The 72,089-nt window shown below is 43.6% G+C and overlaps 1 protein-coding gene, 1 long non-coding RNA gene and 1 other non-coding gene across 3 annotated transcripts; 2 read left to right on the top strand and 1 right to left on the bottom strand.

Moving 5' to 3' along the window:
- Positions 1 to 522: 522 nt before the first annotated feature.
- On the top strand, positions 523 to 661 carry LOC123433749. Its single transcript, XR_006625075.1, has one exon. It is a non-coding gene; the product is annotated as a small nucleolar RNA Z247 (small nucleolar RNA).
- Positions 662 to 22,193: 21,532 nt separating this feature from the next.
- On the top strand, positions 22,194 to 23,084 carry LOC123429642. The gene is made up of 3 exons (XR_006622723.1): positions 22,194 to 22,250; positions 22,355 to 22,445; positions 22,785 to 23,084. It is a non-coding gene; the product is annotated as an uncharacterized LOC123429642 (long non-coding RNA).
- Positions 23,085 to 23,823: 739 nt separating this feature from the next.
- On the bottom strand, positions 23,824 to 50,259 carry LOC123425572. Its single transcript, XM_045109263.1, has 6 exons — positions 50,125 to 50,259; positions 30,389 to 30,466; positions 30,062 to 30,219; positions 25,696 to 25,930; positions 25,154 to 25,245; positions 23,824 to 24,195 (listed from the first exon to the last, which is right to left on the bottom strand). The coding sequence occupies exons 1-6, from the start codon at positions 50,257 to 50,259 to the stop codon at positions 24,018 to 24,020; spliced, it is 876 nt and encodes a 291-aa protein (XP_044965198.1). The 3' UTR covers positions 23,824 to 24,017.
- Positions 50,260 to 72,089: the final 21,830 nt, after the last annotated feature.

The raw sequence follows: 72,089 nt of genomic DNA, 5'->3' as shown, positions 1-72,089 counted from the left end.
CCATTAGTCTAGCAAGTTCATCTCCACCCATCGTGCGCCATCGCCATGTCTTCCTCCAGCTCCCACCAGCCGTTGCTCGGCGACGGAGTCCCGGAGAAACTCTCCCGCACCAACTACGTTTTGTGGCGAACACAGATCATGCCACAGCTGCGGGGCGCCAATGTCTACCACTACGTCGACGACACGACACCTGAACCGACTGTTGTCCTTAGCACCAAGGACACCACCGGGAAGGAAACCTCCGAGTCAAATCCCCTTCATCCAACTTGGGTGAGGGAGGATCAACAGGTTCTCAGATATCTACTCCAAAACCTCTCAAAAGAGGTTCTCGTCACGGTGACCACGATCACCACGACGCGCGAGCTCTGGATTGCTTTGGCAAACATGTTCTCATCGCAATCACTTAGTTGTGTCAACAACATCAGAACTGTGTTGATCAACGCGCAGAAGGGCAACCAGTCGGTGGCCTCCTACTTTGCTGCCATGCGAGGCTACGCCGACGAACTCCCAGCAGCCGGCAAGGCCATCCAGGATGATCAGCTCATCTCCTACATCATCCATGGGCTTGATCAAGATTATCAGCCCCTCGTTTCCGCCTTAAATGCACACGTCACTCCGGTAACCCTTGATGAACTCTTCGCTATGCTCAGTAACTTTGATCAATGCATGGCGCAGTATCACGGCTCCGGCGGCGGCTTCAAATCTTCTGCCAACTCCGCGACCAGAGGGCGTGGTGGTGGCGGATCTCGCTCGTGTGGCTCTTTCCACGGCAGAGGACGTTATGGTGGCGGCACTACTCGTGGCAACTCTAATGGACGTCGCGGTGGTGGTGCCAACAGAAGTAGACCTGACTCGCCCCACTGCCAGATCCGTGGCAAGCTCGGGCATGTGGCTAAGGACTGTTGGTACCGCTACGACGAGGACGAAGACTCTTCACGGGATGAAGAAAAAGTTGTTGCAATGGCAGACGGCTCCTATGGTGTCGATACGAATTGGTATGTTGCCAGTGGCGCCACCAATCACATCACCAATGAGTTGGAGAAAGTCACCTTGAAGGAAAAGTATCATGGCAAGGATCAAATCCATACTACCAGTGGCGAAGGTATGGGTATATGTCATATTGGTCATTCCACTATCAATACCCCTAGTCGAAAAATTCATCTTAAAAGAATCTTACATGTTCCTCGTGCCCACAAAAAACTTCTATCTGTTCATAGAATTGCTATTGATAATCATGTGTTTCTTGAGTTTCATCCCTATTTATTTTTGATCAAGGATCAGGCAATGAGGAAAATTCTCTATCGAGATAGATGTGCTCGAGGGCTCTACCCGTTGATTCGAGAGTTTAGAAAATTCAATAAACAAGCTTGTGGTGGTGTCAAGCTCTCATCCACTCGATGGCATGATCGTTTAGGGCATGCTTCTTTTTCTTTAGTAGAAAAGTTACTTAGGAGAAATAAGCTCCCATTTGTTGGTGAGCGAAATATTGAAACTATTTGTGATTCCTGTCAACGTGCTAAAAGTCATCAATTGCCTTATCCTATATCTACCAGTGTCTCTACCAAGCCTCTGCAATTAATCTTCTCTGATGTGTGGGGTCTTGCACCTTCCTCTGTTGGTAGATACACATAGTATGTAAGCTTCATAGATGACTATATCAAATTCTCATGGATCTACCTCCTCAAAAAGAGATCTGATGTGTTTCAAGTTTTTCAAAACATCCAAGCACTTGTTGAACGCAAGTTTGACAACAAAATAATAGCCATTCAATCAGATTGGGGAGGAGAGTATGAAAAACTCAACTCCTTCTTCCAAAATTTAGGCATCTCACATCACGTGTCATGCCCACATGCTCACCAACAAAACGGATCAGCACAACGCAAACATAGGCACATAGTTGAAGTCGGTTTGGCTCTTCTAGCAGGTGCCTCCATGCCTCTTAAGTTTTGGGATGAAGCATTCCTTACAGCTGTTCACATCATTAATATGTTACCCAGTCGTGTCATCCACAATGAAACACCTTTGGAACGCCTCCTCCATATCAAACCAGACTACACATCTCTTCGTGTCTTTGGCTGCGCTTGTTGGCCAAATCTTCGCCTATATAACAATCGTAAGCTCATGTTTCGATCAAAACAATGTGCTTTTCTTGGATACAGTGCCCAACACAAGGGAGTAAAATGCTTAGACATCTCCGCTGGTCGTGTCTATATTTCCCGTGATGTTGTGTTTGATGAGACTAAATTTCCCTTTGCAACTCTCCATCCTAATGCGGGTGCTCTCTTACGCAAAGAAATTTTGCTTCTTCCACCCCATCTTTCCGGACATGATCAAGGGGCATTGATACTTGTGATGATCATATGATGACTAACCCATCTAATAGCCTTCATGAGATTTGTGACGATGTAGAGCACAGTGCAAATGGCGAAGAAACCAGCCCAAATGGTGCCGAAAACAGTGAAACAGGACATCATTTTATGTGTCCCAGCGCAGGGGACAAATCCTTCTCGGAGTCAGCGCCGGGCTGCAGCAGATCTGCCTTGGGATCGATTCCTGTCGCAGCACTGCAGCGCAGGATATCCACCTCGGAGTTAGCGCCACACTGCAGCAGATCCATCTCGGGACTGGCTCCTGTCCCGGCTGGAGGGGCGGCCAACTACGCGCGGGGCGATGCAGGCCAACCGCTGCCAGACAACTGGCGGGTTGGTCCCTCCTCGAGGCGTGCGCGCCTGGCTGCCCAACCGCAGGTCTACAAACGGTGCGTCGTCGTTTCTCGCCACACAGCAGGTGGGCCAACCCAATCATTGGGACGTGATGGTGTGTCTCGGCCCGGATCATCTGTGGCCCAGAACACCTCTGTGCAACACCCGACACGCGCAGAAGATCCTGGCGAGGCGACGCCTGCGCCAGCCGCAGCCGACACGCCAGAACCGGACAGTGACTTCGTCTCGGGATCGCCAGAGCCGGGATCGTCTACACCACCAATCCCTACAGAACCTCTGGAGGTGCCCGTTCGGCGTCGAACACGTCTACAACAAGGGGTAACTAAACCAGTTGATTACAAACATATTACAAAATTTGGGATAGTTTGTTCGACAGGTGAACCAGGAGAACCCAATACTCGTGAGGAGGCTCTTAGTAAGGAAAATTGGAATGAGGCAATGCATAATGAGTTAGCAGCACTTAAAAAGAATGGGACATGGCATCTGGTTCCCCCACAGCAAGGTAAAAATATCATTGACTGTAAGTGGGTTTTCAAGATAAAAAGAAATGTTGATGGAATCATTGATCGTTACAAAGCTAGACTTGTTGCAAAAGGATTCAAACAACGGTATGGTATTGACTATGAAGACACATTTAGTCCAGTAGTTAAAGTTGTCACTATTCGTCTTGTTTTGTCTATTGTTGTGTCCAGGGGTTGGAGTCTGCGACAGCTAGACGTACAAAACGTGTTTTTGCATGGTGTTCTCGAGGAAGAGGTTTACATGAAACAACCTCCTGGTTTTGAAAATTCACATGCACCTCCTTATGTGTGCAAACTTGACAAATCCATGTATGGATTAAAACAGGCTCCAAGAGCATGGTACTCTCGTCTCAGCAAAAAGATGGAAGCACTTGGGTTCATTCCTTCAAAGTCTGATACTTCATTATTTATTTGTAACAAATCAAATACATCCATATTTGTTCTCATATATGTTGATGATATCATTGTGACAAGCTCATCTAATGAAGCTATAACACAATTGTTAAGATATTTAAGTGCAGCGTTTGCCCTTAAGGATTTGGGAGATCTACACTATTTTCTTGGCATTGAGGTAAAAAGACACAAGGATGGTCTTCACCTTTCTCAAGCTAAGTATGCAACAGATTTAGTGAAGAAGGCTGGTCTACAAAATTGTAAGCCAGTACCCACTCCTTTGTCTAGTATAGAAAAACTGTCTCTTGTTGGAGGAGAACTTCTGAATCCAGATGATAGTACAAGATACAGAAGTTTAGTAGGTGCACTTGAGTACTTAACACTTACCAGACCTGACATATCATTTGCTGTAAATAAGGTATGTCAGTTTCTTCATGCACCTACTACAGTTCACTTCACTGCTGCAAAACGTATTGTGAGATATGTGAAAAATACTTTAAACATTGGTTTGAATTTCTGCAAGGCTTCATCTACACTTGTTAGTGCATTCTCTGACTTAGACTGGGCAGGGTGTGTAGATGATAGACGTTCAACTGGTGGATTTGCAGTTTTCTTTGGACCTAACTTGATATCATGGTGTGCAAGAAAACAAGCAACCGTCTCCAGGTCTAGCACAGAAGCAGAATATAAGGCATTGACCAATGCAACAGCAGAAATAATATGGGTGCAGTCCATTCTCAAGGAACTAGGTATGAAAAGCACTAAAGCTCCATGTTTATGCTGTGACAATCTAGGTGCCACTTATCTATCACTCAAAGGACCAGGTTGCAGATAGATTTTCACTTTGTTCGAGAAAGGGTTGCAAATAAACTTTTGGACATCAGGTTTATTCACTCAAAGGACCAGGTTGCAGATGGTTTTACCAAGGCTCTTCCTACAAGAAGTTTTGAAGACTTCAAGCATAATCTCAACTTGATAAAGTTGTGATTAAGGGAGGATGTTAAACATATAAGTTGCGGCAGCTAGTATCTCAACCGAACCAGAGAAGAGGTTTATCTCTATCTCCAATCTAGAGAGGTTCAAGTTAGATGGATAAATACTCATGTATTGTTTAAACTCTTATCTATCCCTTTCTTTGCTTGATCTCCAAGATTGTAATTCTATCTCCCTGTACGCGGTATGAGGGCTCGCAACCCATCTATATAACACGCAACACGTCGGCCTAGATGGCTAAGACGTTTCCGCATTATCGCACAAGCAGATCTTCTTCAGATTTAGAATCCTCATTTCTACACCAAATGCTCGGTGTTAGCTTTGCTGGAATTTTGTCCAAATATGGGCCAACCCAATATATATGATTTCAGAAAATTCCTAATAAATCCTAGAGGCCCACGCAGCCCATTTGTGCAAGGCAAGAGGTGTAAATGTTTAGTCCCACATTGCTAGTTTAGTGGGAGTTGTACCGCCTTATAAGGGAGGATCTTTACACACATGTATGAGCTTGAGAACAAGAGAGACATACACACGCGCTCCTCGTCCGCCGCCCGCCTCGCCTCATCACGCCGCGCCACGGGTTGCGGGAATGAGCCGAGCTGAACTAAATTTTTGCCACGCACGACTGGTATACGAAAGTCCACTCGCAGAAGTTGAACGTTTTTGCTAGTGGATATTGAAAGCGAACACTGCAGTTTCGTCGCTGCTGTTTGTTCGTTTCATATCCCGTCACTCTCTTTGGCTCCCGTCGCTGGCCTCTCGCCTCCTTCTCCTGCACCTATAAAAGAGAGGTCGCTCCTCTCCAGAGACGACGCATCAGAAGTTCCCACTCGCCACCGGTTCCTTTCTCTGTGCTGCTGCTACGTTCTTCCCATCCCGTCTTGTGGCGTGCATCGTTCGTCGGGACAGTAGGCCTCTGAAACTCCGTCTCTTTGAGTCCTATACGGGAGAAGGGCGATAAGGTTTTTTGGGAGCGCTCAGCGCGACTACTGGCTTCCATCACGGACACCGACGATTTCTTCCCAGACAACAACTACTTCCCCGACGTCGACCACCTCTCTGGTAACATGGCCAACGACAACGCCAACACCAATCCTACTGCTGCTGTAACTCAGTACGTACTCATGTTCTTCTTCTTTCAGTTCCTGCCGCAACGTTTTGCTATAGTATCTCTTCTAGATATGTTTTGTTTCTGCTCATCACTTCATATGATACCTTGTCTATATAGAACGGTTACACATATGTTCTTTTCTAGATCATACGTGCATATGTATTTTGTCATCTCATCTCTATATTGCATGCCTTCTTCCGTCTTTATTATGATGGTTATGTTTATCCTAGCTTTTCTTTTAATAAAATCCTATGGTAAATTGCTCATATTTCCAACAATCCAAAAACCTTATTATAGGCAATTTACCCCGAGTGGTTTTGCTGCGTCCATGAGACCTCCTATGTTTGAGGGTGTTCACTACAAGAGATGGCGCGTGAGAGCTGTTCTATGGTTTCAAACCATGAGCTGCTATGATGCCACTCTTGGCAAACCTGAAGGAGATCATGATGCTCAACAGGAGCTAGCTTTTCAGAAAATGGATACCTTGTTTAAGGCTGCTCTCTTGAGCGTTCTTGGTGAGAACATAGTTGATGCTTATGAGTCAATTGATAATAGAAAAGATATGTGGGGTGCACTTGAGACCAAGTTTGGGGTCTCGGATGCTGGCACTAAGCTGTACATCATGGAACAATTCTATGACTACATGATGACTGAAGAGCGCTCCGTGGTTGAGCAAGCTCACGAAATATAGTCATTTGCAAGAGAACTTGAGCACTTCAATTGCATGCTACCGGACAAGTTTGTTGCTGGAGGCATCATCACTAAACTTCCTCCTTCGTGGAGGAACTTTGCTACCTTACTGAAGCATAAGAGACAGGAGTTTTCCGTTCCGAAACTCATAGGTACTCTTGATGTGGAAGAAAAGGCGAGAGCAAAAGACACACGTGCTCAAGCTATTGAGGGAGGTTCTAGTGCCAATCTGGTAGAGAAGAAAAACTTCCAGCCCCACAATTTCAAGAACAAGGGCAAGTTTGATGGTAAAGCAAAGTTCGATGGGAAGAACAAGGTTGTACAGCACACCAACTTCAAGAAGAAGAATGACAAGAATAAAGGTGTTTGTCATGTGTGCGGAGATCCTAATCATTGGGCACCTAACTGCTCTAATCATTATGACAAGCGTCAACATGGGAAAGGCGGCAAGTCTGCTAATGTCGTCATTGCTGACACTGACGTTGAGGATGTTGGGTATGGTATATTACCCACTATTCTTTCAATATGTCATTTTCCTGATTGGTTGATTGACACGGGTGCTAATGTGCATATATGAGGTGATATTTCCATGTTTTCATCTTATCAGTCAGCACGGACTTCCACCGTCCTGATGGGAAACAGTTCACCTGCTTCTGTTCGTGGTGTTGGCACGATCGATCTGAAGTTTACTTCGGAAAAGGTCGTGCGGCTGAAGAACGTGCATTATGTCCCCTCCGTCAATAAAAATCTTGTTAGCGGATCTCTTTTGTGTAGAGATGGCTAAAAGCTTGTCTTTGAGTCTAATAAATTTGTAATATCCAAGTATGGAACTTTTGTTGGTAAGGGCTACGAGTCAGGAGGCATGTTCCGTTTATCCTTGGCAGACGTTTGCAATAAAGTTGTTAATCATGTTTACAACAATAGTGAATCAAATGTCTGGCATTCACGTCTTTGTCATGTTAATTTTGGTTGCATGTCGCGACTAGTCAAATTGAACTTAATCCCTAGCTTTAACACTGTCAAGGGATCTAAGTGTCAAGTTTGTGTGCAAGCCAAACAACCTCGTAAGTCTCACACGACTGCCGAAACGAGAAATCTAGCACCACTAGAGCTCATACATTCAGATCTATGTGAAATGAATGGCATTTTGACAAAAGGTGAAAAGAAATATTTCATGACACTAATTGATGACTCCAGTAGATACTGCCGAGTGTATCTTCTGAAATCTAAGGATGAGGCTTTGAACTTTTTCAAGATTTATAAAGGTGAAGCAGAAAACCAACTTGATCGAAAAATCAAGAGGCTTAGGTCCGATCGTGGTGGAGAGTATTTCTCAAATGAATTTGATTCTTTCTGTGCGGAACATGGTATAATCCATGAGAGGACGCCTCCCTATTCACCTCGATCAAATGGGATAGCCGAAAGAAAGAACCGTACTCTAACTGATTTGGTTAATGCCATGTTAGATACATCGGGTATCTCCAAGGCATGGTGGGGGGAGGCAATATTGACTGCATGTCATGTCCTGAATCGAGTTCCCACAAAGAACAAAGAGATAACTCCATTCGAGGAATGGGAAAAGAAAAGGTTAAAACTCTCTTATCTACGAACCTGGGGTTGTTTGGCGAAAGTCAATGTGCCAATCCCAAAGAAGCGCAAGCTAGGACCAAAACCTGTGGATTGTGTTTTTCTGGGATATGCTTTTCATAGAATTGGATATAGATTCTTGGTTGTAAAATCTGAGGTATCTGACATGCATGTCGGTACAATCATGGAGTCGAATGATGCGACTTTCTTCGAAGATATCTTTCCCATGAAGGATATAGCTGCCTCATCTAATCAGGAGATGCCTAATTCATCAAACCATGAATTAGTCAGAATTACTGAACCTATCATTTCGACGGAACACTTTGAAAATATTGTGGAGGAGAACAATGAAGTTCCTACCAGGAGCAAGAGACAGAGGACTCCAAAGTCCTTTGGTGATGATTTTCTTGTGTATCTCATAGATGACACTCCCAGTTCTATTTCAGAGGCCTATGCGTCTGAAGATGCTGACTACTGGAAGGAAGCAGTCCGTAGTGAGATGGATTCCATCTTGGCAAATGAAACTTGGGACATCACTGATCGTCCTTATGGATGCAAACCTATAGGATGCAAATGGGTATTCAAGAAGAAGCTTAGGCCTAATGGTACTATCGAAAAGTACAAGGCACGGCTCGTGGCTAAGGGTATACCCAAAAGGAAGGTGAAGACTTCTTTGATACTTACTCACCCGTGGCTCGACTGACCATTATTCGAGTACTAGTTTCACTAGCCGCCTCACATGGTCTTCTCGTTCATCAAATGGATGTTAAGACTACTTTCCTAAATGGAGAGTTGGATGTGGAAATTTACATGGAACAACCAGATGGGTTTGTAGTAGATGGTCGGGAAGGGAAAGTATGCAAGTTGCTGAAGTCTTTATATGGACTTAAGCAAGCACCCAAGCAGTGGCATGAGAAGTTTGAAAGAACTCTCACAACTGCAGGCTTTGTTGTAAACGAAGCTGATAAATGTGTGTACTATCGCCATGGTGGGGGCGAGGGAGTTATCCTTTGCTTGTATGTTGATGACATACTGATTTTCGGAACAAATCTGAATGTTATTCAAGAGGTCAAGGATTTCCTATCTCACTGTTTTGAGATGAAGGATTTAGGAGTGGCTGATGTCATTCTGAACATCAAGTTGTTAAGAGACGAAGATGGTGGGATTACGTTGCTTCAATCTCACTATGTGGAAAAGATCTTGAGTCGCTTTGGGTATAGTGATTGCAAGTTCTCTCCCACACCATATGATGCGAGCGTGCTACTTTGAAAGAATTGAAGAATTGCTAGAGACCAATTGAAATATTCTCAGATTATTGGCTCGCTTATGTACTTAGCCAGTGCTACAAGGCCTGACATCTTTTTTGCTGTTAGCAAACTTAGTCGGTTTGTCTCAAAACCAGGAGATGTGCATTGGAAAGCTCTAGAGATAGTTTTGCATTATTTGAAAGGCACTGCAAATTATAGAATTCACTATACTGGACACCCAAAGGTTCTTGAAGGGTATAGTGATTCAAACTGGATCTTTGATGCTGATGAGATAAAGGCCACGAGCGGATATGTATTCACTCATGGAGGTGGCGCTGTTTCTTGGAAGTCTTGCAAGCAAACGATCTTAACAAGGTCAACAATGGAAGCAGAACTCACATCATTAGATACAGCTACGGTCGAAGCAGATTGGCTTCGCCGGCTCTTGAGTGACTTGCTGGTTGTCGAGAAACCCGTATCGGGTATCCTTATGAACTACGACAATCAAACTGTGATCACGAAAGTGAGCAGCTCAAAGGATAACATGAAGTCATCAAGACACATTCAGAGAAGGTTAAAATTTGCCAGGAAAATGAGAAACTCCGGAGTTATTGCATTGGATTATATCCAAACATCTAAAAATCTGGCAGATCCTTTTACTAAGGGTCTATCACGTAATGTGATAGAAAATGCATCGAGGGAGATGGGTATGAGACCCACAATTTGAGTTGTTCACAGTGGTAACCTATTCTTTGTGATCGGAGATCCCGTGAATTAGATGTGGAAGACAAGTTGTTGGTCAACTAAGAGGAAAATATCCTTATCATTAATAATACCACTCCATGAAGATGCAATACTTTCCTAAACTGCATGGCAGGTTGATATACATCTTAATATGTTCTAAGTGGCTTATTGAAGCAGAGATGTTATCATGCACAACATCTTTTGAAGAATATACCTATATGAGTCTGATTGTTAACGTCGCAATCTATGAGAGTAGGGTGCTCTCTAGTAAACTCATGAAAGGTCTCGGAGTATGACGCATAAGCTCCACCCGCGGGGAAGTCCCACGGTAGCCTAGTATCGATCAAACCTCTGTGTGAAGCTAGTTTCGCACAAAACTTGCAATTCAAGGCCTAGTCCATTGTTCAAGTTGCTTACTAGTGTAGCATAGAGTATTAGGTGGAAGTTCAACTTAACAGTCTCCACTGCAGTATCGGTATATAAAACAGTGTTTTGGAACCAAAGGCAAATTTTGTGTGCCTCTGGGATCTGGTGGGGGATTGCTGGAATTTTGTCCAAATATGGGCCAGCCCAATATATATGATTTCAGAAAATTCCTAATAAATCCTAGAGGCCCACGCAGCCCATTTGTGCAAGGCAAAAGGTGGAAATGTTTAGTCCCACATTGCTAGTTTAGTGGGAGTTGGACATCCTTATAAGGGAGGATGTTTTCACACATGTATGAGCTTGAGAACAAGAGAGACATACACGCGCGCTCCTCCTCCTTTGCCACCCGCCTCGCCTCGTCACGACGCGCCGCAGGTTGCGGAATGAGCCGAACTAAATTTTTGCCACGCACGACTGGTATATGAAAGTCCACTCGGAGAAGCTGAACGTTTTTGCTAGTGAATATTGAAAGCGAACGCTGCAGTTTCGTCGCTGCTGTCTGTTCGTTTCATATCCCGTCGCTCTCTTCGGCTCCCGTCGCTGGCCTCTCGCCTCCTTCTCCTACGCCTATAAAAAAGAGGTCGCTCCTCTCCAAAGACGACGCATCAGAAGTTTCCACTCGCCACCGGGTTCCTTTCTCTGTGTTGCTGCTACGTTCTTCCCATCCCGTCTTGCGGCGTGCACCGTTCGTCGGGACAGTAGGCCTCCGAAACTCCGTCTCTTTGAGTCCTGTACGGGAGAAGGGCGATAAGGTTTTTGGGGAGCGCTCAGCGCGACTACTGGCTTCCATCACGGACACCGACGATTTCTTCCCGGACGACGACTACTTCCCCGACGTCGACCACCGCTCTGGTAATATGGCCAACGACAACGCCAACACCAATCCTACTGCTGCTGCAACTCAGTACGTACTCACGTTCTTCTTCTTTCAGTTCCTGCCGCAACTTTTTGCTATAGTATCTCTTCTAGATATGTTCCGTTTCTGCTCATCACTTCATATGATACCTTGTCTATATAGAACGGTTACACATATGTTCTTTTTTAGATCATACGTGCATATGTCTTTTGTCATCTCATCTCTATATTGCATGCCTTCTTCTGTCTTTATTATGATGGTTATGTTTATCCTAGCTTTTCTTTTAATAAAATCCTATAATAAATTGCTTATATTTTCAACAAGCTTCGGCGGCAGGATCTTCATCTGTGTTTGCTGCCCCAGGACATTGGGAGAACAGACCTCTCATTGCAGAGATTCAAGCCTCTCCCTCTTTCAATTGCAATAGGATCACTCACATCAGGAGGAGCAACAATGTAAAAGCTGATCATCAGGCTCGGTTAGCTCTTCATTTCCAGAATAGATCCTTAGCTGTTCGTTGCTTATGTACACAAGCAGGTCAATGTCCTGGTAAGGACATCCTTTCATTTATCTAGCGTGATTCCCTTCACGCTTCTTTCTGTAAAATGAACCTAATCTGAATAAAGTCTTTATGTTAAAAAAAGATGGTTACGTTAGGAAAATGACAACTAAGTTAGAGAAAATGTGAGCTTCAACGAACGTATACTAGTAATTTGGTACAGTAAAGGATTGAACATTTGTAGAAAAGGAAGAGACGTCGTAATCGCCTAGGGTAACAATTTAATCATTGCATCGCAATAAATTTGGTAATGCGGCTGGGATGAATCATGTGAGGAGTAAGATTGATGCATATAAGGTGGTATTTTTTTTCAAGGGATTAGATTTTTTTAGTTTGAGAGATTAAAGAAAAAAGTCCCTTCAATAGAGTCTTTTTTAGTCCCTTAAAAAAAAGTCCATCCTGTTTCTTTATCTAGGGACTAAAAAGACTTTTTAGTCTAGTCCCTAGGTAAAGAAACACTACATAAAACTACTCACAATGGAAGTAACATAGAGTGGTAGCATACATATGTTATTAGTCTAAGTTATTACCTTCACAATGGATAGTAACATAGATGTAGTAACATTGAGCCTTTCATTTATTAGGCTATAGACTCATCTTATCTTGGTATCCGCTATGTTACTCCTCCTATGAGTAACATGCTAAGTTACTTAATTTCTCTCTCTTCTCATTAATTAATTGTCACATCATATTTTTTGCTTAGGTGACATCTATGTTACTATATATGTTACTTTCACTATAGGTAGTCTAATGTGAGCGGCCAGGTCTGCCAGCGAACTTCCGTAATATGTCAAAACCCAAACGGAGCAGTAGTACTCCCTCAGTTCTTAAATAAAATCTTTTTAGAGTTTTTAGAGCAGTAGTACTCCCTCAGTTTTTAAATATAAATCTTTTTAGAGTTTTTATTAAAGGACTATAGAGATGTATATAGATATCTTTTAGAGTTTAGATACATTTATTTTATTCTATATGTAGTCTCTTAATGTAATCTTAGAAAAACTTATACTCTGTATTAAGAAACGAAGGGAGTAGTAGGTATAGTAAATTTGAATAAGATGTGCATGGACCCTGCACCTTGTTCCGCGTGTCCAATGAGGCTGCGAAGAATCAGGAACCCCTCAAAAAAAAGTTGAGGCGGGGAAGAAACTTGATTGATCCATTCCATCCAGCCATGTGGAGCCAGGCTGGGGTCTTAGAGCATCTACAGTCGGACCCTTCATATATGTTTTAAACGTCTGGGCAGGCGTCCGGTCATAAAAGTGTGATCCAAACATACCTCTTAAACCGATCTCAAACGTCGGGACTAGCCGTCATCCCCCTTTTTCGGTTCAAATATGGGACGGATATGAAGGAGTCCGGGCACCCCGCCACGTCGAACTGACGGCGTGGCCTCATGCAGACTCGTCGAGAAAACCGACAGTCCGACGAGTGTCTCGGCCGTCAGCGTGGTGCGAACGCCGCGTGGCGCCGTTCCGGCTCCCTGCCCGAGGTCAGGGCCGACTATTTAAGTCGGCCGGCGCGCCCCCTTCCCCCCTGCCCTAGCACATCCGCCTCCTCCCTCTCTCCGCTGCCATCCGAGCACATCCGCCTCCTCTCGTACTTCCCTCTCCGAGCCTGTCAGCCATGCCATCAAGCCGCCGACATTACACGATCTAGCACCGTCTCTTCCTCCTTCAGCAGGCCCGAATCTGAAGGACAACGTGGCTACCTCTAGATCCGGAGGAGGATTTCGAGGAGGGGGAGGGGATGGAGGAGGAGCCACATGCTCCGGAGGAGGAGGCGGTGGAGCCGGAGGAGGAGGTGATGGAGTCGGAGGAGGAGGCGTTGACAGTCGTCGATCTTTGGACGAAGCAGTTGGCCATCCTTAACTTCATCCGTTCGGAGTCGGCTGCGGAGGCCAGACATCTTCGTTGGCAATAGATGGAAGAAGCGCGGGCGGTGCAGGAGGCGGCGAAGGCTACACAGACGGATCAGGCTTAGGCACATGTGGATCGGGCCATCTGCGATGAGGAAGAAGTGTAGTACACTTGTTAGTACGTCAGATATATATTGTATGCTTTCGCATGGATACGAGGGATGAAATATGAGCGAGGGAGAGAAATTTAAAACGTGAACGGTCAATGATCATGTTTACGGACGTTCGACGAGCCGGATTTGCAAGGTCCGAATAAAGATGAATATAGATGATCTAATGGCGTCGCGCGGTTGATCGATCGCACACACACATTGGCCATTGCCGTGATCTGAACTCCAACTCGGAAGCCCCATGCCATGTTCCGAGAATCCAACAAGTTCAGCCGCCTTCCTTTCAAGTTTCAACTGGCACGACGCGCAGCGCAGGAGTTGCCTTCCGTGCGAGCCCCTACACCTAGTGCCACTTTACTATACTGTACTGTAAAAAATGTCAATCTAGACCACGTTTATGCAATGCCCGAGAATTAACAACGACGCACAAGTGAACACATCATGTTATCACATACTCCCTTTGTTTCTAAATATAAGTCTTTTTAGAGGTTTCATTAATAGACTACATATAGACGAGTGTGGCGTTTTGGTGGCCGAGCATCGTGCAGGCCGGAATCTTGCGTCGTGCAATGCAGCGTCGCGATGTGTGCGCGCCCGTTTCCACGCGGCTATACGGAAACTGTTAAAGTTGAAATACAAGGATGCGGTCGCTGTTGTGCTAGCGTTGTACGTGGGCCGCATGTGTAACCGGCGTACGCAAGCACGTCATGTGCTGCTGGGCTGATTTAAAAACAATACATGTAGCTGGTGGGGCGGTGGGCTGTTGCGGTATTAACTCTGGGCCCATGTGGCGCCGCAGAGGGCTTAACTCGGGGCCGCTGCTTCTTCCTCCCCTGGTCAGGCGACACATCCCCTTTCCCGTGATAGCTGTGCGGAGCGGCGATTCTCCATGGATGGCCTCGAGTTTTTCTTTAAGGAGGCAGAATCAGGGTGAGGAAAACAAAATTTGCTATCCTTTTTTTCTATTGCACTTGAATCGTACAGAACTAAATCTTCTGCTACTTGATTTTCTCTGCTTTTTGATTCATGAGTTCTTCTTCTCCCTCTGTTTGTTGGATCTGACTAGTTGTGAAACGTGTATGTGCCGCAGTCTGATTTCTAGGGTGGATGCGGGTGATATTCTGAGCGGCGGAATAGATGTTGTGGTGTCCGTGGTTGCTTCCATCAACGAAGTTCGCGGGCGATCTTCTGATGTGATTTCTTCTGAACCCATTGACATGAGTAGCGGCAAAGACCAGATCCGATGGAAGGGCGCGAATGTTGACTCACGCCACAACGGCGCCAGTGAGGTCGTTGGTGACTCAAACGATACGACGGCTCAAAATAGCCCGATGCATCTATGAGAGAGGAGGGAGATGCACATGGTGTCGTTGTCAACAACTCGAAGGGCTCCTGCTGGACTCGACGGTAACAAAACGTACTCATTTTTTGTCATTGCTTTTCTGCTAGAGCATGGGTTGTAGCTTTCATGGAACTAGCCTCTAGCAAAAACACACACATTCAAGAGACCGTACATGGATCAGCAAGCAAAAAAAATAAAATCCTTCTGTTCACATATTTTGATGCTATCTTGAAGAGAAGTCATGAGTTCCCACCCAGGTGTTAAAATGCCCTTAGAATCATAGCTTGTGATAAAAAAATGTTTATAAATGGTTAATCATTAAAATTTGATAGTTACCCTGTTCATTTTTGGTATTTGCCAGTAGAAGAAAACTGTTAATATCATTTCCTGGAATTTTTAAAGTGTTAGGATTGGCAACGCGTCAGAAGAGAGGGATGCCAATCCAAGCAGAATCCCTGCCCTTGAAGCTTCAATGCGAGCATACGCCAACGGCAAGGTCAGCGCCGTTGTTAATCCGGCGCTTGGAACTAGCTTTGACACGGTTGAAGAAGCGTATGAATTTTACAACCTATAGTCATGAGATACTGGCTTTGGCGTCAGGTATGCCAAAACCAGGCTGAACATCCATCGCAGTCATCACCGACGAATTCAAGTGTGAGTGCGGAATGTTTGAACATTTCGGCATGGTGTGCAGTCATGCACTGAAGGTGTTTTTTCTTTCTATTTTTGTTGATATCTTGTAAGTGCAAAACAAAACAAATTACCAAAAACCACCTAACAAGAAAGGGAACAATCTTTAACACATATGTTTTTGTATTTTTGTCCCCAGGTGATGATCCAACTTGGACTGGAAGAGGTTCCACCCAGGCAAGCGTTGGACAAGGGATGCAAGGGATATGCTCCCTCCAGAGTTTCTACGATACCAAATGGACCAGGGACCTCTCAAGTACTCATCACGACGACATAACAATCTACATCTGCTTTGCCTTGAGATTGTTAGACTGGGTGACAGTAACGTGGATGCATATGGTCTTGAGATGGAGCAGCTAACAAACCTAAAAACTTTGCTGGAGCCGGTGGCTGCTGTACGTGATGGTATGGGGTTATCTGACAGAGAGATGGCAGGTGATTCCGCGGTATGGGGTTATCTGACAGAGAGATGGCAGGTGATTCTGCAGGTTCAGCTACAGCACACAAGCAACATTTTGGTCCAACAAAACAGGTGCAAGCTGCCTCCGAAAGTTCAGACAGCTTTGGGGCGCCATCAAAGAAGAGACCAGCGGGGCGCCCCACAACAAGCCGCCACAAAGCACCATACGAACAGCCAGCTAAAAGGAGTAGGTTCTGCTCAATCTGCGTGGCCAAGGGCACAAGAGCACTACATGCCCGCAGCAGGGGGATCTTCCAAAGGCACCAAGGAAGTCGCCTCGCTGCTCCAGGTGCAGCCTGACTGGCCACAGAAGGAACACCTGCACCAACACGCCAAAAACAGATTTCTACGGTTGATTTTATTTGGTTTTTATGCTTAAAATATGGCACTTCAAGTAATTGTGCTTTGTGTGGATGTCATACTGATAGTAACTATTTTCACCTGTTTAGTGAATCTGAGTATCGTTTGTTGTCTGAAGAATTTAGTTGGACATGATGTGTTTCCAAATGTGTAATCTCTTGTTTGGTCCTGGAATTGTGTTGCTTTTGCTTGGTGTATCACTTAATATGCAGGCTCCCTCCCCCCCCCCCCCCCCCCAAAAAAAAACCTTAACCCAAAACTTTAGTTTTCTCTTTGAGTAAGGTTCGCTTAATGTGGAGTTTTTTGCTTCAGGTTAAGAAATGTTAAGTAATCATTCTAAAAAAAGGTTGAATGCAAACTTGAAAAATCCTTATCATCTGTACAAAAGAAATTGATACAATGGAGTACATATGTGAATGAGAAAGTTGATCATGTATTTTAAAAGACGTTGAACAAGCATTTGAAGAAACGGTGAAATAAGTATTAAAAATGTTGAACAACAATTTGAAAAATGTTGAACGAGTATTTTTGAAAAAAATGCTGAATAAATATTAGAAAACGTTGACCCAGAGATATGAAAAAATGATGAACAAAATTTGAAAAAAACGCTGAATAACTTTAAATACGCGCTTGTTTGAGTGGATCCGGGCACATGATGAGTGGCAGGTGCTGACTCCTTTCCCTAGAACGAACTGAGGATGAAGATGAAGCTACGTCAATCTTGTTTGAGTTGGATGCAGCTTCGATGCAGAACTATCTCTCCTATAAATACTCGGTGAGACCAAACGCAACGGTAGGATCCTCAATGTTCGACCCAAACGGCTCCCTGCCATGGCACATGTTGACCGAGTCAATTCCGTGCCGTGTACATGAGGCAGGAAGTGTTGTGCGCGTGAACGCGACATGCAGGTGTGCTACATCTCGTGTGCCTGCTATGCAGCTATGCTGCACTCGTATGCCTGCTAGTGTACGTGAGCCAGCAATGATTATTTAATAGCAAATACGGACGTTGTACACAAGACAATTTTAGGAATACAGTCGCTATACGGTAGATTTATGCACGCTAGGCATCGATCGCGCCGAGCACTGACGGGGCTGATTCCGGCCTGCATGGTGCTTGACCACCAAACGCCATTTTCAACATATAGACATGCTTTAGAGTGTACATTTAATTATTTTGTTTTGTATGTAGATTTTTTAATGAAATCGTTTAAAAGACTTATATTTAGGAATGAAGGAAGTATTAGCTCACTAGGAGGGTTGTGCGTGCTTTTCTACATTGTTAATGTTTTTTTATAATTTTTATGCATAATCTATCTTAAAATATAAGATGAGTTAATCCTTTTCAAATGCTCATAATTCAATTTCAATTGATTTGAAGAATTATTGACCCTGTGAAAGTCATGGACGAAATCTACTCACTCTGTAAACTAATATAAGAGCATTTAAATCATTAAAGTAGTTATCTAAACACTCTTATATTAGTTACATAGCGAGTAATACTTAATTTTCAATGAAATAAGAAAGCATAGTAAATTAAATTAACTGAATGAGAGATTGTTGATCTGATGAAAATCAATGATTCAATTTTAAATTGATAGCCTTAATTGAACTAAATGAGAGACCTTTAATTTCAGAAAGTTTACTCATATATTTCCTCCGTTCAAGTGTGTTGGACACTTAAGAGAATTCTGAAATTTCAAAAGTATAAATCGTGTAAGTCATTATAAGTGCATTAATCTTTGTAACTAACCCTCCCTTAAAAAAGTTGGACAATATATCTAGCGTGGGGATTGGTTGCATGTTATAAATTTACATGCATGGGTTAGCCAAACCGTGTCAACTATTATTGTTTGATTTGTTGCAGCGTTTTGGAAAGAGAGATCTGGATGGTGATTGGCGTCTTTTATGGTTCGAATTATTTCTCTTTGCGCTTAAATTGCAGTGCTTTTCCTTAGGTGCCCAAAACATCTGAACGGAGGGAGTAGTATATTAAAAAAATAAAAAAAACATCACTAAAGCTCGTGGCACAAAGACGCATGCTCGTGCAACAAACCAGCCAGTTCGATCGCCTGTCAAAGAAAGGAAAAACGGCCAGTTCGATCGGTCGCATTATGTTACGCCCCAGCCCCTTGGAACGAATGTTCACCACACGCGCTGGTTTACCAAGCGACGAGCCGTCAGAGGTCACGCATACGCCGTCAGTGATCCCGTGACGTCACATGCCGTACGTAGGGGCGACCAACGGCAGGTCCGTAACGGTGACGGCGCTTAACGGCAGGCCCGTCCGCTCATACGCTCGGCCTCGGGAGATAGACAGCTGGCGGTGGGCCCACGAAAAACCCACCCAAAACCGCCTCCCTCCCCCGCCCCTCTCCCCCTCTCCCTCCATTTCCTTTCCCCCTCTCCCTCCATTTCCTTTCCTCCTCTTCGCTTCCGGTAGCGTCTCTCCCCCTCCCGCTCCTCTAACCCTAGAGCCCAGCAATCATGCCGCCCGGGCGGAAGCTCCTGGAGGAAGTATGGAAGCAGACGCATGGGTGGAACGCGATCAAGGGGTTATGGAGTGACGCTGTCCTCAACAAGAGGCGCTTCGAGCGCCTGAGGGCGGCGCGGTCGGGTCCAGCGGAGCCCACGCCGCTGATCTTCGTCGACGAGGGCGAGGCCCTGGGGTACGAGTTCCTCACTCCGAATCTCCCACCCGTGATTCCTGTGGCAGACCCCGCAGCACCCCCGCCACCTCCGGTTCCGGTTCCGGTTCCCACTCCAGCTCCATCCCCGCCATCCCCGCCACCTCCGGTTCCGGTTCCGGTTCCCACTCCAGCTCCATCCCCGCCATCCCCGCCACCTCCGGTTCCGGTTCCGGTTCCCACTCCAGCTCCATCCCCGACATCCCCGCCACCTCCGGTTCCGGTTCCCACTCCAGCTCCATCCCCGCCATCCCCGCCACCTCCGGTTCCGGTTCCCACTCCAGCTCCATCCCCGCCATCCCCGCCACCTCCGGCTCCGGTTCCCACTCCAGCTCCATCCCGGACACCTCCGGTTCCGGTTCCCACTCCAGCTCCATCCGATGCGGTGATTCGCGCTTGGAGAAACTCGTCCGTGTTCACCTACGGGAAGGTCGCCGTCGTTGGCTTGGCGGCTGTCTTTCTCCTCTACTTGTTTTGGCGCCGCGCCCGCGGCTGGAATGTCGTCGGCGGTGACGACCAGGGCGGGCCCGATCCTGGGGCAGGGGGCGGGATGCACGGCGCAGCTGCCAGGGGACTTCTGGACGCGGTCGGCCTAGTGCTGGGACAAGAGGCCGACGACGGCGATGGCCACGGCGGGGGTGATAAGCCGCTGCTGATCAGGAGAGGCGTCCCTTCGGACCTACAGGTTCAGGTATCGATCGTTTCGTAACTGCAATGTTTCTGTTTCTAGTAGTACCACATCTGCAAGTGCAAGTACCAGCAGGAACCACATATGCATTGTTCGATCTATGGCGGTGAGTCTTCAACTCATTGGTTTCCCGTTTCTGTGATAAGTCAGAATGCAATGCAACTAGTACAGTGTTCATCGTTGGACTTGATGTTATTAGGAGGATTGCATTTCAGTGTGATAGCTGGTTGCTGCCATTAATTGAATAAATTTATCAAGTTGGTATAAATTGTATGCATGCTATGCAATTCTCATCTTCTACATGCCAATGTAAATATGGATATATAATGTTGGTGAATGTAAGTACTGCCCTTTCAGCCCAGTAAGTAGGACTGGACTGTACCCATTGAATTCTGCAGTTTTAGAATCAGTATAATATTTGGATCATGATATAAGTATTGTGTTCTGTTACAGATATTTTGGAGGATATGTTAGGGGACTTTTCCGTAGCTGACAGTTTAGTGATCACGGTTTTATAGGTTAACATGGACATTATATGTGTAATAATGGAGGTTGTCAGGTGCAAACTGTAGTGAACATTTTTCTATAAAATATGCGAAAAATGTAGGGAATTACTTTGAACATGATAAGAGCAAAAGGGCCCAATATAGTTTTTGGTATCCTAATCTGTAGCTGCAGTGTGGTTGCCTTTATATATTGGAACATCATCTGGAGTCGCACAGAGGAGATTACATTTCTAGGGCAGCCATACTTGTACTACAATCGGGGCATCTCTTCTAGAATAAGATGGCAGTACTCAATTTGTTTATAATAGGAAGTATTATGTCTTTTTTGCCATGTTTGTGTATATGAAAGTAACTATATCTACATTACAAACGTTCAACCTGCCCACTCTTATGGCTAAGAATCGAATAGTGCTTCACACCTGAGCTGTACTTATCCAGTTGCCCTGCAAAGCTCAGTAATTGGGCGATTGGTTTACCGTTTGTGCACCAGTAAACTAAAAGGGCATACCATAGTTGCCATGCTGCTGCTACTTCAAACTATGCAGATAAAAAACAAAAGAAATGTGCTAAGTAACATATTGCTGACAATTGTTGTGTGTGATTGTCTTAGGCACTTCGTTTGTGTGATGGAGAGTTTGGTGGTTACTTTCTCAAGGCTTTCTCAATACTTGATTCAACAGAAAATATTTCTGTAGAGCTGGTATGCCATCCAATTTCGTTTCATCTCTTGTATCTACCATCCTTCAGGGTTACCGTGAATTTCGGTTATAATATATACCATCTTAACATTGAAGGTTCTTGATATGAAAACGAAACCACGTGCACTGGAACAACTGAAGCTTATACTCGAAAAACATGACGGCAGGTACTTGGGAACCCATGCTTTTGTGACTGAGCTCGTAATTGGTATAACTTTTCACTTTTCACCGTTCTTTATTCTTGAATTCAAGTCAGCCTAACATTTTAAAATATCCTCTTTGACAACGTTTTGTGATGTCTGCGGTTTGAGTATTCACAATTTGGACAGACCCTTTACAAACCACTCCCTCCGCAAACTAATATAAGAGCATTTAGACACTACTTTAGTAATCCAAATGCTCTTATATTAGTTAACAGAGGGAGTACTACCTAAGTACTGACGAAATTATCTTTGAACTGTTTATGCTTGCCGCAGCTTTAGAGATATGAATCTACCTTGGCTTGTTTCCCTGGCTGGAAACGGACGTGGGAAGCTCGTGCCAAGAAATGCATTCAAGCAGGAAAACTACAACAGCGGAGAATTCCACTGCTACAAGGTACTGTATAATTGAGTTCCTGGTCCATTATGTTCAGCATATCATTTTTCCTGAAATACCTCAAAATGAGTAAAATGGTGATGTGCCCCTTCGATTACATGGCTTATGTTGCCACTAAATAGAGAAAACCCTCTGTTGGCACTGTTTTCTTTTCTTAAACCATCCATACCCACAAAGAACCTTGAGACGTGTGTTAAATCATGCCACACTCTGGCCTACGTGGAGTTTTTTGTTTTTGTTTTTTGAAACGGAACGTGGAGTATTTGATAGTATGCTGTGCTTTGACTTGCAGCTCCCAGAACACCATCTCCCGCTTGGCATGACTTTGGTTGGGGTCTCAGTAAGTGGTAGGGTTTTGTTTGTCTCTGCCTTCCAGGTCTTTGGTTGCTTATTACCAGTTACCACAACCATGTTGTTTGCTGATGCACACTGACTTCACTGACCGATGTAGGTGAAAGTGATGAAAATGCTGCTTTGGGTAGCTGGATTCGCAGTTTGAACAATATCAAGCTTAAAGATGTGATAGGGCGTTGTCCAGCAAGGTAACTTTCTCCTCTCTGTCTCTCTCGCAGGGATGGAGCTTCCTTGTAAGCAATGGGGTCAATTGACCCCAATAAAATTAGCAAATCCTTCACTTATTTAGTGCTAATCATTATCCATTTATAGATGATGACCCCATTGTCACAGAAATGACCCCACTAAGGGTTTTTTCTCGGAAAATCATACTGTTTTCTAGCGATTTTTTTATAGCCATTTCTAGGGTAAAGCTGTTCCTCCTTGAAGTACTAGCATTAAACTAACTGATAGCTCTGTGTTCAGTTGTCAAAGCAACCCTTTTCCTGATAATAAACTGGGTGCTAATAACTCTGCTGATCCACCAGGGGAGTATTTGTATTGAGGAGCTGATAGGGAGGCTTTTCTGATGAGGATATAGAGCATACACGCTGAAGACTGGCTACTACGCATGGAAGATCCAGGAAGTGATGCCGATTCAGAAACATAATTGGAGGATGGTTTTTGTGCACCCCAAGCTGGGGGTTTGCATTTTCTTTTCCTTTTTTGGTGGACAATACAAACTACGCGCTGATCAATGTATATTAGACGATTCAGGTATAAACATGTTAGTAGACATATAAACTGTGGACCCATGTCCCAAAATTCAGAAACAGTTGCCATCAGGAAATACACATTACCGCAGAATTTGACGAAGGAATGTTGGTTCTTTTGTCCGTGAGTATTTTCATGCATATGATGAACTGGTCATATGATAAACCTTAATGGTCTTGCCCTTAGTTTAACGTGCAAACGGAAAGGAAAACGGAGCGTTCATCCGTAGAAGAAGCTGCAGAAGATTCTCTCATGGATTTCAAACTGGAGTTTAACAGTTGATCTTTTTATCGAGGGAGTTAATGGTAGCTCATGTTTGGCCCCAATCATGATAGGAATCACAAAAGTGCAGAAGTATTTGGTCTTGTAAAATTATATGCCATTACAAGTCTGAAGATGTTGGATTTTGCATGATAAAAAGTATGTTTTATATCATGATCATACAAACCGTTAATTCAACACAACCTCACTCTTGTTATTCTTCTTTATCAAGGAAATACACCTTAAATACTGGAATAGCTGCACGAAACCAACATTATCTCTGATTCTAAATAAACACCCCTAGGCACTTGGTGAATCATCCATACAAAGCTGCCTATCTGACACAAATTCTTGTTGAAAATCCAGGCACGCAAGGGCATAAAAAGAATAACACCAAGTAACCAACAAAAGAAATAGGTAGTGCTTATCATGGTAATAATTATATGCACCGAGAAAAGTATGCCATATCGAATTTTCAATCAGGAAAGATATGGCGTGAAACAAATCTTCTGTGCATTGCATCACCTGTACAATTATGAACACAAGATATTCTGATGGCAAGGTGAAAAGGATCAAAACATCAAATAAGCATCACCACGTCTTCCAGCTTCCAATAAGCAAGTACATTTTTTTTATAGAAATACATAAGCTAGAACAGTTCATAGCTTTATGATATCCCGTTTGTGAACAAGCGTGGCCTTTCGGCCTTTCTCATGCGTGGCTTACATTTCTGGTGTGCAAAGAGATCAGCAGAACGAAATATCAATATTGTTTTTGTTCGCCTCCTCCCTCTGCTTCCTCTCCTCCCGCTCCTTTCTCACCTCATCAAATCTGTATCCTAGTATGTCCTTTCCTTCCACATTGTACTTGTATGCAACCATTACGGTACCCGCGATGCAGCCAAAGAACAGGTCCTTCCCATTCCTAGAAGTCACCATCAATATGTCAGTTATAATCCAAAGCTCAGAAACAAATGCATAAACAATTACAAACAAAAGAGTATAACGATGCCCCCCACCCCACTGTTCTCTCACACCCAAAATAATTCAAACGTCAAGAGATCCAGAAAATTATTGTGAACAAGCGAATATATTAACATAAAGTGAAGATAACTAAAAGATAAAATACACTAGTAAAGAATGACCAAAATATTTCTACTAGTCAAGATGACCCCAGTCTTCCTCATCCATCTAAAATCCATCATAACCATCCAAATCGAAGAGCCAGAAAATCATATCTTGCAACGGTGCTCCCATCACTGCCACAGTTACACACGTGCAGTGTTGGCTGCTTAATTAAGTTTCTCCTCCGCGGTGTTGCACAGGCATTGCTTATTATATGCTACTAATCCAACACAACTGAATTATTTGTGTGATTCCGTAGCAAAGCACGGACGTTATGCTAGTAAATAAATATTTTGCAAGGTTGGGGTTGTATAGAGCCAAGAAAAGTTATACTGATGGCAATGCATTGCACCATCTGTACAATTATGAACAAAAGATATACTGATGGCAGCAATATTGGAGATAAGGGAACAGCAATATTGGCCCTACAGTGCTATTGCTCTGCTCTTCACCCTTGTATTCATGAATCCCTCTCTATTCTCTCTATAAACTTCATATAGTTGGGTAACTTTTCTACAACGATCATTCGCCACAAATGAGTTTTTTCCCTGCTGTCTTCGTTACATTTCACCAAATAAGAATCATAAAAAAGGAAGAACTAACTTCCCACCGCGTAACCACGAATAGAAACCAAGAAAAGGGCCCAGGATTCTCAATGCCCAAGACTTTCTAGCCAGGATCTTTTCGAATTGTTGACGCAGCTCAGATAACACGAAGCCTGTATTGTATTTAACAAGAAACAAGGATGGTGTATGTACCAGCCGGTTTTTTCAAAAAACGAGACAATTCTTCTCTTGATGTCATCAGCCATCGTGCTCTTGGATTCATTCATGCCATCAGAGTACATCCGCTGTAAACCAGAGAAGTTGAATTAACCATTAAACTTACTTTACTTGATACAGTACCAAACAAGCTGAAAACTACGCACAATTTAATAGAGCAACGACCATATATAGCCAAACGCTTGTAAGCTCAGTCTGCAGATAATCCAATACGAAAATGCAGCAGACACTACAAATACTGTACGGGAATACAACCACCACCACCCCAATCAGCAAAATTTCCATGCCACTCGGTCACCCTAACTCCTGGTTTCAGAATTGATGATCTCGAGGTTCCTTGTCATACAGGAAACTGTGCCATCTTACAAACAAAAAAAATATACCAATTTGATTCGACATAATAGCATGCGGATTCGACGGATCCGAAAATTAGACTGGAAATCTTAATCTTGAAACCTAATCCCACCTGCACACCCACCGACCTAGAAAACCCACGTGGAGATAGTAGAGGTACCTACCCTGGTGACGCAGCTGCATCCAGGGCTGCGGCGGCCGCCCTGGCTGGAAAAACGAGGGGCCGGCGCCTGGCGCCGGAGCGCAAATCCGGTGGCAGATCGGAGCATAGCCAACACCGCGGTTGTCGCGTTCAGGGCCGACGGAGGTCTCGGCGGCTGTGGAGGGAGGAGGCCGTCGTGTAATTTAGCAGGCTCGTCCAACTGGTTTTCTCTGTTTTGTACGGGCCTTTTTCTTTCTCTGTTTTTGTACGCACCTTATAGGCAACTCAAAACCGGATAAGTCCAGTTCCTCGTGCTTTTGCTGGGCATCTGGACATTTCGTCGAACAATTTGCATGCATCGAGTAGCACGAGAAGAACTCGAGGCGTGTGGCAAGGTGGCTCGGGTCCTTGGCCACCCACGGGATCAAGGTGGAGGTCCAGCGCTCAGAGTGCGTCCTCGTCCACCGATGTGGGGGTCCATGCTGCGGGCAGCTCACCGAATACATGAGGTGAGAACTCACTAACGTTGTGGCAATCCAAAAGACTACATACAAAAAATTTGATGTAAGAACTTAAGAGGCTCAGTAGACATCTGTTTGTGTGGCACTGACTCTCATCTAGTGGGACGGCATACCACTCGGGAGGCATCCTGTTAGGAGTTAAGGATGATACCTTCAAGGTTGGCTCTATGGACCGTGGCGAGTTATTCGCGAGCATGGAGATGTGGGAACGAGCGGCTAAATTCAAATGGTAATTAATTGTGGTTTATGACTCGACGGGCCATAGTCGATCACCAACCTTCCTCAATAAACTTCATACCAAGATTTTGGTTGCTAGATGCCCGATGATTATTGGTGGGGGCTTCAGTCTGATCCGGTATACATCCGATAAGAATAATGTCTGGGTTGATATCCCGGGCATGCAATGATTTAACGATTGTATCGTTGATCTCGGTCTCTCAAAGCTTGATCGTATAGGTGTTGGGGAACGTTGCATGGAAAAAAAATTATAAGAGTACCCAAGATCTATCTAGATCGCTAAGCGGAAGCGTTCAGGAATGCGGTTGATGTAGTCGTACATTTTCGCGATCCAATCACGATCCATCCCGATCTGGCGCTGAACAGACGAGACCTCCGCGTTTAGCACACGTACAATTCAATGACGTCTCTGCCTCCTCGATCCAGCGAGCAAGGGCATAGTAGTAGATGAGTTCTCCGACAGCACGACGGCGTAGTGACAGTGGTGGTGGACCAATCTCAGCAGGGCTTCACCAAGCGTTGTCGCACACACGACGGAGGAGAAAATGATCTAGAGAGAGGGTTGCACCTATGGCTTTGGGGTGTGGCTGCACTCTCTCTCCTTCTCTATTTATAGGAGGAAGGGGTAGGTAGGGTGCTGCCTTGGCCCCTCCTCCAAGGGAGGGCTGGCCGACCAAAGAGGAAGGAGTCCACCTCCCACTAGGGAGGTAGGCGCCCTAGGGGAGGTGTCCCTCCTCTCCAAGGCACCTCCCTCCCACCACCTTGGGTGCATGGCCCTTATGGGTGTGGCACCCAACCCACCATGGGCTAGTGTGCCTCACTCTTCATACCATATGGGCCCCCGGGGTGGGTGGACCCTCTCGGTGGACCCCGGGAACCCTTTCGGCACTTCCGATACTATACCGAAAAAACCTGAAACTTTTCGGAACCCGAATACCACTTTCCTATATATAAATCTTTACCTCCGGGCAATTTCGGAACTCCTCGTGATATCCGAATCTCATCCGGGACTCCGAACAACATTCGGTCACCAACATATATAACTCAGCAATACTATATCATCATCACACATTAAGCGTGTGGACCCTGCGGGTTCGAGAACTATGTAGACATGACCGAGACACCTCTACGGTCAATAACCAATAGTGGGATCTGGATGCCCATATTGGTTCCTACATATTCCACGAAGATCTTTATCGGTCAAACCACGATCGCAAGGATTCAATCAATCATGTATGCAGTTCCCTTTGTTCAACGGTATGTTACTTGCCTGAGGTTCGGTCGTTGGTATCTTCATACCTAGTTCAATCTCTTTACCAACAAGTCTCTTTACTCATTCTATAATACAAGATCACGTGTCTAACTCCTTACTCACATTGCTTGCAAGCTTCTTGTGATGTTGTATTACTGAGAGGGTTGTATGGTGGTAGGGATCAAAAGGAGTCAAAGTAGAAAGAAAGTCTCACATCAACTAGCCGCACCAATGGGCTATGGAGATGCCCATCAATCAATACCAATGTGAGGAGTAGGGATTGCCATGCAACGGATGCACGGGAGTTTTAACTGTATGAAAGCTTAATGGAAGCTAATTGGGTGTGCATCCAACTTGCTTGCTCATGAAGACCTAGGGCATTTGAGGAAGCCTGTCAACGGAACATACAAGCCAAGTTATATAATGAAAAATTCTCAGTGGCATGAAAATGACAAATCAAGAGACTTTCTATATGAAGAACATGGTTCTCCCTCTAGGCTCAAGTGTGGAAAAATAAGATTGTAGCACTCCCCTTCTCTCTTTCTCTCTGTTTTTTCTTTTAACTTTTTTCTTTCTTCCCCTTTTTTCTTTTATTTTTTTCATCTCATCCCGACTTATGGGGGAATCATAGTCTCCATCATCCTTACCTCACTGGGATAGTGTGATACGTCCATCTTGCATCAGGATTTCTTATTAATATTTATATCATTATTCCACTTTATGATAAAATTCTTATGCCTTTTATCTATTAGTTTACAAGGTACATCAAAAGGAGGAAAATTGTCCGAAAGTGGAATTCTGGACTTGGAAACCAAAAAAAGGTTGAAAATTCACTTGAATCCAAATGACCCGAAACTTCACGAGGAATTTTTGCGGAATATATATGAATTTATGGAGAAAAATATATTAGAGGGGCCACCTGTTTGTGCCAAGCCAATAAGGCGCACCACCCCCTAGGCGCTCCCTAATGGCTTGACAGGCCCACAGGTGGCCTTCGCCCCCCCCCTCTTCTGCTATAAGATGGGTTTTGACCTAGAAAAAAAATAAGAAGATACTTTTGGTACAAATCTCCGTCGTCTCGAGGCGGAAACCTGGGCCGAGGCCCTTTTGCTCTCCGACAAAGTGATTTTACGTGGGTAACTTCCCTCCGGGAGGGGGAAATCGAAGCCATCGTCATCACCAACGCTTCCTCCTTCGTGGGAGGACCAATCTTCATCAACGTCTTCACCAACACCATCTCATATCAAATCCTAGTTCATCTCCTGTGTTCAATCTTTGTCTCAAAACCTCAGATTGGTACCTCTGGGTCACTAGTAGTGTTGATTACCTCTTATAGTTGATGCTTGTTGGTTACTTGGTGGAAGATAATATGTTCAGATCCTTATTCTTAATTATCATACCTCTGATCTTGAACATGATGATGATTTGTGAGTAGTTACTTTTGTTCCCGGGGATATGGGAGAAGCCTTGTTATACATAATCTTGTGAAGTTGGTATTCGTTCGATATTTTGATGATATGTATGTTGTTGCTTACTTTAGTGGTGTCGTGTGAATGTCGACTACATGACAGTTCACCATATTTTGGCGAAAGGGAAGGCATTGTGGAGTAATAAATAGATGATGGGTTGCTAGAGTGAAAGAAGCTTAAACCCTAGCTAGTTTGTGTGTTATTTCATAAGGGGCTGATTTGGATGTACATGTTTCATGCAACGGTTAGATTTATCTTAATTCTTATTTCGTTGTTGTGGATGCTCGCGAGAGGGGGTAATTATAAGTGGGTTGCTTGTTCAAGTAAGAATAACACCTTGGCACCGGTTCACCCACATATCAAATTATCAAAGTAACGAACGTGAATCAACTCAACATGATGAACATGACCACAGGGAAATTCCCATGTGTCCTTGGGGCACTTTACTGTATGTAAGAGTACTTTCAGGCATGTCCTTTGCCAAAAAAAGTATTGGGCTATCTTGTTGCACACTTGCTACTTTTTTAATTGTCACTCCGAGTGCATGATGGTCCAAATGTGACACTACAATCACATACCATTCGACAAAACTATATGCGATGCATTAATCACAATTGATGGTGTGGGAAAAACATAAAAAAGACGCAAACCGTTCGGGATGGCGGAGACATCAAACACGGTCCATATTATAGTTGCGTGTGCGATGCGTAACATACGATAGTGTTTGTGATTAGGCAGAAAAACAAAAACGGGCAGCTAGATCAAGGTGTGTACGATATACAACATACAGTTTGCTACGATGAACCGTTTGTGATGATCGAGTTGAACACAATCGATTCGGCGTACCAAGATGTGTGTGATACCCGACAAATTGGTAGGTAATCAGAATTGTGTACGATCATTATAGACATCGCATCGCGGCTACGAGCCTTCTTGGCCTCCACAGGTGCCTTATACTGACCCTTAACCTGGAAGCAGTGAAGGTTCTTCACCTTTGCTTTGAGCTTGGAAGCCCATGATGGTTCAGTCTCAGAAGGTGGAGCATAATCATAATTTAGCATCAGAGTCTGTAGGAGCAATCTCAGGAACCGATGGAGGAATGACTCAATTTTCCTTCACAAGGAGCTGGAGAATACTGGGATGCACCATGTTTTCAGTCTCAAGAGGCTCATTAGGAAATGTAGTAGCCCAAGTATCCTCAATCGGCTTAAAGATATACGGGCCATATATAGGCACCTTCTTGTCAAGCACAGCTGAACAAAGATCCCTCCACATAATGTGGGAAACATCCAAAGTAGATTCTCTGCCCTTCTCCTTCATGCACATAAGCAGCATATTCACCAGGTAAGAGTGAACCTGATCCTTGTTCCCAACATGACGAAACAGGGTGTTGGGGGAATATACGGTGCATAATATCCAGAAAAGGAATGAACTCAGTGCGGGAACCCTTGGCAGTCTGCACCACCCTAGAATAACGGATATGTTTGGACTTGTGAATTGCTGCAACTCCAGGGTGTGGCTTGAGTCCAATAGTCTCATCCAGACCTCGATCAACTTATCCCAAAGAGTTCATGAAGGTCTTCTAGTCGGAGTGCAACACTCTACTACGAGTCATCCATGTCAAGTTTCTCTCCTCATCAGGATGAAAGTGAACACTTGCATAGAATTGAGCCACAATCTCGCTATCAAAATCCTTGTTGAAGCTAATGATGGGAAACAAACCCCACTTCTGGCAAAGAACACTAGCTTCAGCAAAGTACTTAGTGTGAGGACGGCTGCCCATATACGCTATGTCAATATATTTGACATCCGCATAGAGGTTCGTATTGTGCTTCAAATTCCAACATAAATGAGAGATTGTTCCTTGGTCCAGAATGGACGACCACCAAGAGCCTCGTCCTGATGACGGCGATATGGGTTCCACAGATGGAACTCACAAATTCCTTGCCAATCATGTCTTGAGGGTCTTTCCCTGCCTTCTTCTCACCTGCAGTCTTCTTCATATATTGTCGATGGGGTTGAGCACTGGAACCAACCTCGGTATCCTCAGACGCGCGGAACCGCTTGGAACCACCAATCCGGCTTGGATTTGTGCGGCGAGCTCGAGGAACAGAGCTACCATCACCTGGAACTCACAAAGAAGGAACAAAATAAAAGCCGGTGTAAATCCATTGCATAAGCCAAAGAAAAACAATAGAAAAAGTAGAGGATGACATAGAGGAAGTCAGAAATACAGGGGCACAAGCGGCAGTACCACGCACTGTTGGGGAACGTCGCATGGGAAACAAAAAATTTCCTACGCGCACGAAGACCTATCATGGTGATGTCCATCTACGAGAGGGGATTTCCGATCTACGTACCCTTGTAGATCACACAGCAGAAGCGTTAGTGAACGTGGTTGATGTAGTGGAACGTCCTCACGTCCCTCGATCCGCCCTGCGAACCGTCCCACGAACCGTCCCGCGATCCGTTCCACGATCTAGTGCCGAACGAACGACACCTCCGCGTTCAGCACACGTACAGCTCGACGATGATCTCGGCCTTCTTGATCCAGCAAGAGAGACGGAGAGGTAGATGAGTTCTCCGGCAGCGTGATGGCGCTCCGGAGGTTGGTGGTGATCTAATCTCAACAGGGCTCCGCCCGAGCTCCGCAGAAACGCGATCTAGAGGAAAAACCGTGGAGGTATGTGGTCGGGCTGCCGTGGCAAAAGTCGTCTCAAATCAGCCCTAATAGCTCCATATATATAGGAGTAGGGGAGGGGAGGCTTGCCTTGGGGCTCAAGGAGCCCCAAGGGCTGCGCCACCAAGGGAGGAGGAGTCCTCCTCCAATCCTAGTCCAACTAGGATTGGAAGGTGGAGTCGTTCTCTCCTTTCCCACCTCCTTTTTTTTCTCTTTGATTTTCTATCTATGGTGCATAGGGCCTTCTTGGGCTGTCCCACCAACCCACCAAGGTCTGGTGCGCCACCCCCAAGGCCTATGGGCTTCCCCGGGGTGGGCTGCCACCCCGGTGAACACCCGGAACCCATTCGTCATTCCCGGTAACTCCGAAAACCTTCCGGTAATCAAATGAGGTCATCCTATATATCAATCTTCGTCTCTGGACCATTCCGGAAACCCTCGTGATGTCCGTGGTATCATCCGGGACTCCGAACAACATTCGGTAACCAACCATATAACTCAAATTTGCATAAAACAACGTCGAACCATAAGTGTGCAGACCCTGCGGGTTCGAGAACTATGTAGACATGACCCGAGGGACTCCTCGGTCAATATCCAATAGCGGGACCTGGATGCCCATATTGGATCCTACATATTCTACGAAGATCTTATCATTTGAACCTCAGTGCCAAGGATTCATATAATCCCGTATGTCATTCCCTTTGTCCTTCGGTATGTTACTTGCCCGAGATTCGATCGTCAGTATCCGCATACCTATTTCAATCTCGTTTACCGGCAAGTCTCTTTACTCGTTCCGTAATACAAGATCCTGCAACTTACACTAAGTCACATTGCTTGCAAGGCTTGTGTGTGATGTTGTATTACCGAGTGGGCCCCGAGATACCTTTCCGTCACACGGAGTGACAAATCCCAGTCTCGATCCATACTAACTCAACGAACACCTTCGGAGATACCTGTAGAGCATCTTTATAGTCACCCAGTTACGTTGCGACGTTTGATACACACAAAGCATTCCTACGGTTTCAGTGAGTTATATGATCTCATGGTCATAGGAACAAATACTTGACACGCAGAAAACAATATCAACAAAATGACACGATCAACATGCTACGTCTATTAGTTTGGGTCTAGTCCATCACATGATTCTCCTAATGATGTGATCCCATTATCAAGTAACAACACTTTTCTATGGCCAGGAAACCTTGACCATCTTTGATCAACGAGCTAGTCAACTAGAGGCTTACTAGGGACAGTGTTTTGTCTATGTATCCACACAAGTATTGTGTTTCCAATCAATACAATTATAGCATGGATAATAAACGATTATAATGAACAAAGAAATATAATAATAACTAATTTATTATTGCCTCTAGGGCATATTTCCAACAGTCTCCCACTTGCACTAGAGTCAATAATCTAGTTCACATCACCATGTGATTCCAATGAATCCAACACCCATATAGTTATGGGGTCTGATCACGTCTTGCTCGTGAGAGAGGTTTTAGTCAACGGTTCTGAAACTTTCAGATCTGTGTGTTCTTTACAAATCTTTATGTCATCTTATAGATGCTGCTACTATGTGCTATTCGGAAATACTCCAAATATCTACTCTACTATACGAATCCGTTTCACTACTCATAGTTATTCGGATTAGTGTCAAAGCTTGCATCAACGTAACCCTTTACGACGAACTCTTTAACCACCTCCATAATCGAGAAAAATTCCTTAGTCCATCAGTTACTACGGATAAATTTTGACCGTTGCTAGTGATTCAATCATGGATCACTCTCTATACCTCTCAACAGACTTTGAGTCAAGGCACACATCAGGTGCGGTACCCAGCATGGCATACTTCAGATTCTACGGCCAAGGCATAGAAGATGACCTTCGTCTATTCTCTTTATTCTGCCGGGGTCGGGTTTTGAGTCTTACTCAAATTCACACCTCACAACGCAACCAAGAACTCCTTCTTTGCTGATCTATTTTGAACTCCTTCAAAAACTTGTCAAGGCATACATCTTGTTGAAACTTCTATTAAGCGTTTTCGATCTATCTCCATAGATCTTTGATGCTCAACGTTCAAGTAGTGCAATCCAGGTACTCCTTTGAAAACTCCTTTCAAACAACCTTGTATGCTTTACAGAAATTCTACATTACTTCTGATCCACAATATGTCAACCACATATACTTATCAGAAATTCTATAGTGCTCCCACTCACTTCCTTGGAAATACAAGTTTCTCATAAACCTTGTACAAACCCAAAATCTTTGATCATCTCATCAAAGTGTATATTCCAACTCCGAGATGCTTGCACCAGTCCATTGAAGGATCGCTGGAGCTTGCATACTTGTTAGTATCTTTAGGATCGACAAAACCTTCTGGTTGTATCACATACAATGTTTGCTCAAGGAAACCGTCGAGGAAACAATGTTTTGACATCCTGTGTGCAATATTTCATAAATAATGCAGCAACTACTAACATAATTCTAACAGACTTTTAGCATCGCTACGAGTGAGAAAGTCTCATCATAGTCAACTGTTTGATCTTGTCGGAAACATCTTTGCGATAAGTCGAGCTTTTCTTAATAGTGACTTATCACCATCATCGTCTGTCTTCCTTTTAAAGATCCATCTTTACTCAATAGTCCTATGACCATCAAGTAGTTCTTCCAAAGTCTACACTTTGTTTTCATACATGGATCCCCTCTCGGATTTCATGGCTTCCAGCCATTTGTCGAAATCCGGGCCCACCATTGCTTTCTCCATAACTCGTAGGTTCATTGTTGCTCAACAACATGACCTCCAAGACAGGGTCACCGTACCACTCTGCAGTAGTATGCGACCTTGTCAACCTACGAGGCTTGTAGTAACTTGATCCGATGCTCGATGATCACCATCATCAGCTTTCACTTCAATTGGTGTAGGCGCCACAGGAACAACTTCCCGCGCCCTGCTACACACTGGTTGAAGTGATGGTTCAATAACCTCATCAAGTTCTACCACCCTCCCACTCAATTCTTTCGAAAGAAACCTTTCCTCGAGAAAGGATCCGTTTCTAGAAACAAACACTTTGCTTTCGGATCTGAGATAGGAGATGTACCCAACTGTTTTGGATATCCTATGAAGATGCATTTATCCGCTTTGGGTTCGAGCTTATCAGACTGAAACTTTTTCACATAAGTGTCGAAGCCCCAAACTTTCAAGAAACGACAGTTTAGATTTCTCTAGACCTGAGTCTATACTGTGTCATCTCAACAGAAATACGCGGTGCCCTATTTAAAGTGAATGCGGTTGTCTCTAATGCATAACCCATAAACGATAGTGATAATTCGATAAGAGACATCATAGCATGTACCATACCAAATAGTGCGTGGCTATGACGTTCAAACACATCATCACACTATGATGTTCCAGGTGGCATGAACTGCGAAACAATTTCCACATTGTCTTAACTGCGTACCAAAACTCGTAACTCAGATATTCATTTCTATGATCATATCGTAGACAGTTTATCCTCCTGTTACGACGAACTTCACTCCTGAAACAGAATTGAAGTTTTCAATATTTCAGACTTGTGATTCATTAAGTAAATACTCTTGTATCTACTCAAATCGTTATTGAAGTAAGAACATAATGATATCCACTGCGTGCCTCAGCACCCATTGGACTGCATACATCAAAATGTATCACTTCCAACAAGTTACTATCTTGTTTCATCTCAATGAAAACAAGGCCTTGCTCATTTGGTATGATTTGCATGTCACTAGTGATTCAAAATCAAGTGAGTATAAAGATCCATCAGCATGGAGCCTCTTCATGCAATTTATACCAACATGACTCAAGCGGCAGTGCCACAAGTAAGTGGTACTATCATCATTACCTCGTATCTTTTGGCACCAATATCATGAACATGTGTAACACTACGATCGAGATTCAATAAACCATTGAAGGTGATTATTCAAGCAAATAGAGTAACCATTATTCTCTTTAAATGAATAACCGTATTGCAATAAACACGATCCAATCATGTTCATGCTTAACGCAAGCACCAAATAACAATTATTTAGGTTTAACACCAATCCCGATGGTAGAGGGAGTGTGCGACGTTTGATCATATCAACCTTGGAAACACTTCCAACACGTATCGTCACCTCGCCTTTAGCTAGTCTCCGTTTATGCCGTAGCTTTCATTTCGTGTTACTAATCACTTAGCAACCGAACCAGTATCCAATACCCTCGTGCTACTAGGAGTACTAGTAAAGTACACATCAACATCATGTATATCAAATATACTTCTTTCGACTTTTGCCAGCCTTCTTATCTACCAAGTATCTAGAGTTGCTCCGCCTCAGTGACCGTTCCCCTCAGAACAGAAGCACTTAGTCCCGGGCTTGGGTTTAATCTGGGGTCTCTTCATTAGTGCAGCAACTGCTTTGCCCTTTCACGAAGTATCCCTTCTAGCCCTTGCCTTTCTCGAAACTTAGTGGTTTTACTAACCATCAACTATTGATGCTCCTTCTTGATTTCTACTTTCACAGTGTCAAACATCGCGAATCGCTCAAGGATCATTGTATCTATCCTTGATATGTTATAGTTCATCACAAAGCTCTCACATCTTGGTGGCAGTGACTTTGGAGAACCATCACTATCTTATCTGGAAGATCAACTCCCACTTGATTCAAGCGATTGTCGTACTCAGATAATCTAAGCACACGCTCAACGATTGAGCTTTTCTCCTTTACTTCGTGGACAAAGAATCTTGTCGGAGGTCTCATACCTCTTAACAAGGGCACAAGCATGAAATCACAATTTCATCTCTTTAGAACATCTCTTATGTTCCGTGACGTTTCAAAACGTCTTCGGCGCCTTGCTTCTAAGCCATTAAGTATTTTGTACTGAACTATCGTGTAGTCATCAGAAACGTGTATGTCGGATGTTTACAACATCTACAGACGACGCTCGAGGTGCAGCACACCGAGTGGTGCATTAAGGACATAAGCCTTCTGCGCAGCAACAAGGACAATCCTCAGTTTTACAGACTCAGTATGCAAAGTTTGCTACTATCAACTTTCAACTGAATTTTCTCTAGGAACATATAAAAACAGTAGAGCTATAGCGCAAGCTACATCGTAATTCGCAAAGACCATTAGACTATGTTCATGACAATTAGTTCAATTAATCATATTACTTAAGAACTCCCACTCAAAAAGTACATCTCTCTAGTCATTTGAGTGGTACATGATCCAAATCCACTATCTCAAGTCCGATCATCACGTGAGTCGAGAATAGTTTCAGTGGTAAGCATCTCTATGATAATCATATCAACTATACGATTCATGCTCGACCTTTCGGTCTCATGTGTTCCGAGGCCATGTCTGCACATGCTAGGCTCGTCAAGCTTAACCCGAGTGTTCCGCGTGTGCAACTGTTTTGCACCCGTTGTATGTGAACGTTGAGTCTATCACACCTGATCATCACGTGGTGTCTCGAAACGAAGAACTGTCGCAACGGTGCACAATCGGGGAGAACACAATTTCGTCTTGAAATTTTAGTGAGAGATCACCTCATAATGCTACCGTCGTTCTAAGCAAGATATGGTGCATAAAGGATTAACATCACATGCAATTCACAAGTGACATGATATGGCCATCATCATGCGCTTCTTGATCTCCATCACCAAAGCACCGGCACGATCTTCTTGTCACCGGCGTCACACCATGATCTCCATCATCATGATCTCCATCAACGTGTCGCCATCGGGGTTGTCGTGTTACTCATGATATTACTACTAAAGCTACGTCCTAGCAATATAGCAAACGCATCTGCAAGCACAAACGTTAGTTTAAAGACAACCCTATGGCTCCTGCCGGTTGCCGTACCATCGACGTGCAAGTCGATATTAACTATTACAACATGATCATCTCATACATCCAATATATCACATCACATCATTGGCCATATCACATCACAAGCATACCGTGCAAAAACAAGTTAGACGTCCTTTAATTGTTGTTGCAAGTTTTACGTGGTGACCATGGGTATCTAGTGGGATCGCATCTTACTTACGCAAACACCACAACGGAGATATATAAATTGCTATTTAACCTCATCCAAGGACCTCCTCGGTCAAATCCGATTCAACTAAAGTTGGAGAAACCGACACTCGCCGGTCATCTTTGAGCAACGGAGTTACTCGTAGCGATGAAACCAGTCTCTCGTAAGCGTACGAGTAATGTCGGTCCGAGCCGCTTCGATCCAACAATAGTGCGGAATCAAGAAAAGACTAAGGAGGGCAGCAAAACGCACATCGACGCCCACAAAAACTTTTGTGTTCTACTCGAGAAGACATCTACGCATGAACCTAGCTCATGATGCCACTGTTGGGGAACGTTGCATGGGAAACAAAAAATTTCCTACGCGCACGAAGACCTATCATGGTGATGTCCATCTACGAGAGGGGATTTCCGATCTACGTACCCTTGTAGATCGCACAGCAGAAGCGTTAGTGAATGCGGTTGATGTAGTGGAACGTCCTCACGTCCCTCGATCCGCCCCGCGAACCGTCCCACGAACCGTCCAGCGATCTAGTGCCGAACGGACGGCACCTCCGCGTTCAGCACACATACAGCTCGACGATGATCTCGGCCTTCTTGATCCAGCAATAGAGACGGAGAGGTAGATGAGTTCTCCGGCAGCGTGACGGCGCTCCGGAGGTTGGTGGTGATCTAATCTCAGCAGGGCTCCGGCCGAGCTCCGCAGAAACACGATCTAGAGGAAAAACCGTGAAGGTATGTGGTCGGGCTGCCGTGGCAAAAGTCGTCTCAAATCATCCCTAATAGCTCCATATATATAGGAGGAGGGGAGGGGAGGCTTGCCTTGAGGCTCAAGGAGCCCCAAGGGCTGCGCCACCAAGGGAGGAGGAGTCCTCCTCCAATCCTAGTCCAACTAGGATTGGAAGGTGGTGTCCTTCTCTCCTTTCCCACCTCCTTTTTTTCTTTTCTTTTTGATTTTCTATCTATGGCGCATAGGGCCTTCTTGGACTGTCCCACCAGCCCACCAAGGGCTGGTGCGCACCCCCAAGGCCTATGGGCTTCCCCGGGGTGGGCTGCCCCCCCCCCCCCCGGTGAACACCCGGAACCCATTCGTCATTCCCGGTACATTCCCGGTAACTCCGAAAACCTTCCGGTAATCAAATGAGGTCATCCTTTATATCAATCTTTGTTTCTGGACCATTTCGGAAACCCTCGTGAGGTCCGTGATCTCATCCGGGACTCCGAACAACATTCGGTAACCAACCATATAACTCAAATACGCATAAAACAACGTCGAACCTTAAGTGTGCAGACCCTGCGGGTTCGAGAACTATGTAGACATGACCCGAGTGACTCCTCGGTCAATATCGAATAGCGGGACCTGGATGCCTATATTGGATCCCACATATTCTAAAAAGATCTTATCGTTTGAACCTCAACGCTAGGGATTCATATAATCCCGTATGTCATTCCCTTTGTCCTTCGATATGTTACTTGCCCGAGATTCGATCGTCAGTATCCGCATACCTATTTCAATCTCGTTTACCGGCAAGTCTCTTTACTCGTTCCATAATACAAGATCCCGCAACTTACACTAAGTCACATTGCTTGCAAGGCTTGTGTGTGATGTTGTATTACCGAGTGGGCCCCGAGATACCTTTCCGTCACTCGGAGTGACGAATCCCAGTCTCGATCCATACTAACTCAACGAACACCTTCGGAGATACCTGTAGAGCATCTTTATAGTCACCCAGTTACGTTGCGACGTTTGATACACACAAAGCATTCCTCCGGTGTCAGTGAGTTATATGATCTCATGGTCATAGGAACAAATACTTGACACGCAGAAAACAGTAGCAACAAAATGACACGATCAACATGCTACGTCTATTAGTTTGGGTCTAGTCCATCACATGATTCTCCTAATGATGTGATCCCATTATCAACTAACAACACTTGCCTATGGCCAGGAAACCTTGACCATCTTTGATCAACGAGCTAGTCAACTAGAGGCTTACTAGGGACAGTGTTTTGTCTATGTATCCACACAAGTATTGTGTTTCCAATCAATACAATTATAGCATGGATAATAAACGAGTATCATGAACAAATAAATATAATAATAACTAATTTATTATTGCCTCTAGGGCATATTTCCAACACGCACATCACTGGTAGTACCGCCGAGAGCTAATCGGTAGTATCGCGTTGCCAGAGTGGTAGTACCACCGGAGCGGTAGTACCGGTCATGCACCAGCGGTAGTACTGCCCAGACTTCGGTGATACTTTCATGGTAGGCAGCGAGTAGTATCGGTGATGAAAAATTCGACACTTCTGCTAATAATAGACTACTATCTCTGTCTAGCATCCACTTCACGTCCTACTCATGCCAAGATTTCATAGGAAATCAAGGAAACATCATGTATTTCCCTAGATCCAAGATTTAAAAACTAAAACCAAGGAGAAAATGAAAGAGGGCAATACCAGTGTCCATGGCACGAGGAAGAAGGGGGGTTAATCCCACGGGGCGGAATGTGAAGGACGGGACAGAATGGTGTCTCCAGAGCCGACCTTCGGGGCAATTCTTGGTCGCTTGAGAGAGAGAACTCGAAGAGGGGATAAGTGAATGGGTATTAGGGAGTTAGAACTCCCCGTTCCCACCACTTGAACAGTCCACGAGTCCCCAGAGCGGTAGTACCGTGGGCTGGAGCGGTAGTACTGCTGGAGTGGTAGTACCGGCCATACCCAACAGTAGTACTGCTTGCAACCAAAAAATAGCCAAAAGCAAAAAAGGAAAATAGGGCTTACGCAACTTATGAGTTTGATAAATAGATAAAACTTGGGATGGAGACACTAAAAACATCCAAACAAGAAGATACGTTCCAAGTTTACATAGTCCAAACACGAAGGAAAACAAACTTGGAGTGCCACCACACAAGAATAAGCTCCCAAAAGTGAATGCCTCACTAGGAGGGGGGAGGTGGCCGAAGCCACCTATGTTTGAGTCAATTAGTATGGCACCGCGAAGATTTTAACCTTGGGCCCATGATCAAAAATCATCTTTGAAGGACAAGTGTCATAAAAAATGACTAATGTGAAAGACTTGATCGATTTACGCATAATAGGGGGAGGGAGAGTTCATTGAGACAAACCACCCCCTAAATCCATGCCTACATATAAACAAAATAATTTGATGGGAGTGATGGGGTGTGCAAAACTTCAATCCACATTGCACGAATCAATGATATTTAGCTCATGCCTTAACTCGTGAAATATTGCTTCATCGAATGGATTCGTGAAAATATCTCCAAGTTGATCATGAGTGTTAAGGTGAATAAGATCGATCTCCACACGCTTGATATGCTCTCGGATGAAGTGATGACGAATCTCAATATGCTTTGTCTTGCAATGTTGAACCGGGTAGTTGGAGATCTGAATTGCACTTTCGTTGTCACACTAAAGAGGCACTTTGTCACAAGTGGCACCATAATCCTTTAAAGCTTGCCTCATCCAAAGTAACTGTGCATAAAAACTTGCGGCAGCTACATACTTGGCATCGGTGGACGAGAGAGAAACACAATTTTGTTTCTTAGAAGACCAACTTACCAAAGAACGACCAAGGAATTGTCAACCTTCAGAAGTTTAATTCCTCTCCACACAGTATCCCGCCGAATCTGAGTCTGGATATCCTATGAGATCAAATTAAGCACCTTTGGGGTACCATAAGCCAAAGTTTGGGGTACGAGCCAAATATGGAAAGATTCGCTTGACCGCCACAAAGTGACTTTCCTTTGGTGCGGATTGAAATCATGCACAAATTCCCACACTCAACATAATATTCAGTCTAGATGCACAAATGTAAAGTAAAGAGCCAATCATGGAGCGATATACCTTTTCATCCACGGCTTTACCATTAGGATCACTCTCAAGTTGGCATTTGAGTGGCATGGGAGTGTTTGCCCAGGCCGGTTTGAGATCATCCAACTTGAACCTCTTGAGAATGTCTTGAATGTATTTTGCTGGGTTGATGAAGGTTCCTTGACTTCGTTTCTTGAATTTGAATACAAGGAATAACTTCAACTCTCCCATCATAGACATCTTAACGCTTTGTTCATTACAGCGGCAAGCTCTTCATTGCAAGCTTTGTTAGGATAACCAAAGATAATATCATCAACATATAGTTGGCATATGAACAAGTTCACTTTAACCTTCTTCATGAAAAGAGTGGGATCAATTTTCCCAGTTTCAAACCCGCAATCTTGCAACATCTCGGTAAGGTGTTCATACCATGCATGTGGGGCTTGTTTAAGGTCATAGAGTGCCTTATCGAGCATGTATACATGATTGGGGAACTTGGGATCCTCGAACCCCGGGGGTTGCTTAACATAAACCAACTCCTTAATACGACCATTAAGAAATGCACTCTTCACATCCATTTGATATAATTTCAAATCATGATGAGATGCATATTCTAGCAATATGAGAATAGATTCAAGGCGTGCAATAGGAGCAAAGGTTTCACCATATTCGATACCCTCGACTTGGGAGTATCCTTATGCCACTAATCTGGCCTTGTTGCGAATGACGACACCGTTCACATCTTGCTTGTTCTTAAAGATCTATTTGGTTCCAATGATGATAACCCACAAGTGTAGGGGATTGTTTGTAGCCTTTTTCGATAAGTAAGATTGTCGAACCGAACGAGGAGCTAAAGGTTGAATTAATATTCTCTCAAGTTCTATCGACCATCGATACAAGTCTACGCGTGCAAACGCTTACTTTATCTAGAACAAGTACTAAACTATTTTCTGGAAAAATAAAAAGCAAGTAAATAAAAGTTAGGGGTGTTTAGTATAAGGCTTTTTGTGTAACGCAAGAGAAAGATTGTGCATAGGCAATTGAATATAACATGATAGATGCTTATCATGTCCAATGAGGGAGAGGCATGCGCGAACACAACCATAGCATTAAACATCAAGTCCTCTTTACGCCCATATGCGCACAACTCCCTTACTCGGGTGTAAGTTTCTGTCACTCTCGCCATCCACTATAAGAGAATCATGAACATATTGCAAATCATCCAGCGAGTATCCTTCAGGTGTGCGCCTCACAGAAGGCACCTTAGGATAGCACCATATCAACAAGCAACTCATATCAATGACATCATATAACAATTAACCCGTAGGACAAAACGGATCTACTCAAACATTATAGGATAACCACATATGATTGGGAAATAGTATGTAGTGTTGAGCACCATGTTTAAGTATAAGTTACAATGGGAAAAGAGGTGTTACACCGCTGCATAGAGGGGGAGAGAGTTGGTGTTGACAGTGGCAAGATTGTTGATGTAGATCGTCGTCAGGATCCTTGCCCCGGCGGCACTCCAGCGCCACCGGGGGAGTGGGGGAGAGAACCCCTTCTTATTATTCTTCCTTGGCCTCCCCCTAGATGGGAGGAGATTTCCCCCTCTCTTCCATGGCCTCCATGGCGGCGGAGGGGCAGGAGCCCCTCTGAGATTGGATCTCCCTCTCTGTTCTCTCCTATTTCACGTTTCTGTTTTCTAGCCCTTCACCGTTTCCTAAATTCTCGGAGATTCGTTACTCGATTGGGTTGAAATTTTGAGGGTATATTTATCCATAAATTAGCTTTATTTCGGCCGAAGAAGATCCCCAACCGACTTACGAGGTGGATACTAGGCACCACCTCATGCCAAGGGGGTGGGTCACGCCCTCGTACCTAGTGGAGGCCATGGGTCTCCGTTTGCGTTGATTCCACCTCCCAAAAATCACATATATTCTAAAATAATTCTTCGCAAATTTTTATCGCGTTTGGATTTTGTTTGATATGGATATTCTACGACAAAAAACATGCAACAAAAAGGAACTCACGCTTGGCACTCGATCAATAAGTTAGTCCAATAAATCATATAAAATGTTGCCAAAGATATGTAAAAGTTCTATAATATTAGCATGGAACAATAAAAAATTATAGATACGAGGGAGATGTATCAGCATCCCCAAGCTTAATTCATGCTCGTCCTCAAGTAGGTAAATGATAAAAATGTTAATTTTTGATGTGGAATGCTACCTAGCATAATCTTGATCATATATCTAATCATGGCATGAATATTAAGATACAGGTGATTCAAGGCAATAGTCTATCATTTGACAAAAAGACATCCATACTCAGGTTTACTAGCAAACAATCATGTCCTTTCAAAATAACAATGCTAAAGAAAGCTATCCCTACAAAATCATATAGCCTGTCATGCTTGGTCTTCCTAGCATAACGGGTAAACCATGAGCACCACGGTCTCAAATCAAGCAATTGGATCGTACTTTTTTACGCGCTTCAGCTTTTTATTACTCACTAAATACATGAGCGTGAACCATGGATATAGCATAAAGGTGGAATAGAATATGGTGGTAGATTTCAAAGGGGTAAAAGTGAAGAAGAAAGTCTCGCATCAACTTGGCGTATCAATGGGCTATGAAGATGCCCATCAATAAATATCAATGCAAGGAGTAGGGATTGCCATGCAACGGATGTACTAAGAGCTATAAGTGTATGAAAGCTCAATATGAAGACTACGTGGGTGTGCATCAAACTCTATAATTAAAAATTCCCACTAGTATATGGAAGTGACAACATAGGAGACTCTCCGTAAGAAAAACATGGTGCTACTTTGAAGCACAAGTGTGGAATTAGCATGCCCCTTCTATCTTTTCTTTTCTTTTTTCCTTTTTTTCTTTCTCTTCTTTTTTCTTTCCTTTTTTTCTTTTTTTTTCTCATTGTGGTGGGCTCATTTGGCCTCACCCATTTTTCATTTTTCGTCCGGAGTTTTATCCTCACTTGTGGGGGAATCATAGTCTCCATCATCCTTTCCTCACTAGGACAATGCTCTAGTAATGAATAATATTGATCACCACACTTCTATTTACTTACAACTCAATAATACAACTCGATACCTAAAACAAAGTATGACTCTATATGAATGCCTATGGCAGTGTACGGGTATGTGCAATGATCTAGGGTAGCACGGACATAAAAAATGGACAAGCCATGGAAATATCATGCTAGCTATCTTACGATCATGAAATGCAATATCATAATGAATTCTCAAGTCATCAAAATGGAAGCGATGGAAGTTGCATGGTGATATATCTCGGAATGGCCACGGAAATGCCATAATTGGTAGGTATGGTGGCAGTTTCAAGGAAGATATAATAAGTCTTATGTGTGATAGAGCGTATCATATCACAGGGTCTGGATGCACCCACGAAGTTAGCACCGACTCTCGAGGTGAGAAAGGGCAATGCACGGTACTTTAGAGGCTAGCAAATTATTGAAAGGTAAGACTGTGTATATTCATGGATTCACATTAGTCACAAAGAACTCACATACTTATTGCAATATTTTATTAGCTCTCTCGAAGCAAAGCACTACTCACATGCCCCTAGGGAGAAGGTTGGGAAGATTTAACCATCGCGCGACTCCGATTATAACAGCACAAAGGATTTCAATGAAGGATAAATTATGTTCCAACTTCATCGCATAACCAGAGACTATACATGCATGCTTCGGGAATCACAAACCTTAACATCAATATTCTTACTAATCCACAATCATCAACTATTTCACCCACATATTACTATCTTAATGTCACAAAACTATTGGAGGAATCAAACATATCATACTCAGTGCTCTACAAGTTTTATGTAGGATTTTATGAGTAACCATGTAAATGACCAATTCCTTTTGACTCTCTAAATAGATATAAGTGAAGCATGAGAGTATAATTCCTTCTAAAAAATACCACACACTAATAAATATAAGTGAAGCAAAAGAGCATTCTACAAATAACGGTTTTCTATATGTAGAGAAACAGGCAATCCAAACTTCAAATGATATAAGTAAAGCACATGAAGCATTCTATAAAGACATACTCAAAATATATAAGTGAAGTGCAATGAGCATTATATAAATCAACCATGGACTATCTCATACCATCATGGTGCATATAATAAAAGTTAAAACTATACACAAAACACGCTCCAAGATTTACGCATATCACGTGAACGAAAGGAAGACGAAAACATATCAATACTTGTTGAAGAAAGATGGGATGCCTTCCGGGGCATCCCCAAGCTTAGACGCTTGATTATCCTTGTATATTTACTTGGCGTGCCTTGGGTATCCCCACGCTTTAGCTCTTGCCTCTCCTCCATTTCCCCATATCGAGATCTCCTCGAACTTCGAACACTTCATCCACACAAAACTTAACAAAAAACTCGTGGCATCTATTAGTATAATAATGAAAATTACTACCTTAAATACTGTTGCAAACCCATTCATTTTTTCCATTATAGCTACTGTAATATAACTACTTCATGGCTTATACCACTGGTACAATTTATAGTTTCATCAAAACGGTCAAAACAATACATCAAAAATAGAATCTATCAAAAACAGGACAATCTGTAGTAATCTGAACATTGACCATACTTCTCTAACTTTAAAAATTCTAAAAACTTAGGAAGAAATAATAAATTTTCATAGCATTACTGTGTAAAAATTTCAGAAACTTTCGACGTTCCAGCCAAAAATGTAAATTCACACCCTATAACCAAAGTTTCTGTTTTTGCACCGCACATACCAAAAAGCAATCTAATCATCCTAAAGGCAATTCTTGGCACATTATTTTTGTAATACAATGGTATTTATACAAGGCGATAAATATTTTTGTTGAGAAGTTTCTGTAATCAAGATTCACAATGTTTCCATGGGTATGAACAAAGTTCAAGGCTAGCCCCCACTTCAACGGTGCTCCTCCTTCTCACTTTCACTTTTCTTTTTGAAAAAGTTTTAAGTTACCCACTTTATTTTTTTGTTTTAAAATATTTTAAAAGAACACAACATAAATAAATGTCTCTCTAAAACTTCCGGGTTGTCTCCCTTGCAGCGCTTTCTTTAAAGCCATTAAGCTAGTCATAAAGTGCTCAAGTAATGGATCCACTAGGATCCCAAGGTATATCAAAGCCAATTCTTATTAAAAATGATTTGTAAGTTAGTAGTGAGTGAGCACAAATAAACATATGTCATGCAATTACAAAGTCTAACTCTCTTCCTATGCATTGGCATGTCATAAAAGAACAATTCATGCACATCAAGTAAAGGCCAACACATAGCATAAGCAGTTTCTTGCAATTTTATCATATTGGAAACATAAAGAGGTGGAGATGTAGTTCCGCTCTCATAATAATTGCAAGTACGAGCAACAAGAACATGCATATTATATCCATCAAAATTATCATGTGTAATGGTAAAACTCAACCCATCAATATAATCCTTATTAAAGCAAATTTCTCCCAAATAGTGTAGTTGGGAGAATTCAAAAAAATAATAGGACTATCATGTGTGGGTGCAATAGCAACAATTTCATGCTTAACGTAAGGAACTACAACAAGTTCATCTTCATAAGCATAATTCATATTGACATCTTGGCCACAAGCATAGGAAACATCAATTTCATCAAAAAGGGATATTTCACAAGAATCAACGGGATCATAGTAGTTATCATAACATTCATCCTTCAGTAAGCACGAAGGGAAATTAAACAATGTATGAGTTGAAGAGTTACTCTCATTAGAAGGTGGGCACAAGTAGCTAATTTGTTCTTCCTCCTTTTGTTCTTCATTGACCTCGTCATTTTTTCATCCAATGAGCTCACAGTTTCATCAATTTCTTCTTCCATAAACTCCTGCAAAATATTAGTCTTCTTGGAAAGTGGAGCCTTTCTCAAGAAATGCATCAGTATTGTAATTGTATACATAGTTCTCATAGCAATATTTAAGTATAGCAAAAAAATCAGGTGTGTAAAGAGCATATCATAATTTTCACACTTCTCAAACAAAGATTTAATTTCATAAGCACCCGTGAAATCAACAAATTCTTCTATTCATTCCACATCATAGTAATCATATATACGAATAGTATAAGAAACTAAGGTTTCATTATCATTAAATTCACATGAAAAAGTAAGGTGCCAATCCTTCATCCTAGAGCAACAAGTAAAATCATATCTCTCGCATAAATTCCAAGCATACCAATGCAACATATGAATTTGATCCCATAACAATTTGCCTTTTTGAGTCAATCGACAATCCCTAAAGTATTCACGCTGATCGAACATTACTCCCGTTATCAAGTTAAATGGTGTTTTCTAAGGATTATCAAAGTAGTGTTTAATATTTTCCACATAACGAGCATCGAGGGTTTTAGGAGGTTCCCCATCTCCATGAGTGGAAAGTACAACTAATGTGTTTGGTGTTTCGTGTTCCATATACATAAGTAAAGTTATAAAACAACTAATAACAGAAAATAAAAATTACTTACTGATAAAGCAAACAAGCACACACAATAATATTCACCCCACGCTATTGCTCCCTGGCAACGACGCCAGAAAAAGGACTTCATAACCCACAAGTGTAGGGGATAGGTTGTAGACTTTTTTGATAAATAAGAGTGTCAAACCCAACGAGGAGCTAAAGGTAGAATTAATATTCCCTCAAGTTCTATCGACCACCGATAAAACTCTACGCGCAAACACTTGCTTTATCTAGAACAAGTATGAAACTATTTTGCAGAAAAATAAAGAGCAAGTAAATAAAAGTTAGGGGTTGTTTAGTAGAAAGCATGTTGTGTAATGCAAGAGAAAGATTGTCCATAGGCAATTGAATATAACATGATAGATACTTATCATGTGCAATGAGGGAGAGGCATACGCTACCACACTTTTCGTACTTGGATCACATGCACTTATGATTGGACCTCTAGCAAGCACCCGCAACTACTAGAAATCATTAAGGTAAACCCATCCATAGCATATAACATCAAGTCCTCTTTACTACCATACACGCAAAACCCCCTTACTCGGGTGTAAGTTTGTGCCAGTCTCGCCACCCACTATAAGCGAATCATGAACATATTGCGAAACCTCCGACGTGTATCCTTCACGTGTGCGCCTAATGGAAGGCACCTTAGGACAGCATCATATCAACATGCAACTCATATCATTAACATCATATAACAATTAACCCGTAGGACAAAACGGATCTACTCAAACATCATAGGATAACCATGTATCATTAGGAAATAGTATGTAGTGTTGAGCACCATGTTTAAGTAGAGACTTACAACGGGAGAAGAGGTGTTACACCGCTGCATAGAGGGGGAGAGAGGTGGTGTTGATGGAAGCAAGATTATTGATGCAGATCACCGTCATGATCCTTGCCACGGCGGCATCCTGTGCCACCGGGAGAGAGGGGGAGAGAGCTCCCCTCCTTCTTCTTCTTCCTTGGACTCCCCCTAGATGGGAGGAGAGTTCCCCCTCTAGTCCATGGCCTCCTTGGCGGCGGAGGGGCAGGAGACCCTCTGAGATTGGATCTCCCTCTTTGTTCTCTTCTGTTTCACGTTTCCATTTTCTGGCCCTTCACCGTTTCTCAAATTACCGAAGATCCGTAACACCAATCAGGCTGAAATTTTGAGGGGATTTTTGTTTCTAACATAGGTTTCTTGCGCCCGAAGAAGATCCCCAAATGACTTATGAGGTGGCGAGTAGGCACCACCCCGCATAGGGGGTATGAGTCGTGGCCTCATACCTAGTGGAGGCAGTGGGCCTTCATTTGCGTTGATTAGACCTCTCAAAAATCACATATATTCCAAAATAATTCTTTGTAAATATTTATCGCGTTTGGACTTTGTTTGATATGGATATTCGGCAAAACGAAAAACATGCAACAAACATGAACTTGCACTTGGCACTCGATCAATATGTTAGTCCAATAAATCATATAAAATGTTGCCAAAAATATGTGAAAGTTGTATAATATTAGCATGGAACAATAGAAAATTGTAGATACGATGGAGATGTATCAAATGACATTCTGATTTTTCTTTGGTCTTGGCACCAACTGCCACACTTTGTTGCGCTCGAAGTTGTTGAGTTCATCGTGCATGGTTTCAAGCCACTCCATTTCCTTGAGCGCTTCTTGTACCTTTAGGGGTTCAATGCAAGAAACAAACGCATGATGTGCACAAAAGTTTGCTAATTGATGATGAGTGGTTACCCCTTTATTCAAGCTTCCATAGATGTTGTCCAAAACATGTTTTTTATGTTTAAGCTTGGAAGCAATCTTGGCGGCTCGTCTTTCTAGAATATCCTCCATGGAAAGTTGAGGAGCAACCTTTTTATTACCTTGAGCGCCTTTGTGAGCTTGCTCTTGATCTTGAGCTTGACCTTGAGCTTGCTTGGGGGTGTCAACTTGACCTTGGGCATCACTTGGTTTAACACCATCATCATGAGGTTGACCTTTCCCTTGATCTTGTTCATTTGGTTGAGGGCCTTCACTTTGTTCTTTGGAAGCGTGTGGGTCTTGCATCGGTGATGGTTCCATTTGAGTTGAACATTGTCCTTATCCTTCGGCCACAAGGAGTTTCTAAACAGGTAGGAAGTGTTACACACCAATTCTTCTGATTGCTTGGGGAGGAATTTCATCACCTACATCACAAAGACCACTTTGCTCCACTTGGGAGTCATTATTTTCATCAAACTCCACATTACACATATCCTCAATGAGTCCACTGGACTTGTTGAGTACATGGTAAGCATGAGAGTTTGTAGCATAACCAACAAATATGCCCTATTGATATCTAGGTTCAAATTTAGACAAACGAGCACCTTTCTTGAGAATGAAACACTTATAATCGAACACCCGAAAGCACTTCGGGTTGGGCTTGTTAGTGGTGCGAATTTCATAAGGAGTTTTTTAAGCCTTTGCGGAGCCGATTAGATGCATGGCATGTGGTGTTGATGGATTCAGTGCAAAAGTTGCATGGACATTTGAATTCCACCATCATGGTCCTTGTCGCGTCCAACAACATCCGGTTCTTCCTTTCCAGAACACCATTTTGTTGAGGGGTATATGGTGCGGAGTATTGGTGCTTGATTCCCTCATCACAAACAAACTCATCCAAGGTGTAGTTCTTGAACTCGGTGCCACTGTCACTTCTAATCATCAATATTTTTGCCTCATGTTGATGTTGAGCTTCATTGGCAAAGTCAATGATGGTTTGTTGGGTCTCACTCTTCCTCTTAAAGAAGTATACCCAAGTATATCTTGAGTAATCATCCACAATCACAAAGCATTACTTTCTTTCCCCAAGATTATCGAAAGATGGAGGACCAAAGAGATCCATGTGAAGGAGCTCCAAGATCCTCTTCGAGTAGATGGTAGTTGTGGGTCGATGAGTTGTCTCATGTAGCTTTCCTTCGATACAATCACTTCAAGCATGATCTTTGGCAAAACTCACATTTGTTAGTCCACACACGTGATCCCCTTTGAGTAGACTTTGCAAATATCTCATATTGACATGGGCTAGCCGGCGGTGCCAAAGCCATCCCACATCAACTTTAGCCATTAGGCAACTCACGGTCTAAGTGGATCGCTCCAAAAAGTTAACCACATAGAGACCATTTTTGACATTCCCAACAAAGGATACTTTAAGAGTCCTGCTCCACAAAAGGACCAGAGTGTCAACACCAAATAAGGCACAAAAACCAATGAGTGTAAGTTGATGAATGGAATGTAAGTTGTATGCAAGGGTCTTAACAAGCATGACATTCTCAATGGATAATTCCGGAGAGACTACCACCTTGCGAAGACCCAATACTTTTGAACTTGCATGATCACCAAATGATACTTTAGTGGCCAAGGATTGCTTAGATTGAACATCCACCACCAAGTCCTTGCTTCCGGTCATATGATTTGTTGCTCCACTATTTAGGAATCATGACACTCCTCCGGAAGCAAACTCCTACAAGAGATCAATGCTTGGATTTAGGTACCCATTCTTTAATGGGTCACTTAATGTTAGTGAGAGGATCTTAGGAACTCAAATACACCATTGAATGTACTCGTAAGAAGAACTGACAAATTTGGCATAAACATGCCCATCACTAGCACGACATAAAACAGAAGAGGGGTTAAAGTCGCCGACTTTGTTGGATGAGGGTTTTTTGCCCTTCTTGGAATTACCACCCACAACCTTGTCCTTCTTCTTCTCCTATGTACACTCCCCAGCTTTGACAAAGGTTTCCTTGAGCGGGGAGGTTGCTTGGTCTTGACTTTCTTGTTCTTCTTGGACTTTGGTGCAAACCCAATTCCTTCCTTTGCAACCACTTCTTTTTTATTGCTTAAAAGGTCATTAAAGTCCTCATCACCTTGGATGCACGTCACAGGGTATTTCTCAAGTTTCTCTTTCAACTTGGCATTCTCCTCCACATTATGCACATGCTCACAACAAGGGTTAGTAGCACTGACATTGTCAATTAATACGAAAGGAGGACACGTCTCTATTTCCTTAGTAAGTTTTACATGGAGTTGAACATGAGACTCTTTTAGAGAAGCATGAGCACTTTCAAAGCCTTGTGAGCCTTATTAAGTGTGACAAACTCTCTGTTGAATCTATCATGGTCAAGCCCAAGTGCAAACTTTTTGGATTGGAGCACATGAGTAAGAACAAGAGCATGATCATGATATTTTCGTTATTTAGCAAGGTCATCCTTGTATGACTCCTCAAGAGTCAAAAGAAGATCTTGCTCTTACTCAAGAACAATCGAAAGATCCTCCATCTCATCGGCATATTCATAACTATGTCCCTCTAATTTAGAGATGGCCTGTTCTTGAGATTCAGTGAGATCACTAGCATCACCTAGTTGTTCCAGGAGAGCAACAAAATGCTTCTTGGTCACCCTTGATTTCTCTCATGAATTTGTCAAAGAAATTTCCCTGAACTTTTACCTCCTCTTTTTCATCTCCACTATCCATAGAAGAAGGGTTGGTGGAAATGGTAGTTCTTATGTTGGAGGTTACCTTGTTGGATGCCTTAGCCATAAGGCACTTGGCAATGTGGTTCTCATTGGGGGAGTTGAGGAGAGACACCTTGCTTGAAGAGGAAGATGCAATGGCCACAGTGGCCTGATACGTCTCCATCGTATCTACTTTTCCAAACTCTTTTGCCCTTGTTTTGGACTCTAATTTGCATGATTTGAATGGAACTAACCTGGACTGACACTGTTTTCAGCAGAATTGCCTTGGTGTTATTTTTGTGCAGAAATCAAAGTTCTCCAAACGTCCTGAAAATTTACGGGGAGCAGTTTTGGAAAATATGAAAAATATCTGCGCCAAGTTCCACCTGAGGGGGTGGGCCAGTGGGCCACAAGCCCTGGCTCCGCCACCACCCTCTGGTGGCGGTGGGCAGGCTTGTGGGGCCCACACGGCTCTGCCGCCCCCAACCTCAAGTCTATAAGTTCCCTTTCGTCCCAGAAAAAATAAAAAAGAGAAGTTTTCGTCGCGTTTGCGATACGGAGCCGCCGCCACCACCTGTTCTTCATCTGGACGGCAGATCTGGAGTCCGTCTTGGGCTCCGGAGAGGGGAAATTGTCGCCCTCGTCATCATCAACCTTCTTCCCTCTCCAATTCCATGAAGCTCTTCGTCGTTCGTGAGTAATCTATTTGTAGGCTCGCTGGGCGTGATGAGTAGGATGAGATCTATCATGTAATCGAGTTAGTTTTGATGGGGATTGATCCATAGTATCCACTATGTTGTGTGATTGATGTTGCTACTACTTTGCCATGCTTAATGCTTGTCACTAGGGCCCGAGTGCCATGATTTCAGATCTGAAATTATTATGTTGTCACCAATATATGTGTGTTTTAGATCCGATCTTGCAAGTTGTAGTTACCTATTATGTGTTATGATCCGGCAACCCCGGAGTGACAATAACCGGAACCACTCCCGGTGATGACCATAGTTTGAGGAGTTCATGTGTTCACCAAGTGCTAATGCATTGGTTCGGTTCTTTATTAAAAGGAGAACCTCAATATCCCGTAGTTTCCTTTTGGACCCCGCTGCCACGGGAGGGATGGACAATAGATGTCATGCAAGTTCTTTTCCCTAAGCACGTATGACGACACATGAAATGCATGCCTATATCACATTGACGAACGGGAGCTAGCCACATATCTCTCCGTGTTATAACTGTTGCATGATGAATATCATCCAAACAAATCACCGACCCATTGCCTACGAATTTGTCCTATTGCTGCTGTTACTACTGTTGCTACTGCTGTTACTTGTCTTGCTCTGCTGCTACTGTTGCTACTACTGTCGCTTGCTACTGTTGTCACTACTGATGTTCCTTGCCGCTGCTATTACTCGTTACACTGCTGCTACCTGCTACAATTTTGGTTCGCTGGTCATTGTCGGGAACTGACAATTTCCGTCAATGAGGCAACTTGGCGCCATTGATACAATTGTTAGAAATAGTCTGCCGTGTCAACAGATCGTTTCTAACACCGTTGTTATCATACTACTTTGTTGTTACTACTTTGATTGCAGATACTAATCTTTCAGGCGTGGTTGAATCTGACATATTCAGCTGCTAATACTCGAGAGTATTCTCTCACCTCCTATCTGGCTAACCAACAAATTTGGGTCGAATACTCTACCCTCAAAAACTGCTACGATCCCACGCGCTGGTGGGCCGTCAACAACATTCTTCTAGTTTCGATTGCCGGAGAGTGCTAGCAGCGTTCTTCTGGTGCTGTTGGAGGGGAAGGTTTGTTGTCATCAGTATTCATCTAGCTATTGCCAGAGAGTTCCAGTCAGCATTTTTCTGGCGCCGTTGTCGGGGAGGTATTGCTATATTCTCTGAGTCACTTGGGATATATATCTGCTGATCACTATGAAGAATCTGAAGGATCCGAAGACCAAAGTCTTGCCCTCAACTATGAGGGGAGGTAAGGAATTGCCATCTAGCTCTGCACTTGATTCATCTTCCGTTATGAGTAAGTTTGCGACATCACCTCCTGCTAGAAATCTTCATATGTCGCCTGTGCTTGATGATGCTTATGATGCTACTGCTAGAGATGCTATGCTTGATACTATGCTTGATACTATGCCTGATGCTATGCTTGATACTGCTAGAGATGCTATGCTTGATACTAGCCTGATGATACTATGCTTGATACTATGACTGATGCTATGCTTGATACTGCTAGAGATGCTATGCTTGACACTGCTTTGCCTGATGATGCTAGAGATGCTATTTTGCCTGATGATGCTATGCTTGATACTGCTAGAGATACCACTTTGCCTGATGTTCCACTAGGGGTATTCCTTGATGCTCATATTGCTAGAGTTACTGCCAATGCTCGTGATGCTTCTGAAACTACCGATACTATTGAGATAGAACCTACTTTTGCTCCTGCTAGATCTAGCTCTCCTAGATACGAATTGCCTGATATACCTGAGGGTTACGTTATGGAGGGAGAGATAGCTGAGGATTTTCTTGCGTGTAAGGATGCCTATGACGCAGAGAAATTACTTCTCAAGTGGAAGGAAAAATCTCGGGAAGCCAAGATGAAATATGACCCGAAGTTTGCCACTTCACCTATCTTTATCACCGATAAGGATTATGAATTCTCTGTCGACCCTGAGATAATCTCTCTAGTCGAATCTGATCCTTTTCATGGTTATGAGTCTGAGACGGTCGTAGCCCATCTTGCCGAACTACACGATATAGCCACCCTTTTCACTAACGAGGAGAAGATCCGCCACTACTATATCCTTAAGTTGTTTCCTTTCTCTCTAAAGGATGACGCTAAGGCCTGGTTCACCTCTCTTGCGCCTGGATGTGTGAGTAGTCCCTAGGAGATGGTCTATTACTTCTGTGAGAAATATTTCCCTGCCCATAAGAACCAAGCTGCCTTGCAGGAAATGTATAACTTTGCTCAACTCCAAGAAGAGAGTCTTCCACAAGCTTGGGGGAGGCTCGTCCAGCTACATAATGCTTTGCCTGATCACCCTCTTGAGAAGAACGAGATAATTGATATCCTATATAACATACTTACCGATGCCTCTAGAGACCACCTAGAAAGTTGTGCCGGTTGTGTTTTTAGGGAACGAACTGTAGAACAAGCTGAGACCCTACTGAATAACATCTTGATCAACGATAATGCTTGGACTATTCCCGAACCACCTCCTAAGCAAACTCCTAAGAAAAGAGGTATTCTATTCCTCAGCCCCGAAGATATGCAAGAAGCCAAGAAATCTATGCAAGAGAAAGGCATTAGATCAGAAGATGTCAAAAATCTACTGCCTATCGAAGAGATCCATGGTCTCGATAACCCGATACACGTAGTAGAAGTGAATTCTCTGTGTAGGTTTTATGAGAGTGATATTCCTTTTGACAACCCTGCTAGCCTATGCTTTGATGAATTTGACAACTTTGTTGCCAAACAACAGAGTTTCAATGATTACGTTAGCAGACATTTGGAACAAAGTACTCGTATGCTTAGCCTTTTAAGTGCTTGTGTAGACAGAAATGTCAACGATCTGAAGCTTCTGAGTAAACTTGCCTCTGTGATTACTACTCAGGTAGAACAAGTACTTAAAGCTCAGAATGACTTGCTCAATGAATTAAATGACAACTCTGTCAGAGTCATTACTAGAGGAGGCAAAATGACTCAGGAACCTTTGTATCATGAAGGCCATCCCAAGAGAATTCATCAAGATTCTCAAGTAATCAATGCTGATACACCTAGTCATCCTAAGGAGAAGAAGAAGGATGATAGAAACCTGCATGTCAGTTCAACAAATACTGTCACACCGGAAGAACCTAATGATATTTCTGCGTCTGATGCAGAAACACAATCTGGTGATGAACATGAACCTGGTAACAATATGGACAGTGATGTTCATAATAATGCTCAACCTAGCAATGATGAGGATGTGGAGATTGAACCTACGGTTAATCCTGATAACCCACAACCTAAGAAATACGACAAGAATGACTTCACTGCTAGGAAGCATGGTAAAGAAAGGGAGCCATGGGTTCAGAGACCTATGCCCTTCCCTCCTATGCCATCCAAGAAAAAGGATGATGAGGATTTTGAGCGTTTCGTTGAGATGATAAGACCCATCTTTCTGCAGATGCGGTTAACTGATATGATCAAGATGTCTCCGTATGCTAAGTACATGAAAGATATCGTGACTAATAAATGGAAGATACCGGATCTTGAGATCTCCACCATGCTTGCCAACTACACTTTCAAAGGTGGAACTCCTAAGAAACTTGGTGATCCCGGAGTGCCCACTATACCTTGCTCTATTAAAGGAAACTACGTAAGAACTGCCTTATGTGACCTTGGAGCCGATGTTAGTGTTGTGCCGCTTTCTCCTTATCATAGACTTGAATTGGATAAGTTGACACCCACTGAAATTTCTGTGCAAATGGCCGACAAATCAACTGCTTTCCCTATCGGCATTTGCGAGGATGTGCGTGGTGTGGTTGCTAACACCACTATCTTAACAGACTTTGTTATCTTGGATATTCCCGAGGACGATGCCATGGCTGTCATCCTCGGAAGACCCTTTTTAAACACTGCATGGGCTGTTATAGATTGCAACAAAGACAATGTCACTTTCCATGTCAACGGTAATGAGCACACCGTGCACTTTCCAAAGAAACGATATCGAGTACATTGCATCAATGTTGTCGAAAAGACTTCATCGATTCTTATTGGGAGCTTTGAATGCCCTATTCCTCGTGTCAAGATGAAGTATGATTTGTTTGTTGGGGAGATACATATCCCCATTGAGGTGACTTAGTGGCTATTCGAAAATTCTTCGTTCTCTCTTGCGATTCGAGAAGGTTTTGTCATGAGGACTTGATCAACCCCATTGACAGATTTCTTTCGATGACCATGAAACGGATGAATCAAAGAGTCACATACCTATGTTTTAAGCTTTCATTTTCTGTTGCTTAGAAGAAAATGATAGAATTAGTTTAGCTTTTTCTATTTTCTATTTTAGCGTCCCGGAGAAAAAATACCTCGAAAATAAAAGTTCTCTGATGGTCCTAAAAATTTAGTATGATTTTTTCTGGAATTTTTTAAAATTTCTGGGTCTGAGAGCTGGCCTGGAGGCCAGACCAGTGGGCCACAAGCCTTGACACCGCCACCCACCCCCTGGTGGTGGAGTACAAGCTTGTGGGGCCCATAGGGACCCCCTCCACTCATTCCAGCTCCCAGCCTCTTCTTCCACCTCCAGAAAAAAAATGTTTCGCAGCTCAAACCCGTGTTCTTGCTCATTTGGCTGTGATTTTCAATCTCCTTGCTCAAAGCACCATTCTCCGAACCGTTTTGGGAAATTACTCCTTGGTAACTGACTCCTCCATTGGTCCAATTAGTTTTTTCTCTAGTGCTTTATCCTTCGCGTATTCTTGCTACCTTGGTGACCCTGTTCTTGAGCTAGAAATGTTGATTTTAGCTGGTCCCAAGTAGTTTTAGCGTGTGATACGGTCTCTAGGCACTAGTAGGAGTAGTTGCTACAAGGTGTGGTGGGTCTTCATTCACTTTTCTCTTGAACTTCAAAATTTTTAGCAAAAGGATATTATGTTCAGGAGGAAGTTTCATGGTGGTTCCTCAAGTAAGAAGGGTCCTCGTCTTTCTTTTCGGGAGCCCGAACCTTTTCAACTAAGGGACGCACCGGTACAACCATGTGAATGGCCTTCCGATGAGTTCATGATCGAAGCAGGTTTCAAGGATGACTTTGATACACTTGTCCACAATGCCGGGTTAGAAGAATTTCTCTCAGATAAATGTGAACAGTATCCTATGCTCACTGCCTCTTTCATGCGTAGATTTAAATTCTCAGTTGGTCGTGACTCATCCATACTGTTTGATCTATACGATAAATCCTATACCGTGGATCTGGAGGATTTCAATAGGATTTGCAAGATATCCGATGGGGGTAGTATTAATGATCCTTCTAAGTCTTCGGTCAGAGACTTTGTCTCCAGTATAACTGTTGGAGAAACCAGAGATATCACGCAAGCCACCATAGGAAGCATCCATTTCCCCGCCTTGTACTATCTTGCCCTCTTCATAGGTAGGTGCATTAACGGCAAGGGTGCACATTGTCACCTATGCGCTTCCGACCTTAGTATCCTTAAGAGCGCAGTAACATGTGACAGGAGCTTCAATATGGGAGCTATAATAGCAAGGAGGCTGAATAAAAATGCCAGTGAGGGGGATTTCTTTGGTGGAGTTTATGCTACACGCTTAGCAAATTTTCTTGGAGTATTCATCCGTCCAGAAGACCCTCCTCTCCGTACAGCCTACCTTGATCGTGTCGCTCTAACGCGCTACCAGTTCCTTGAGAGAGATCATGGATCCCTCCTATACCGCTTGATATTTAACCGGCAGCGTGTTTTCCATATTACCCTTCTTGCTCCTGCTTTCTTTGACTTTCAGGTAAAACGAAGATACTACATAACCATAGGAGAGGCAGAGGAGTATGAGAGGGAGGCGACTACTGCTCGACTTCGTGAGGCAACTATTCAGGCAGTCGCTGCAGCACTCCCGTATAACACCCATTATGATTTTGGGTTTCGCCAGGACAATCCTTGGGAGTAGGCCAAGCTAGGCCAAAAGCCTAAGCTTGGGGGCGTACGTGTTCTCACCAACTTTACATTCATGCTTATGCTTTCACTTTGTTAGCCGGTGTTTACACTTCGCCAATGTATTATCCATGCTAGTTTATTTTCGTTTTCTTGTTTTCTTGTTTTGTGTCCTTTTGAGAAAACCCAAAAAGATTTTTCTTTCTTCTTTTGTTTGTTGGGAGCTTTCCCGTGTAAATAGTTTTCTTTTTCTTTGTGTCAAGGTAGAAGATATGGGTTACAATGCTTAGTGGTTCTTGCATGCTTACCTATTTAGCTTTCAAAGAGCCATATTACTTTGTCTTCTCCTTTGTGTTTGCCTGCAGATTCAGCTTAGTCCAATGCTCTTATTATCGTTCACATCGTTCGATCGTGCAAATGAAAGGCAATAATGATGATATATGATGAAGTGACTGAGACTGAAAAGCTGGTATGAACTCTATCTATTTTGTTTTTGTAAATATGACTAGCTTGTCGACCCAGATTTAGCTTTGTTGTGAGAGAACCATGTTTGCAATGACAACTTAGAAATCATAGTTTCTAATGCCATGCTTATTTAGCTGAGAGCTTATAATGGTTTGTCTTGAATGCCAACATAGTTTTTGAGATGACTATGATGTAGTATGATAGGATGGTACTCTCCTTTGAATGTTTCAAGTGGCTTGACTTGGCGCATGTTCATGCATGTAGTTGAAACAAAATCAACATAGCCTCTATGATGTTCGTGTTCATGCTGATTTATATCCTGTTCATGCTTGCATTTATTGTTAGTCAAACTCATTGCATCTTGATGACTGTTGTCGCTCTCTAGTTGGTCGCTTCCCAGTCTTTTGCTAGCCTTCACTTGTACTAAGCGGAATACTGCTTGTGCATCCACTTCCATAAACCCAAAAGTTTTTCCATGAGAGTCCACCATACCTACCTAGTTGCGGTATCTACCTGCTGTTCCAAGTAAATTTGCATATGCCATTCCCTAAACCTTCAGGAAATAATCTATTTTGCATGCCCGAACCGCTCATGTGGTGACAGGGGGCTATTGGTATCTTCCATGCTAGGAGTGTTATCCTCGACATGTGTTTATTCACTATCATTCACGAGAAAGGGGTCGGTAATTGGAATGCTCAGTTCCACGCTTAAATCGAAAACATAACTGTAAAACAAGACTCCCCCCGGATTGATGTTATTATGGACGGTACCCGAGGATTCGGCTAGCCGTGGAGTGTGATCGATTGGTGGTGGGGGAGTTAAAACTTTACTTTTCTGTTTGGGAACCGCCTATAGCATGAGTAGCATGGAAGATATTGAGAACTCTTGGTCATCGCGTTGACAATGAAAGCATGCCATCCAAAATTATTATCTCTGTTTTCAAAGCTTGAGCTCTGGCACCTCTGCAAATCAATGTTTCCCTCTGTGAAGGGTCTGTCTATATATTTTCCTGTCGAGTCATCCTTCTCTTATATAAGCACCAATTAGAGAGCACCTCTGTCATTTTTATGCTTTGCTTTTGATTGATATTGAGTATGACTATGACTGGATCTTTGTTGCTATGAACTACAATGTTTAGTCAGCCCTTGATCTTTGAAAGTGCTCTGCATTTATGTTTTGCGGTCTCAGAAAGAGCTAGCGAGATACCACCTATTCATATTGCTTCATGCTTGTTTTGATTGAAGTGTTGGTATTTGAAACTCATTATTATTTGCTCGTTAGCTGATTATGCCATTGATATTAGTTTATCATGAGACCTTTGTGTCATTTGCTTATGTGGTTAACTTGTGATCTTGCTGAAATTTTGGTTATGAGTTAGACATAGTTGCAACAACAATATCAAACAGTGTTTGCCAAAGTTTTTCTTTCTCTCTCAGTTTGTCAACTGAGTTGCTTGAGGACAAGCAAGGTTTTAAGCTTGGGGGAGTTGATACGTCTCCATCGTATCTACTTTTCCAAACTCTTTTTCCCTTGTTTTGGACTCTAATTTGCATGATTTGAATGTAACTAACCTGGACTGACGCTGTTTTCAGCAGAATTGCCTTGGTGTTATTCTTATGCAGAAATCAAAGTTTTCCAAACGTCCTGAAAATTTACGGGGAGCAGTTTTGGAAAATATGAAAAATATCTGCGCCAAGTTCCACCTGAGGGGGTGGGCCAGTGGGCCACAAGCCATGGCTCCGCCACCACCCCTGGTGGCGGTGGGTAGTCTTGTGGGGCCCACACAGCTCTGCCGCCCCCAACCTCAGGTCTATAAGTTCCCTTTCGTCCGAGAAAAAATAAAAAAGAGAAGTTTTCGTCGCGTTTGCGATTTGGAGCCGCCGCCCACACCTGTTCTTCATCTGGACGGCAGATCTGGAGTCCGTCTTGGGCTCCGGAGAGGGGAAATCGTCGCCATCGTCATCATCAACCTTCTTCCCTCTCCAATCCATGAAGCTCTTCGTCATTCGTGAGTAATCTATTCGTAGGCTCGCTCGGTGGTGATGAGTAGGATGAGATCTATCATGTAATCGAGTTAGTTTTGATGGGGATTGATCCCTAGTATCCACTATGTTCTGAGATTGATGTTGCTACTACTTTGCCATGCTTAATGCTTGTCACTAGGGCCCGAGTTCCATGATTTCAGATCTGAAATTATTATGTTGTCACCAATATATGTGTGTTTTAGATCCGATCTTGCAAGTTGTAGTTACCTACTATGTGTTATGATCCAGCAACCCCGGAGTGACAATAACCGGAACCACTCCCGGTGATGACCATAGTTTGAGGAGTTCATGTGTTCACCAAGTGCTAATGCGTTGGTCCGGTTCTTTATTAAAAGGAGAACCTTAATATCTCGTAGTTTCCTTTTGGACCCCTCTTTCACGGGAGGGATGGACAATAGATGTCATGCAAGTTCTTTTCCCTAAGCATGTATGACGACACACGGAATGCATGCCTACATCACATTGACGAACGGGAGCTAGCCACATATCTCTTCGTGTTATAACTGTTGCATGATGTATATCATCCAAACAAATCACCGATCCATTGCCTACGAGTTTGTCCTACTGCTGTTGTTACTACTGTTGCTACTGCTGTTACTTGTCTTGCTGTGCTGCTATTGTTGCTACTACTGTCGGTTGCTACTGTTGCTACTACGGTCGCTTGCTACTATTGCTACTTGCTACTGCTGTCACTACTGTTGTTCATTGCTGCTGCTATTACTCGTTACACTGCTGCTACCTGCTACAATTTTGGTTCGCTGGTCGTTGACGGGAACTAACAATTTCCGTCAATGAGGCAACTTGGCGCCATTGATACAATCGTTAGAAATAGTCTGCCGTGTCAACAGATTGTTTCTGACACCGTTGTTATCATACTACTTTGCTGTTACTACTTTGCTTGCATATACTAATCTTTCAGGTGTGGTTGAATCTGACATATTCAGCTGCTAATACTCGAGAGTATTCTCTCACCTCCTGTCTGGATAACCAACAAATTTGGGTCGAATACTCTACCCTCGAAAACTGCTACGATCCCACGCGCTGGTGGGCCGTCAACAACATTCTTTTAGTTTCGATTGCCGGAGAGTGCTAGCAGCATTCTTTTGGTGCTGTTGCAGGGGAAGGTTTGTTGTCAACAACATTCGTCTAGCTATTTCCAGAGAGTGCCAGTCATGTCCATTGCCATAACTTCACCACTTGCATCATCATCATCATCATCATCATAGGAGAAGTACTCTTCTTGAGCCACCAACACCTTTTGAGACATCATCTTGGAGAAGTTGTTCTTGTTGGGGACGGACTTGGCTTTGTCTTTGTGAATGATATTGCCACCATTATCTTCCGTCTTCTCCTACGAACAATCCACCACAAAGTGCCTCACATTGCCTCAATTGTAGCAATTCCACAAACGTTTCAAGACCTTTGACCCACTTGAATTGTTCTTGGATAACCAGGGCCTTGAGTTTCTCCTGTTGCCCCAAAATTGCCTTGACGCAAGAGCCATGTGATCGTGGTAAGAATATTTGGTGTCTTCGGGACAACCCTCCTCCCCTTCTTATTCTTCTTTGTCCTAAATAACCTTGGCATTCAAAGCTAGGTTGGGCGACGCTTTTCTTGACCGTTGGACATGAGCTAGAGCATTGACGGCGGTCTTGTTCAATATGTTCATGGCAATGAATTCCTCCAACACATCACTTTAGGCCAAGGAGTGAAAGTATGGTCTTTCACGGATAACTGAGGAGATGGCCTTGTTGAATGACATGATGGATTTGAGAAACTTACTTGATCCAATTGTCATACTTATCCTTGCTTCCATGATCTTGAAGAGCAACACCAAGAGTTGTCACTCTGTCGTAAAGCTCGCGAGGGTTCTCATGATGAAGCATCAAAATTCATGAGCCTCATCAAGAACCACCTAAAAGTTGGACCATTGAATACTCGAGCTTCCCTTGTGTAAGGACATATTTCTACCCCGGTAGTTTTGGTGATTGATGACAATACATTTGCAGACTAATCGTGTGCAATAAGCCTTTCAGGTACTTCCTGTGTTTGCAAAAAGACGATTTTTGCCCCTCGGTGTATTAATATGAATACGTCTTTCTCTCTTACGTTTTGTTGTCGATGGACTTGAGTCGTAGGAAAATCCATACTATTAAGAGGGGATCCGCTTCGGAAAAGTTTGGGTGGAATCATCACGTACACTTTTCTCTCACCCTCTTTTCCACTTCAATGGAGCGCTCTTCTATGCCAAAATCTCTGCCCTAAAAGTCCCAAGCGGTAGTACCGCTCCCTGAAGTGGTACTACCTCTTATCATCGGTATTACCTCCCAGGCCGGCGATAGTATGGCTCCAGGGCGATAGTGGTCCTGCTGGTACCACTAGCGAGTACCGCTGCCCATAAGTTTGACTCCTTTCTTGGTCGGACTTTGCGTTAGTGGTGGGCGGTAGTATCGCCCGTAGGGTGGTACTACCGCTTGTTCCTACCGCTCCTGGCGGCACTATCGGCCCTGCCTGATGGGGTTATACATTAGGGGTAGCCTACGTACCTGCATCCTTAGGCCTACCTAGGACCCCTTATGAACATCAGTGTCCTTCAAGTCACCATTGAAGCCTCGACCACATTCGGCTCGGCAATCGTCACTCGACCTGCTCAGAATCACTCGGACCACCTTGTGTCAGTCGGTTGCATCCCGGCAATCGGTCCACAGCAAGGTGAAGGCACCGAAGAGGCAGCAACGACCATGGACTTAATCCACCACATGAAGTGAAGTGAGGACTCATGTTACTAGTAACGCCAAGGTTTAAAGCTGCCATTTCTAGTAACTCCCCTCTTTATTACCATTAATTACCTTGTAATGAAGCTCGGCCAGTCGTGGCAGCTACTATATAAGCCACTCCCGGGCTCGAGCTCAAGGTTTCAGCACTTGTAATCTTTTACACCCCCGTAAGAAAACACCAGCCTCAGGGCTCGAGACGTATGGCTGTTACTGTTGGGGAATGTCGCATGGGAAACAAAAAATTTCCTACGCGCACGAAGACCTATCATGGTGATGTCCATCTACGAGAGGGGATGAGTGATCTACGTACCCTTGTAGATCATACAGCAGAAGCATTAGTGAACGCGGTTTATGTAGTGGAACGTCCTCACGTCCCTCGATCCGCCCCGCGAACAATCCCGCGATCAGTCCCACGATCTAGTACCGAACGGACGGCACCTCCGCGTTCAGCACACGTACAACTCGACGATGATCTCGGCCTTCTTGATCCAGCAAGAGAGACGGAGAGTTAGAAGAGTTCTCCGGCAGCGTGACGGCGCTCCGGAGGTTGGTGATGACCTTGTCTCAGCAGGGCTCCGCCCGAGCTCCGCAGAAACGCGATCTAGAGGAAAAACCGTGGAGGTATGTGGTCGGGCTGCCGTGGAAAAGTCGTCTCAAATCAGCCCTAAAACCTCTGTATATATAGGTGGAAGGGAGGGGGCCTTGCCTTGGGGCTCAAGGAGCCCCAAGGGGGTCGGCCGAGTCCAAGGGGGAGGACTCTCCCCCCCCCCAAACCGAGTTGGACTAGGTTTGGTGGGAGGGAGTCCCCCTTCCTTCCCACCTCCTCCTTTTTTTTCTTTCTCTCTTGATTTTCTTCTCCTTGGCGCATAGGGCACTTGTGGGCTGTCCCACCAGCCCACTAAGGGCTGGTGTGTCTCCCCCAAGACCTATGGGCTTCCCCGGGGTGGGTTGCCCCCCCCCCCCCCGGTGAACTCCCGGAACCCATTCGTCATTCCCAGTACATTCCCGGTAACTCCGAAAACCTTCCGGTAATCAAATGAGGTCATCCTATATATCAATCTTTGTTTCCGGACCATTCCGGAAACCCTCGTGACGTCCGTGATCTCATCCGGGACTCCGAAAAACATTCGGTAACCAACCATATAACTCAAATACGCATAAAACAACGTCGAACCTTAAGTGTGCAGACCCTGCGGGTTCGAGAACTATGTAGACATGACCCGAGAGACTCCTCGGTCAATATCCAATAGCGGGACCTGGATGCCCATATTGGATCCTACATATTCTACGAAGATCTTATCGTTTGAACCTCAGTGCCAAGGATTCATATAATCCCGTATGTCATTCCCTTTGTCCTTCGGTATGTTACTTGCCCGAGATTCGATCGTCAGTATCCGCATACCTATTTCAATCTTGTTTACCGGCAAGTCTCTTTACTCGTTCCGTAATACAAGATCCCGCAACTTACACTAAGTCACATTGCTTGCAAGGCTTGTGTGTGATGTTGTATTACCGAGTGGGCCCCGAGATACCTCTCCGTCACACGGAGTGACAAATCCCAGTCTCGATCCATACTAACTCAACGAACACCTTCGGAGATACCTGTAGAGCATCTTTATAGTCACCCAGTTACGTTGCGACGTTTGATACACACAAAGCATTCCTCCAGTGTCCGTGAGTTATATGATCTCATGGTCATAGGAACAAATACTTGACACGCAGAAAACAGTAGCAACAAAATGACATGATCAACATGCTACGTCTATTAGTTTGGGTCTAGTCCATCACATGATTCTCCTAATGATGTGATCCCGTTATCAAGTGACAACACTTACCTATGGCCAGGAAACCTTGACCATCTTTGATCAACGAGCTAGTCAACTAGAGGCTTACTAGGGACAGTGTTTTGTCTATGTATCCACACAAGTATTGTGTTTCCAATCAATACAATTATAGCATGGATAATAAACGATTATCATGAACTAAGAAATATAATAATAACTAATTTATTATTGCCTCTAGGGCATATTTCCAACAGTCTCCCACTTGCACTAGAGTCAATAATCTAGTTCACATCACCATGTGATTCCAAGGAATCCAACACCCATATAGTTCTGGGGTCTGATCACGTCTTGCTCGTGAGAGAGGTTTCAGTCAACGGTTCTGAAACTTTTAGATCCGTGTGTTCTTTACAAATCTTTATGTCATCTTATAGATGCTGCTACTACGTGCTATTCGGAAAAGCTCCAAATATCTACTCTACTATACGAATCCGTTTCACTACTCATAGTTATTCGGATTAGTGTCAAAGCTTGCATCAACGTAACCCTTTACGACGAACTCTTTAACCACCTCCATAATCGAGAAAAATTCCTTAGTCCATTAGTTACTAAGGATAAATTTTGACCACTGCTAGTGATTCAATCATGGATCACTCTCTGTACCCTCAACAGACTTTGAGTCAAGGCACACATCAGGTGCGGTACACAGCATGGCATACTTTTTATTCTGCGGCTAAGGCATAGAAGACGACCTTCGTCTATTCTCTTTATTCTGCCGTGGTCGGGTTTTGAGTCTTACTCAAATTCACACCTTACAACACAACCAAGAACTCCTTCTTTGCTGATCTACTTTGAACTCATTCAAAAACTTGTCAAGGCATGCATCTTATTGAAACTTTTCATTAAGCGCTTTTGATCCATCTCCATAGATCTTTGATGCTCAACGTTCAAGTAGCGCAATCCAGGTATTCCTTTGAAAACTCCTTTCAAACAACCTTGTATGCTTTACAGAAATTCTACATTACTTCTGATCCAAAATATGTCAACCACATATACTTATCAGAAATTCTGTAGTGCTCCCACTCACTTCTTTGGAAATACAAGTTTCTCATAAACCTTGTGCACACCCAAAATCTTTGATCATCTCATCAAAGTGTATATTCCAACTCCGAGATGCTTGCACCAGTCCATTGAAGGATCACTGGAGCTTGCATACTTGCTAGTATCTTTAGGATCGACAAAACCTCCTGGTTGTATCACATACAATGTTTGCTCAAGGAAACCGTCGAGGAAACAATGTTTTGACATCCTACGTGCAATATTTCATAAATAATGCATCAACAACTAACATAATTCTAACAGACCTTTAGCATTGCTACGAGTGAGAAAGTCTCATCATAGTCAACTGTTTGATCTTGTCGAAAACATCTTTGTGACAAGTCGAGCTTTTCTTAATAGTGACTTATCACCATCATCGTCTGTCTTCTTTTAAAGATCCATTTTACTCAATAGTCCCATGGCCATCAAGTAGTTCTACCAAAGTCTACACTTTGTTTTCACACATGGATCCTCTCTCGGATTTCATGGCTTCCAGCCATTTGTCGGAATCTGGGCCCACCATCGCTTTCTCCATAACTCGTAGGTTCACTGTTGCTCAACAACATGACCTCCAACAAAGGGTTACCGTACTACTCTGCAGCAGTACGCGACCTTGTCGACCTACGAGGTTTGTAGTAACTTGATTCGAAGCTCAATGATCACCATCATCAGCTTCCACTTCAATTGGTGTAGGCGCCACATGAACAACTTCCTACGCCCTGCTACAAACTGGTCGAAGTGATGGTTCAATAACCTCATCAAGTTCTACTACCCTCCCACTCAATTCTTTCGAGAGAAACCTTTTCTCGAGAAAGGATCCGTTTCTAGAAACAAACACTTTGCTTTCGGATCTGAGATAGGAGATGTACCCAACTGTTTTGGATATCCTATGAAGATGCATTTATCCGTTTTGGGTTCAAGCTTATCAGACTGAAACTTTTTCACATAAGTGTTGAAGCCCCAAACTTTCAAGAAACGACAGTTTAGATTTCTCTAAACCTCAGTCTATACTGTGTCATCCCAACGGAAATACGCGGTGCCCTATTTAAAGTGAATGCGGTTGTCTCTAATGCATAACCCATAAACGATAGTGGTAATTCGATAAGAGACATCACAACATGCACCATACTAAATAGTGCGTGGCTATGACGTTCAGACACATCATCACACTATGATGTTCCAGTTGGCATGAACTGTGAAACAATTTCCACATTGTCTTAACTGTGTACCAAAAACTCGTAACTCAGATATTCATTTCTATGATCATATCGTAGACAGTTCATCCTCTTGTTACGACGAACTTCACTCTGAAACGGAATTGAACTTTTCAATATTTCAGACTTGTGATTCATTAAGTAAATACTCCTGTATCTACTCAAGTCGTCAGTGAAGTAAGAACATAATGATATCCACTGCGTGCCTCAGCACTCATTGGACTGCATACATCAAAATGTATCACTTCCAACAAGTTACTATCTTGTTTCATCTCAATGAAAACAAGGCCTTGCTCATGTGGTATGATTTGCATGTCACTAGTGATTCGAAATCAGGTGAGTAAAGATCCATCAGCATGGAGCCTCTTCATGCAATTTATACTAACATGACTCAAGCGGCAGTGCCACAAGTAAGTGGTACTATCATCATTAACTCGTATCTTTTGGCACCAATGTGTAACACTACAATCGAGATTCAATAAACCATTGAAGGTGATTATTCAAGCAAATAGAGTAACCATTATTCTCTTTGAATGAATAATCGTATTGCAATAAACACGATCCAATCATGTTCATGCTTAACGCAAGCACCAAATAACAATTATTTAGGTTCAACACCAATCCTGATGGTAGAGGGAGCGTGCGACGTTTGATCATATCAACCTTGGAAACACTTCCAACACGTATCGTCACCTCGCCTTTAGCTAGTCTCCGTTTATGCCGTAGCTTTCATTTCGCGTTACTAATTACTTAGCAACCGAACCGGTATCCAATACCCTCGTGCTACTAGGTGTACTAGTAAAGTACACATCAACATTATGTATATCAAATATACTTCTCTCGACTTTTGCCAGCCTTCTTATCTACCAAGTATCTAGAGTTGCTCCACCTCAGTGACTGTTCCCCTTATTACAGAAGCACTTAGTCTCGGGTTTGGGTTTAATCTTGGGTCTCTTCATTAGCGCAGCAACTGTTTTGCCGTTTCACGAAGTATCCCTTCCAGCCCTCGCCTTTCTTGAAACTTAGTGGTTTTACAAACCATCAACTATTGATGCTCCTTCTTGATTTCTACTTTCGCAGTGTCAAACGTCGCGAATCGCTCAAGGATCATTGTATCTATCCTTGATATGTCATAGTTCATCACGAAGCTCTCAAAGCTTGGTGGCAGTGACTTTTGGAGAACCATCACTATCTCATCTGGAAGATTAGCTCCCACTTGATTCAAGTGATTGTCGTACTCAGACAATCTGAGCACACGCTCAACGATTGAGCTTTTCTCCCTTTACTTTGTGGTCAAAGAATCTTGTTGGAGGTCTCGTACCTCTTAACAAGGGCACAAGCATGAAATCACAATTTCATCTCTTTAGAACATCACTTATGTTCCGTGACGTTTTAAAACGTTTTCGGTGCCTTGCTTCTAAGCCATTAAGTACTTTGCACTGAACTATCGTGTAGTCATCAGAAACGTGTATGTCGGATGTTCAGAGCATCCACAGACGACGCTCGAGGTGCAGCTCACCGAGTGGTGCACTAAGGACATAAGCCTTCTGCGCAGCAACGAGGACAATCCTCGGTTTTACAGACTCAGTCTGCAAAGGTTGCTACTATCAATTTTCAACTAAATTTTCTCTAGGAACATATAAAAAACATTAGAGCTATAGCGCAAGCTACATCGTAATTCGCAAAGACCATTAGACTATGTTCATGACAATTAGTTCAATTAATCATATTACTTAAGAACTCCCACTCAAAAAGTACATCTCTCTAGTCATTTGAGTGGTACATGATCCAAATCCGCTATCTCAAGTCCGATCATCACGTGAGTCGAGAATAGTTTCAGTGGTAAGCATCTCTATGCTAATCATATCAACTACACGATTCATGCTCGACCTTTCGGTCTCATGTGTTCCGAGGCCATGTCTGCACATGCTAGGCTCGTCAAGCTTAACCCGAGTGTTCCGCGTGCGCAACTGTTTTGCACCCATTGTATGTGAACGTTGAGTCTATCACACCCGATCATCACGTGGTGTCTCGAAACGACGAACTGTAGCAACGGTGCACAGTCGGGGAGAACACAATTTCGTCTTGAAATTTTAGTGAGAGATCACCTCATAATGCTACCGTCGTTCTAAGCAAAATAAGGTGCATAAAAGGATTAACATCACATGCAATTCATAAGTGACATGATATGGCCATCATCACGTGCTTCTTGATCTCCATCACCAAAGCACCGGCACGATCTTCTTGTCACCGGCGCCACACCATGATCATCCATCAACGTGTTGCCATCGGGGTTGTCGTGCTACTCTTGCTATTACTACCAAAACTACATCCTAGCAAAATAGTAAACGCATCTGCAAGCACAAACGTTAGTATAAAGACAACCCTATGGCTCCTGCCGGTTGCCGTACCATCGACGTGCAAGTCGATATTTCTATTACAACATGATCATCTCATACATCCAATATATCACATCACATCGTTGGCCATATCACATCACAAGCATACCCTGCAAAAACAAGTTAGACGTCCTCTAATTTTGTTGTTGCATGTTTTACGTGGTGACCAAGGGCATCTAGTAGGATCGCATCTTACTTACGCAAACACCACAACGGAGATATATGAGTTGCTATTTAACCTCATCCAAGGACCTCCTCGGTCAAATCCGATTCAACTAAAGTTGGAGAAACCGTCACTTGCCAGTCATTTTTGAGCAAAGGGGGTTACTCGTAACGATGAAACCAGTCTCTCGTAAGCGTACGAGTAATGTCGGTCCAAGCCGCTTCGATCCAACAATACCGCGGAATCAAGAAAAAACTAAGGAGGGCAGCAAAACGCACATCACCGCCCACAAAAACTTTTGTGTTCTACTCGAGAAGACATCTACGCATGAACCTAGCTCATGATGCCACTGTTGGGGAACGTCGCATGGGAAACAAAAAATTTCCTACGCGCACGAAGACCTATCATGGTGATGTCCATCTACGAGAGGGGATGAGCGATCTATGTACCATTGTAGATCATACAGCAGAAGCGTTAGTGAACGCGGTTGATGTAGTGGAACGTCCTCACGTCCCTCGATCCGCCCCGCGAACAATCCCGCGATCAGTCCCACGATCTAGTACCGAACGGACGGCACCTCCGCGTTCAGCACACGTACAGCTCGACGATGATCTCGGCCTTCTTGATCCAGCAAGAGAGACGGAGGGGTAGAAGAGTTCTCCGGCAGCGTGACGGCGCTCCGGAGGTTGGTGATGACCTTGTCTCAGCAGGGCTCCGCCCGAGCTCCGCAGAAACGCGATCTAGAGGAAAAAC

The sequence above is a fragment of the Hordeum vulgare genome, chromosome 2H (assembly GCF_904849725.1).
Source record: "Hordeum vulgare subsp. vulgare chromosome 2H, MorexV3_pseudomolecules_assembly, whole genome shotgun sequence".
NCBI lineage: Eukaryota > Viridiplantae > Streptophyta > Magnoliopsida > Poales > Poaceae > Hordeum > Hordeum vulgare.
The sequence above is the reverse complement of the archived record's forward strand: the minus strand, read 5'-3'. Positions and strand labels throughout refer to the sequence as shown.

What these genes read in the sequence shown, in the direction of transcription:
- LOC123425572 (XM_045109263.1), bottom strand. Translation starts at nt 50,259, where the DNA reads ATGAACAAGATCAAGGGAAAGGTCAACCTCATGATGATGGTGTTAAAC. An exon ending in CAGCTGTGCTTGACAAGAAG is followed by an intron (nt 30,220 to 30,388) that starts GTGCCTATATAT and finishes TTGCTCCTACAG; the next exon opens with ACTCTGATGCTAAATTATGA. An exon ending in TTTTTTGAAAAAACCGGCTG is followed by an intron (nt 24,196 to 25,153) that starts GTACATACACCA and finishes GGTGACTTCTAG; the next exon opens with GAATGGGAAGGACCTGTTCT.